This window comes from Urocitellus parryii, chromosome 16 (assembly GCF_045843805.1).
Source record: "Urocitellus parryii isolate mUroPar1 chromosome 16, mUroPar1.hap1, whole genome shotgun sequence".
NCBI lineage: Eukaryota > Metazoa > Chordata > Mammalia > Rodentia > Sciuridae > Urocitellus > Urocitellus parryii.
In genome coordinates this window covers 19130193-19202281 of record NC_135546.1, presented here as the reverse complement: position 1 = coordinate 19202281, position 72089 = coordinate 19130193, and the positions used below count along the sequence as shown (strand labels likewise).

At 39.7% G+C, this 72089-nt stretch overlaps 2 protein-coding genes across 2 annotated transcripts; both read left to right on the top strand.

Moving 5' to 3' along the window:
- Positions 1–14187: 14187 nt before the first annotated feature.
- Positions 14188–17442, top strand: LOC144250561 (uncharacterized). Its single transcript, XM_077793430.1, has 5 exons — positions 14188–14221; positions 14402–14462; positions 15233–15474; positions 15541–15970; positions 16055–17442. Exons 1-5 carry the CDS (start codon positions 14188–14190, stop codon positions 17364–17366), a joined length of 2079 nt encoding a protein of 692 aa, XP_077649556.1. The 3' UTR covers positions 17367–17442.
- Positions 17443–46154: 28712 nt separating this feature from the next.
- LOC144250607 (uncharacterized) lies at positions 46155–66438 on the top strand. Its single transcript, XM_077793511.1, is given in 5 exon segments — positions 46155–46405; positions 49192–49320; positions 61960–62020; positions 63597–63716; positions 64855–66438. Coding segments are annotated over 5 exon segments (2145 nt in total).
- Positions 66439–72089: the final 5651 nt, after the last annotated feature.

Below are 72089 nucleotides of genomic sequence, written 5' to 3'. Positions count from 1 at the left end.
GCTAGGTCCGAGACGGCTCCCCTCTCTGGTTCGCTCCTCTAGCCGCCCAGCAGGGCAGCAAGGATTACTCAGGGCTAGCAGGAGAGAGAGAGCGAGCACGCTGGGGAGTAGCCTTTTATTAGGGAACAAGAGATTCAGGGGAGAATTCCATCCAATGAAGGTTGAGGGGGGGCTGCACTCCAAGGTCAGGGTCAGCGATTGGGTCCCCGGGGTCAGTGGTCAGGCACACCCCCACACGGATGGGCTCTCTCATCAGGAAAGGGCCCGGAAAAACTTCGACTTGTGCCAAAGTGCCTCTGACCCTCAACGGGAGGCACCCGATCACGTGTGAGAATGGCTCCCCACAGGCAATTGTTGGAAAGATTATTAAAATAAATTTTTCCAAGGGTATTTGTATTACTGACAGATATAATTAACTCCTTAAATATGAGAGTGAAGAGAAAAAATGATAAATATCCGGTAGCCTATAAGAATACAACTTATTGCCTCATTAGTTATTGCCAGCTAATATTTCAGAACTATAATATGCTGAAGTTAATATTCAGGCTTTGAAACAGGTGTATGTTTATTAACCAGACCTAGCCAAACTGCTGGTCTCATAATCCCTAAAGTAACTACTTTAAATATTATTCCTTGCTTATTCAATTTCAGCCTTTGTGGCTATGTCTTACAACTTACAATGTATGGATTTTCTTAATGTTTGACTTAAATAGCATCCAACTTCCTTCATGGTCAGTTAAGTGCTAATGGAAGGATGAGAACTAAGTAATGATGTTCTAGAAGACAATGTAATGAATAATGTGAGTGAGCCCTTTGCCCTATGGTTTATGGAGAGGCCTAAATGCCATGGCAATGAAAATGTCTGTTACTATGGCCAAAAACAATGCATCCCAATAAAATTGGGAAAAGATTAAAAATCTTCTGATGAGTGTTTGGCAAGGTAATAATAATAATCCAGATTATTGTGTTGACTGTTATGAAGATAATATGTTTTCTACTAATTCTTTTTGTGTTTCAAAAGCAGATTGTGATGACCTTGGACCATGAGCCAAGTGACTGAAAGAAAATTTCCCTGTTACATTCCTTTTTTTATATTAAGAAAGGGGGAATATGTGGGAGGCCAACCTTATGGGTGACTGAGTTACACTCCTCAGCTGGGTGCTGAGGTGCTCAGTCACAGAAATGGGTGTGTCTTGCTACAGCCCCACCTGCTCATTTGTAATATAACCCCTTGTCCTGTTTAGGATAGAATCTTCCATGGAAGTGCCTTGTGTGTGTCCCCTCCTCTTACTGTGCCATTGGGTGTGGCCTACTCAGGTGTCAGTCAACCTGCTGACAGTGGACATCGTGAAGATAGACTCAGCCCCCTGAAACCTGACCCCTTGCCTCATTTGAATAGCTTCTCCTCAATAAAAGGGGTCAGCGCGTGCTCTCTCTCTCTCTTTCTGCGGACCCTTAAGGTCAGAGGAGCCGTCACAGCAACCCCAAAGAAAAAGGTATTTGTGTTTCTTGTGTGGTTATTTCATGCAGCCCAGTTAGCCCAGTTTAACTAGAGTGACTCCTGAGCCTTTTAGTCACGAGAACAGAAACCCGGCACTCACCCATTGTTGGTGGGACTACAGATTGGTGCAACCACTCTGGAAAGCAGTATGGAGATTCCTTAGAAAACTTGAAATGGAACCACCATTTGACCCAGCTATGCCACTTCTCGATTTATATCCAAAGGACTTAAAGATCAGCACACTACAGTGACTCAGCCACAAAAATGTTTCTAGCAACTCAATTCACAATAGCTCAACTATACAATCAGCCTAGTTGCCCCCCCCCTCACACACACATACACACACACGGAGATTGAGGAGGGAAAAAATAAAAGTCTATTGGATTAGATAAAGGGAAATTATGGGAAGGGAGGGGAGTGGTATAGGAAAGAGAGTAAACTAAATGGGACACATTTTTATGTTCATATGTAAGTACAGACCAGGGTAACTCCACATCATGTACAACTAAAAGACTGGGATCCTAATCAGAATAAGTTACACTCCATGTATGTATAATGTGTCCAAATACACTCTAGTGTCATGGAACACACAGAAATGCAAATACTGAAATTACTCAAATTACCAGGGCAAAAAACAAGAGTGAATTTTGGGGATCTTGAGAGAGGAAAGATGTCTTAGAATCATACTGAAGGTACAATCAGAAACAACTTTTAAAAATTTTTTATTTGATTTCCTTGGTATGGAGGATTGAACCTATGGGCACTTAACCACTGATCCACATGCCCAGCTCTTCTTTATATTTAATTTAGAGACAAGATCTCACTGAGTTGCTTCAGGCCTCACTAATTTGCCAAGGGTGGTTTGAAACTCGCATTCCTCCTGCGCCAGCCTCCTGAGCTGCTGGGATGACAGGCATGAACCACTACACCAGCAAGAACAGAAAATTTGATAAAGAGTACCTCATCAAATTGATAAGAATTTTCTCTTCAAACACCATAAAGAACGTGAAAACAGTCTCTAGACTGAAGCATTCCAAAATCTATGCATACATCCATATAACGTGATTTTACTAATGAATGTTTTCCAAAGGTTATTGATATGCCCTGTGCAAATACCCCCATCTCTGAAATCTGGGGCATCTTAGAGTAGGTCTCCACTTGCTGCTCAGGTGACACAATCTGAGGCTAACAGGGACCCTAAGAACTCTGCAGCCGTGTGTTCCTGCAAGAGCCCGGCAGGGGGCGCCCTTCCCACACACTCCACCCTTCTCCTGCAGGATTTTTTAATTGGAGGAGGAATGATGGGAATATGACTTTTTACACAATAGTCCCCCTTGGCCTTGGGCAATATTGTTAGGTAGAATGAACTTGGGCCAGTGAGCAGGATGTGATAGACTTCACAAAGCTCAACTTAAGAGTAGAGAATAAAGTTGTACTTAATTTCCAAGAGGGGGATAGACATGACAGGCAGTGTTGGCCCCCAGTGGCAATTTTTTATGGTTTATATGCAGGGTTAAGGGACCCAGCTGAGCAGGGTTTTGGTTTCTTTCTGGTTGGAGTATCGGTGGAAACCCAGGATGCTGAGAGTGCTGGGTCAGCTCCTCGGGGTATGTTGCACCCTAGGGCTTGTGGCTTTTCTTGAAAACCTTGTCATGGAAAGAATACAATGGAGGGGGACTTCCTCCTGACAAAGTGAGGTCAGTCTTGCAATAGAGTGACATGCGTCCTGGGGGCAAGTGAGTGTGAGCTCACAGACAAGTTATAAGACCACAGATGCCTGAAGCTTAAATCCTACAGATAATACTAAATCCTAGATACAATTTCCCCTATCCATACATGCCTATGATTACCCATTCTATAAAATCTCAAAGTCCTTGTCAGCATCTGAAGACAGGGTAAGGGCAGGGTTTCCTTGTCTTCCTGGTGGAGCTGCACTGGTCAAAGTTTCTTTCCTGCTTTGCATCATAAGCTTTTCTGTTTGGTTTTGGGTGAACACCTGACCAGACCTGTGGGGTCACCAGAGTCACATCTCTGCAGGAGACTTCCTAACAGTCGAAGTAGAACATCCACACTAAGCACAAAGCACCCATTTTATTTCCACCCCACATTGCTGCCCTAGAGGATCGCCCTCCTTCCTCCCCCACCCTTTCTGCTGGGGAGGGGGCCTTGGGCATCAGAGCCAACCCCAGTTGCTGTCTTTCATAGATCAGGAGCCTCCTCAAAGCAACAGAGGCCAGGAGGTGAGGAGAATTACTAAATAGTTTTCATTTTTAGATATTATATATGGGTCATATATATGATATCCTTAAAAAGTGTTTCAAAAATTTGGAAACCCTGTCTTTCTAAGTCACATGAGATCGCATCAGCTGGGGGAAAAAATATTTTATATATATATATATATATATATATATATATATATGTATAATATATATATAATATATATAAAATATATTATATATATATTATGTATAATATATTATAGATAATATTCTGATTAGATGTACTTGGTGTGAGGAATATATATATTATATATTTTATATATAAATATATATTTTACATATAAAAATATATTTTATATAAATAAAATATATTATGTAAGTATCCATTTTATATATAGAATATATTATATACAATACACTTTTTATATATAAAATATATATTTTATATATATATAGAATATATTATATAAAATACATATTATATATATAAATATATAATATATTATATATATTTTATAAAAATATGATATATATTTTATATATACAAAAAATATCCAAAATATATATTATATATAATATATGATAAAATATCGTTCTTTCTTTTTTAAGGTGCTGGGGAATAAACCCAAAGGGGCTTGACCCCGTCCTCTGAGCTCCATCCCCACCTTTTTATTTTATTTTAAGGGAGGGACTCACTCTTTGCAGATGCAGACCTGACCCTGGGCTCCTCCAGCCTCAGCCTCCTGGAGAAGCTGTGCTTTGCTTTTGTGTTGAGGTTAAACCCAGGGCCTGGCCATGCTCGGAAAGCACTCTATGGCTGAAGCCTAGCTCAGCGCCAGGTGTCCCCTCTGTCCCAGAGGCTAAGCCAAGGCTTCCCACCTGGATTCCTTCCCAGCACAGCCAGGAAGCTCCTCCTGAAAAGGGCTGGGGCCAAGAATCTGTCACTCTACCTAATTTCAGCCATTGATTGGATGATGTGAGCTGTCAGTCACGATTCAGAGGCGGGCCTGGAGGCCATCCATCCTGGTCGCTGGAGGGAACTGTCCAATCGGTGCGCAGAGGCAGGGGAAGGGCGGGCTTCCGCAAGCTCGCGGGCTTTTCTTCCTCACCGACTGGGCTGCTCCTGCTCCAGGCCCCGTGTTCTCTGCTCCAGGGACCCGGGTGACTGTGCTGCCGTGTTCTCGGGGATCTCGGGTGCCCGCAGGTTCCTCCAGAGGACGCCAGGTCACCAGAGAAGCCAACAATGGTGAGTTCGCTGAAGGTAGGCGTTCAGCACCTGCCTTGGGGCCCGGCGGGCGGGCGGGCGAGCTGCTGAGTGGCGCGCGGAGTCGCCGCTGTCGGGCGGCCCTGGGCCCCGTCCCCTGGTTCCCTGGGTTTGGAAGTGAGGCTCAGGTCCCAGGTGTCCCCTTTGCTCCCTACCGGTGGCCCGCACTCACTTTTCCCAACGTGTAGGAAGCAGGACCCTAAGTGCACCTTCCTTCTCCCAGTGGAGCTCCACCCAGTGGACGTCCTCCAAATTGCAGGCGCCTCCTGCCTTCTAAAAGGCCACCTTCCCTCCACCTCCAGCTCAGCCAGACATTCTTCTTCCCACTCATTTCAAATGGACACCGTCTGCTAATTGTCATTATCGCGTAGTGAAATATTGGAAAGAATCAATCAATCTTCCTTCCCCCCTCCCTCCCCCTCCCTTCCCCCTCCCTTCCCCCCTCCCTTCCCCCTCCCTTCCCCCTCCCTTCCCCCCTCCCTTCCCCCCTCCCTTACTCCCTTCCCCTTGTGTTGTAATCTGGGCTGGCCTCCAATTTGTGGTCCTCCTGCTTCAGCCTCCCGCTTAACTGGGGTTACAGGCTTGTGCCAATGTCCCTGGCAAGAACAACACTTTTGAAAGCCTTTGTTTTCTATTTGTGAATATTATCCTTGAGGGGAATTTGTAACTATGACTCTTCCTCTTTGCTTTATTTTTGCATGATTATGAAAAATGTATTTAGCATATCATATTGTTTCTTATGTATACATTTTTAAAACTTCATGGCTTGATAGTTTATTTACTTCTTTATTAGATAAACTTTGTTTTTATGAGCAATTTTAGGCTTACATAGTTTATTAGTGTTCTCTAGAGGAAAAGTATCAAGAGGAAGTGTGATTATCAAAGGGGATTCATTAGATTGGCCTTCTTGACCCGAAGGTGGATGTCCACAGTGGTCATCTGCATGCTGGAGAGCTTGAGAAGTAGTAGCTGCAGAGTCCTAGAGGCTGATTCTCTGAACAAGGGGGATCAATGGTGCTGCCTTAGTCCTGGAAACTCACTAGAGAATCACTGGCAGAGTCCACTTTGGGAGAGTGAAGAATTTTGTTCCACCCAAGACACTGTCGTATTGGATGGTGCTGCCTAGTTTAAGATGGTTCTCCAGTTTGGCTCACTACCCCATATGCCAATCATTTTTAGACACACCCAGAAGCTCATTCATCATTGGCATCCTTTATGCCAATCAAGGTGACAGTTAATCATGCCATTACACATAGTATCAAATTCCCCTTCTCTCCAGCTGATAGTCTCCACTGTTTTCAACATATTGAATTGGTGTAGGGTGTTTGTTAGTTACTAAACCAGTGTTGAACATTTGATAAAGAGAATGGATGAAGCAACATTTAGGATAAGCCAAAGTTCATCCTTTACTTTAGGGTCCCTCTTCCTTGTGATGTGATTGTGTGTGTCACGTCGTATACAAGATAATGTCATACAGAAGAGTTTCACTGGTCTGGGAATCCAATGTTCCACCTGTTCATTACTCCTTCTCATTCCTTCCTCCCTCTCTGCTCCCTAAGTCCCTGGCACCCATCAGTTCTGCTAGTGCATATGATGTTGTCTTTTTCTGAATGTTCTTGACTGGGAATCTTGCTGCACTTGGCCATTTCAAACTGGCTTCTCTCACTTACCAGTCTGCCTTTAAGGGTGCTGTATGTTTCCAGGCTGCAGAGCTCATTCTCTGGGTGATGCTCTTTGGTGTGGTTAAACTGCAGCTTGTCCATTCGGTATTGAAAGGTGCATCTTCCTTGCATCTAGCTTTGGGCAGTTCTGGATATGGCTGCTGTAGTCACTGCAGTGAGGGTTCCTGTGCCCATAATTTTCACATCATTTGCATAGACACCTGGAGTGTGATGACTCAATTGTACAGTTTTTTGCATTTATGATTAAAATTTGCATTTATAATTATGAGCATCATTCATAGTCTTCTTTTTTTTCATACTTTTCTTCATCTATTTAATTTGGATAATATGGTAACTTATGCCTCAGGAAGACTTAGGAGGTGTTAACTGAGCTTTTATGTTCTGGAAAAAAAGTAGAAACCTGGTGGCAGTTCTTATGTGTCTCATGGAAGCCTGTTTGAGATGTCAGAGCCTTGCCTTGCCTTTTTGGGCAGTAATTAGTTATTGAGTCTGTTTTTCTCAGCAGCCATGGGCTCATCTGTTTTGTGTATTTCCCCTTGTGTGTAAGTTGTAGGAGATTGTCTCTCTCAAACAAATGGTCCCGTTTCAGTAAGTTGTCTAATTTGTGTCAAGCACATTCATGATAATCTGAAGTCCCAATGCATTGTTGATGATGACACTTTTAAATGTGTTAGTAGGTTTTCAGTCCTCGTTGTTTTTTTCTTTAATATTATTGTATATTTTACACTTTTAATTTCTTTCTTTTTATGTGGCAGTGTGGATTGAACCCAGTTTCTCCCAAGCACTAGGCAAGCACTCTTCCACTGAGCCACAACCCCAGTCCTTGTCCTCTGTATTCTTAGCCTTTTGTTAGTTAATCAGTGATGCTGATGTTCATGAAGAACTTGATTTTGCAGACTGCGGATTTCCTGATTGTGGTTTCATCAACCCTTTCTCTGTTACCTACTGTTGAGAGCCACAGCCGAAGGGGCCCCAGCAAACTTTCAGACTGCCAGCTGGTGATTGGCTCACGGTGGCCCCAGCAACTTCTAGCTGATTGGCTCCCCTGCGGTGATGCTCATTGGGCTGTTTCCCCGCCCTTTCAGCCTATGGAGCTGCTCATTCAGGGACATTTTTGGCTCCGCCCATGCGACCCAGCCAATCGGCCTCTAGAGCAGGAGGATTGGAGGAGGTGGAGAGGCTGGTTTTGGGGTGAGAGTTTTCTGGGAAGCTGATGGAGGCAGTTGGGCTCTGAGGGTTTTTCCTGAGGAGCTGTTTTGTTTGGCGTGTGTGGTTCTAAAAATAAAGTTTGTTTCTTTTGACAAGTGGCTCCTGAATTGTGCCCAGCCAGACTGCGGCAAACTACCTGTGGTCAATTTAGGTTTACCTTGCTCTTCTTTCTCTGGTTTTCTGAAGCGGCAGTTTCATTGGTTGCTTTTAGCTCTTCTTTTCTGAAATGTGTGTTGGATGACTTAGATACCAATACAGCACCACCTCTGGTGTTCTCTATGAATTTCCTATGATGGACTTTTACATATTTTTCTTTCAATTTTCACCTTTTCTCTTGAGTCACCTCTTTGTCCTGTGTCTGTTCAGAGCCCTGTGTTTCATGTCCCCTTCCCTGGAGGCTTTTTAGCTTCTTCTGATCTGATTTCTGCTTTAGCTCTCATGTTCTTTGAGCATACATGGGATTTCACTGGAGGTGCACTTGTAGGGGTGTGGTTTATGTCCTGTAGAGTGTTGCTGTGACCCTGAGACCTCTGTGTGCTTCCCGTTTGGTTGAAGGTCCATGAAGCCCTCCTGTCTGCATCATTGTCCTGACAGAGTTGGGCTGATGTCTCTGAGGGTGATTGTGGGTTCTTTATTGTTTGGGGTGGTTCTGTATGGTTTCAGTCCTTGAGTATGCTTCTGTGTAAGTGGCAGGGACATTTTCTTTGTCTGTTCCTTCACTGTGCAGACATCATAGCATGCTTCCAGATGTGAATGGTGGCCTCTTTCATATGCAGACTTTGTGGGATAGTTCAGAATTCTGGGCTACAAACTTGTTGCTTTACCACACTCTGGAAGAGCTTCTGCCTTAGGTTTGCTTGCACCACCATTGCTGCAGGCACAATGAATCTCTTTCACAACAGACAATCATTGCAAATGTGGCCCACCCTTGATCAAAATGTCCTTGAGCAGAACATTGGTATGTGTCTCATGACTGTATATTATGGTAGTGGATTGCCTGCTGTTAAGAAGAGTTTGACAATCATTGGATATTCATTGTTGCTGTGAGACTTAGAGAAGTAGTGCCTGCTGTTTATTAAGAAGATTGTTTTGAGAGTTATAAAACTTTGTAAGGCTGTTGTTTGGACAAGGTGACTTTTTTTTTTTTTTTTTTAAAGAGAGAGAGAGAGAATTTTTTTTTAATATTTATTTTTTAGTATTTGGCAGACACAACATCTTTGTTTCTATGTGGTGCTGAGGATCGAACCCGGGCCGCACGCATGCCAGGAGAGCGTGCTACTGCTTGAGCCACATCTCCAGCCCATGGTGACATTTTTAGGTCATTGAGTTCTTTCTTTCTTTCTTTTATTTTTTCTCATTTTTTTTATTGGTTGTTCAAAACATTACAAAGCTCTTGACATATCGTATTCTATACATTAGATTCAAGTGGGTTATGAACTCCCATTTTTATCCCAATTATAGATTGCAGAATCACATTGGTTACGCATCCACATTTTTACATGATGCCATATTAATGACTGGTGTATTCTGCTACCTTTCCTATCCTCTACTATCCCCCCTCCCATCCCCTCCCGTCTTCTCTCTCTACCCCATCTACTACAATTCATTTCTCTCCTTGTTTTTTTTCCATTCCCCTCACAACCTCTTATATGTAATTTTGTATAACAATGAGGGTCTCCTTCCATTTCCATGCAATTTGCCTTTTCTCTCCCTTTCCCTCCCACCTCATGTCTCTGTTTAATGTTAGTCTTTTCCTCTTGCTCTTCCTCCCTGCTCTGTTCTTAGTTGCTCTCTTTATATCTCTTTATAGCAAAGAAGACATTTGGCATTTTTTTTTAGGGATTGGCTAGCTTCACTTAGCATAATCTGCTCTAATGCCATCCGTTTCCCTGCAAATTCCACGATTTTGTCATTTTTTAGTGCTGTGTAATACTCCATTGTGTATAAATGCCACATTTTTTTTAAACCATTCATCTATTGAAGGACATCTGGGTTGGTTCCAAAGTCTAGCTATTGTGAATTGTGCTGCTATGAACATCGATGTGGCAGTATCCCTGTAGTACGCACTTTTAAGGTCTTGAGGGAATAGTCCGAGAAGGGCAATAGCTGGGTCTAATGGTGGTTCCATTCCCAGCTTTCCCAGGAATCTCCATACAGCTTTCCAAATTGGCCGCACCAATTTGCAGTCCCACCAGCAATGTATAAGAGTACCCCCTTTCCCAACATCCTCGCCAGCACTTGTTGTTGTTTGACTTCATAATGGCTGCCAATCTTACTGGAGTGAGATGGTATCTTAGGGTGGTTTTGATTTGCATTTCTCTGACTGCTAGAGATGGTGGGCATTTTTTCATGTACTTGTTGATTGATTGTATGTCCTCCTCTGAGAAGTGTCTGTTCAAGTCTTCGGCCCATTTGTTGATTGGGTTTTTTTTTTTTTAAGATAGAGAGAAAGAGAGAGAGAAGAGTTTTTAGAGAGAGAGAGAGAGAGAATTTTATTTTAATATTTTATTTTTTTTAGTTTTCGGCGGACACAACATCTTTCTTTGTATGTGGTGCTGAGGATCGAACCCGGGCCGCACGCATGCCAGGCGAGTGCGCTACCGCTTGAGCCACATCCCCAGCCCAAGAGAGAAGAGTTTTAATATTTATTTATTTTAGTTCTCGGCGGACACAACATTTTTGTTTTGTATTGGTGCTGAGGATCGAACCCGGACCGCATGCACGCCAGGCGAGCGCGCTACCACTTGAGCCACATCCCCAGCCCTTATTTGTTTTCTTATTGTTAATTTTCTTGAGTTTCCCAGCACCATTTGTTGAAGATGCTATCCTTCCTCCATTGCATGCTTTTAGCCCCTTTATCAAATATAAGATAGTTGTAATTTTGTGGATTGGTCTCTGTGTCCTCTATTGTGTACCATTCGTCCACCCGCCTGTTTTGGTACCAGTACAATGCTGTTTTTGTTACTATTGCTCTGTAGTATAGTTCGAACTCTGGTATTGCTATACCGCCTGACTCACACTTCCTGCTTAGAATTGCTTTTGCTATTCTGGGTCTTTTGTTTTTCTATATGAATTTCATAATTGCTTTATCTATTTCTACAAGAAATGCCCTTGGGATTTTGATTGGCATTGCATTGAACCTATAGAGAACTTTGGATAATATTTCCATTTTGATGATGTTAGTTCTTCATATCCATGAACAGGGTATATTTTTCCATCTTCTAAGGTCTTCTTCTATTTCTCTCTTTAGGGTTCTGTAGTTTTCATTGTATAATCCTTTCACCTCTTTTGTTAGGTTGATTCCCAAGTTTTTTTTTTTTTTTTGAGGATATTGTGAATGGGGTGGTTGTCCTCATTTCCATTTCAGAAGATTTGGCGCTGATATACAGGAATGCCTTTGATTTATGCGTGTTGATTTTATTTTTGCTGAATTCATTTATTAACTCTAGTAGTTTCTTTGTAGACCCTTTTGGGTCTGTTAGATATATTATCATATCATCCACAAATAGTGATAATTTAAGTTCTTCTTTTCCTATTTTTATGGCTTTAATTGCTTTCGTGTAATTGCTCTGGCCAGTGTTTTGAGAACTATATTGAATAGAAGTGGTGATAGGGCTGGGGATGTGGCTCAAGCGGTAGCGCGATCTCCTGGCATGCGTGCGGCCCGGGTTCGATCCTCAGCACCACATACAAACAAAGATGTTGTGTCTGCCGAAATCTAAAATAAATAAATAAATATTAAAAAAAAATAGAAGTGGTGATAGAGGGCAACCCTGTCTTGTTCCAGATTTTAGAGGGAATGCCTTCAGTTTTTCTCCATTCCGAATAATGCTAGCCTGAGGTTTAGCATATATAGCTTTTACGATGTTGAGGTAAGATCCTGTTATCCCTAGTTTTTCTAGTATTTTGAACATAAAGGGATGTTGTACTTTGTCAAATGCTTTTTCTGCATCTATCGAGATGATCATGTGGTTCTTTAAGTGTATTGATGTGGCGAATAACATTTATTGATTTCCGTATATTGACCCAGCCTTGCATCGCAGGGATGAATCCTACTTGATCATGGTGCACAATTTTTTTGATATGCTTTTATATTCGATTCACCAGGATTTTATTGAGGATTTTTGCATCTATGTTCATTAGAGATATTGGTCTGTAGTTTTTTTTCTTTGAAGTCTTTGTCTGGTTTCGGTATCAGGGTGATGTTGGTCTCATACAATGAATTTGGAAGATCTCCTTCTTTTTCTGTTTCTTGAAATAACTTGAAAAGTATTGGTATTAATTCTTCTTTGAAGGTTTTGTAAAACTCCGCTGTATGTCCATCTGTTCCAGGGCTTTTCTTGGTTGGCAGTCTTTTGATGGTTTCTTCTATTTCCTCTTTTGTCATTGGTCTGTTTCAATTGTGTGTATCTTCCTGACTCAATCTGGGCAAGTCATATGACTTAAGAAATTTATCGATATCTTCACTATCTTCTATTTTATTGGAATATAGGGTTTCAAAATAATTTCTAATTATCTTCTGTATTTCTGTAGTATCTGTTGTGATATTGCCTTTTTCATTCCATATGTTGGTAATTTGAGTTCTCTCTCTTCTTCTCTTCGTTAGCATGGCTAAGGGTCTGTTGATCTTATTCATTTTTTCAAAGAACCATCTTTTAGTTTTATCAATTTTTTCAATTTTTTTTTGTTTCAATTTCATTGATTTCCATTCTGATTTTAATTATTTCTTGCCTTCTGCTACATTTGCTGTTGTTTTGCTCTTCCTTTTCTAGCGTTTTGAGATGAAGTGTGAGTTCATTTATTTGTTGGTTTTTTCTTTTTTTGAGGAATGACCTCCAGGCAATGAATTTCCCTCTTAAAACTGCTTTCATTGTGTCACATAGATTCCAATATGTTGTGTCTGTATTTTCATTTGTTTCTAAGAATTTTTTGATTTCCTCCTTTATGTCTTCTGTAACCCATTGATGATTCAGTAACATATTGTTCATTTTCCAGGTGATGCAGGATTTTTCCTTCCTTCTTTTATCATTGATTTCCAGTTTCATTCCATTATGATCAGATAAGGTGCATTATATTATCTCAACCCCTTTATATTTACTAAGAGTTGCCCTATGGCTTAATATATGGTCTATCTTTGAGAAGGATTCCTGTGCTGCTGAGATGAATGTGTATCCACTTGATGATGGTTGATATATTCTATATATTTCGGTTAAGTCTAGGTTATTAATTGTGTTATTGAGTTCTACAGTTTCTTTATTCACCTTTTGTCTGGTGGATCTGTTCAAAGGAGAGAGCGGTGTGTTGGAGTCACTGATAATTATTGTGTTGTGGTCCATTTGACTCTTGAACTTGAGGAGAGTTTGTTTTATGAACGTTGCAGCACCATTGTTTGGTGCATACATATTGATAATTGTTATGTCTTGTTGGTGGATGGTTCCTTTTAACAGTATATAGTGGCCTTCTTTATCCCTTTTGATTAACTTAGGTTTCAAGTTGATTTTATTCAATATGAGTATGGCCACTCCTGCTTGCTTCCGAGGACCATGTGAGTGGTATGATTTTTCCCAGCCTTTCACTTTCAACCTGTGTATGTCTTTTCCTATCATATGAGTCTCCTGAAGGCAGCATATTGTTGGATTTGTTTTTTTAATCCAGGTTACTAGCCTTTGTCTCTTGATTGGTGAATTTAAGCCCTTAACGTTTAAGGTTACTATTGATATATTGTTTGTACTTCCAGACATGCTTATTTATGTATTTATTTTAATATGGCTCGTTTTTCCTTTTTGGTTATATTTTTTGTTCTTCCCTTTACTGGGTTACCTCCCAATGTTAGTTTTGGGAGCTGTTTTTCAATTCCTCTTCTTGTAGTGTTTTGCTCAGAATGCCTTGCAGTGCTGGTTTTCTGGCTGCGAATTCTTTTAACTTTTGTTTATCGTGAAATATTTTAATTTCATTGTCAAATCTGAAGCTTAATTTTGCTGGATACAGTATTCTTGGTTGGAATTGATTATTTTTCAGGGTTTGAAATACGTTGTTCCAGGATCTTCTTGCTTTCAACGTCTGTGATGAAAAATCAGCCGTTAACCTAATTGGTTTACCCCTGAATGTAATCTGCCTTCTTTCTCTCCTAGCTTTTAATATTCTCTCCTTGTTCTGTATGTTGGATATCTTCATAATGATGTGTCTTGGAGTTGTCTATACATTTGTGGGATATTTCAGATCTCAGTGACCTTTGAGGATGTGGCTGTGAACTTCACCAAGGAGGAATGGGCTTTTCTGGATGCTTCCCAGAAGAACCTTTACAGAGATGTGATGCGGGAAGTCCTCAGAAACCTGGCTTCTATAGGTAATAATGATGGTTTTAAGATTAATCAAATCGAGAACTCATGTTTAATTTGGTCATTTATGTAGAAGGTGAAAAGGAAATCAGTTGATGAATTATTGAAGAATAAATGGCACCTACAATTTGGCAAAGCATTTCTAGCTCCTAAATATTCATAAAGATTGTTATGTTGTCTCATTTTAGGAAACAAGTGGGAAGACAAGACCACTGAAGATCAGATTGAAAACTCTGGAAGCAACCTAAGGTAACTCTACTCACAAGAGGAATTCGTGAGGGAATCTGAGAACTGTCATATAATTTTTAAAGCAAACGAACCGAAGAAGTATGCATAATTTGAAATGTATTTATTCTTATAATATTTTTTACCAGAAATATATACTTATCTGTAACAGGTATTCAGTCTTTTCAAAGTATTTGACATGCAAAAAGGACTATGAAATTGCATATGTGAATATGACTATGTGAATAATAGCCATAGAGAAGCTGTGTTGCAAAGGATTGTTTCCTTTCAATCTCTTTATTTTCAGGCAACTTTAACAAGTCAGAAAAATGTAGCCTTTACGTGATGTTGGTAGAAATGTAAAGACCTATAAATAAATAGAAAACCGTGAATGAGTTAGGTATCAATTATGTGCTGGTCACTTCTTCTTCAAAGAAGTCCTATGGTAACCTTCAAACTTTCATCACAGAATAGTGTGGGGAAACCTTCAAATCGATTCCAATTCTTAATCAAACAAAGACAAATTTTAATAGATTAAATCTATGTGACTTCATTATGTGTGCAAAAGATTTCATATGTCCTTCTTTCCTTCATAGGCACATCACATCTCACTCTGGACACAAATACTATAAGCATGAGGAATGTGAAGAGAAGCCATGTGCATTTAAACAATATAGGAAATCTCTGGTTTCTCTCAAAAGTGTTCACACACAAATGTTGTTACAAACTGGAGATAGACCACATGAAAATACAGTATGTGGGAAAGTCATCAGTTGTTCCAATGACATTCAAAGACATGAAGAAACTCATACTGGGGGGCATCCCTATGAATGTCAACAATGTGGTGAAGCCTCTTCTTCTCTCCCAGGTGTTCAAAGACACATGATAACACACAGTGGAGGTAAACCTTTTCAATGTGAGGTATGTGGGAAAGCCTTTCATTTCTCCTCTTTATTTAGAAGACATGAAAGAACTCATTCTGGAGAGAAACTCTATGAATGTAAACAAGATGGTCGAACCTTTATTTCACAGACAAGTCTTCCAAAGCACAGGATCACACACACAGGGAATGCACATTTCAAATGTAAGGTATGTGGGAAAGACTTTGCTTATCCGAGATTACTTAGAATACATCAGAAAACACATGCTGGAGAGAAGCCCTATGAATGCAAACAATGTGGAAAAGCCTTTGCTACATCCTATAAGCTTAAGAGCCATGAAAGAACACACACTGGAGAGAAGCCCTATGAATGTCAACAATGTGGAAAAGCCTTTGCTAGATCTGGTGACCTTCACACACATGGAAGAACTCATACGGGAGAAAAGCCCTATGTATGTAAGCAGTGTGGAAAAGCCTTTCCTACATCCCGTCAGCTTCAAGAACATGGAAGGACACATACTGGAGAGAAGCCTTATGAATGCAAAAAATGTGGAAAAGCCTTTGCTACATCCTCTCAGCTTCGTGCACATGGAAGAACACATACTGGAGAGAAGCCTTATGAATGCAAACAATGTGGAAAAGCCTTTGCTATGTTCCATCAGCTTAGCAGACATGGAAGAACACACACTGGAGAGAAGCCCTATGAATGTAAGCAGTGTGGCAAAGCCTTTGCTAGATCTGGTGACCTTCACATACATGAAAGAACTCATAGTGGAGAGAAGCCCTATGTATGTAAGCTGTGTGGCAAAGCGTTTGCTACATCCCGTCAGCTTCATAAACATGGAGCAACACATACTGGACAGAAGCCTTATGAATGTAAGCAGTGTGGAAAAGCCTTTGCTAGATCTAGTCACCTTCAGATTCATGGAAGAACACACACTGGAGAGAAGCCCTATGAATGTAAGCAGTGTGGAAAAGCCTTTGCTAGTTCTAGTTACCTTCAGATTCATGGAAGAACACACACTGGAGAGAAGCCCTATGAATGTAAGCAGTGTGGAAAAGCCTTTGCTACATCTAGTTACCTTCAGATTCATGGAAGAACACACACTGGAGAGAAGCCCTATGAATGTAAGCAGTGTGGAAAAGCCTTTGCTACATCTAGTTGCCTTCAGATTCATGGAACAACACATACTAGAAAGAAACCCTTTGGATGTCAACAGTGTGGAAAAACATTTGCTTCATCCTTTCATCTTCGCATACATGGAAGAATGCATACCGGAGAAAAGCCCTATGAATGTGACCAATGTGGAAAAGCCTTTCCTGCTGCCTATAACCTTCAGATACATAAACGAACTCATACTGGAGAGAGGCCCTATGAATGTAAGCAGTGTGGGAAAGCCTTCACTCGGTCCTCTCACCTTCACTCACATGAACAAACTCATACTGGAGAGAAGCCCTATGATTGTAAGCAGTGTGGCAAAGCCTTTGCTAGATCCAGTGAACTTCAAATACATGGAAGAGTGCATACTGGAGAGAAGCCCTATGAATGTAAGCAGTGTGGCAAAGCCTTTGCTAGATCCAGTGAACTTCAAATACATGGAAGAGTGCATACTGGAGAGAAGCCCTATGAATGTAAGCAGTGTGGCAAAGCCTTTGCTAGATCCAGTGAACTTCAAATACATGGAAGAGTGCATACTGGAGAGAAGCCCTATGAATGTAAGCAGTGTGGCAACGCCTTTGCTAGATCTGGTGACCTTCACATACATGAAAGAACTCACACTGGAGAGAAGCCCTATGAATGTAAGCAGTGTGGCAAAGCCTTTGCTACATCCCATCAGCTTCATAAACATGGAAGAACACATACTGGAGAGAAGCCCTATGAATGCAAACAATGTGGAAAAGCCTTTGCTACATCCTATAAGCTTAAGATCCATGAAAGAACACACACTGGAGAGAAGCCCTATGAATGTAAGCAGTGTGGTAAAGCCTTCACTCAGTCCTCTTACCTTCACTCACATGAACAAACTCATAATGGAGAGAAGCCCTAAGAATGTAAGCAGTGTGGAAAAGCCTTTGCTAGATCCAGTGACCTTCACAGACACGGAAGAATGTATACTGGAGAAAAGCCCAATGAATATCAACAATGTGGAGAAGCCTTTGCCACATCTTGTCTGCTTCACACATGTGAAAGAACACATACTGCATAGAAATCGTATGCATGAAAACAATTGGTAAACTCTTCTGTTATTACTGTTTCACTCATATACGTGGAGGAAGTTTACTGGAGAAAAATCCTTTGAATGTGAAATATGGTAAATCAGTATTTCATGTCATCCTCAAAGACAAGAGAGGCTCACACAGCTGAAAATGTGTGTGTGTGTGTGTGTGTGTGTGTGTGTGTGTGTGTGTGTGTGTTTGTGTGTGTGTATGTATGTGTGAGATAGAGAGAGATCAATCAATCAAAGATCCACTGACTGGGGATTTAGTCTGGTGGTGCTCTACAACTGAGCTACATTCCAGTTCCTTTTTACATTTTATTTTGAGATGGGGACTTGCTGAGTTTCTTAGGGTCTTTCTAAGGTGCAACATTGATTCTTCAGAATCAGCCTCTCGAGTCTCAGGAATTAAAGGCATACACCACCACATCCAACTGAATAACTCTTTAAATGTGAGAAATATCACAAATCATTCCATTGTCCCTGTTGCCTTCAAAGCCATTTCATTCACATTGAAAAACAAACCCTCTTAATTTGGGGGATTTGCTACATTTTATCAGCTTCATTTCCTTTCTTATATATGAAAACACTCATGCAGAGAAGCCATTTTTTTCTTAAGGACTGGGAATATTGTTTTGGAATAAAAAGAATAAATCCTATGCAAGTAAGAAATGTAAAGGGTTCAGCTGTTCTAGTTTTGTTCAGTTGTATGAAAGGACTCATACTGTAGAAAATGCTGAGGATAAGCCATGTGGGGCAGTATTCAGCTTTGAGAGTTTTCTCCAAAGGCATAAAAGAATTCACATCTGTGAAAATCCTTTTTCTATCTTTAAAAATTGCAGTAACACTTTCAACTTTCCAGGTCCCTTTGAACAGCATTTAAGAAATCACACTGGAGACAAGCCCCGTATGTAGAAATGTGGTGAGAACTTTGCTTATTTCAGATCCATTTGAACTTGTTCAGACTTGAGCAAAATTTTGTTTTATTTCATTTATTTCTTTATTTTGAGATAATCACTGTAGGTGTGTGAAAATGGTGTGTGCCTTCATTTCTTTTCTTTCTTTCTTTCATTTTTTTTAATGTATTCAGAGGTAACAAAACTGCACCCTGGGTTGGAGAGGAGCATTGCGTCAGCATGAATATTTGAAAGCAACATGTTTTTCTGGGTTAAATCTCTCTTATTGTTAGATTCCATTTTCCTGTATTTTAAGTCTTTTGTGTCTAATGTTTCATTACATATTGTGTATGTTAGCTTAGGCCTCTCCACTCCAGCCTTTGGTACAGATTGGTGAAATGGCTCTTCTGAACTTCTTTCCTCTCTTTCTTTGTTCAGATTTCACCCAGGAGTGCTCTAGCACTGAGTTTCTCCACAGTTCTTTTAATTGTTATTTTTTGAGAGGGGATGAGGCTGTCAGCTGGGACCATAGGGATGTGTCTGTGTACCCTGCAGCTTGCCTCTTCCTTTTCCTTGATTGCTTATTGATCTGTTGAGGACTCTGGGACCACCACTCTTGTCACTTGTGCTTGTTCTAAGGTCATGTATTGTGCTGTATGTAGGCACATTAAAGAGAATTATAAAACAATGTCATTTGTGTATATTTAGAGAGGCACTTTCTCAAAGTATATTTTGCCCTATACTTGAGTCGCTTTCTCTTTTCTTTTCCCAGTTCTGGGGACCGAATCCTGCCTTGTGCATGCTAGGCAGGGATTCTAGCACTGAACGCTCCATAGCTCAGGTGGTGAGTTTGCTGCAGCTGTGAGTGTGGACCCCACGGATAACCACATCAGCAGATGTAGCTCTGCAGGTGTTTCCTCTACAATTGCAGCTGATCTCTTCCTTTTTAAAGGTCTTTTATAGCAGTGAATTTTTAAAAAAAAAAAAACTACATCCAATTTACGTTTTCTTCCCATGAATAATACTTAGGTGGAATATGCCAGAAAACCCAGGCTTGATTTCTCTCTGTGTTTTACAGTACCTCAGTAGCCCTGGAAAAAATTGTGTGATGGTTTTCTTAACACACACTACATGACCAAAGGCTTGGTAAGGAGCATCCCAGTCTGATGTCCTAATATAGCGGCTCTCCCTTCTCCACCAAATAATCTTAAATAAGCTTCTCAAGAGACCTTCACCATAATTTTCTTTCAACAGAATGTCAGGAAATGATTTTGCAAAGATCTCAATGTGGGTTATAACACAAACTTCTGCTTTTGTGGCAAAGCTTGGAAGACCTCTGACCAATCTTACAATGGGTACACAAAGCACTTTCGGTGAAGTAATCAAAACAACAACAACAAAACCTTTATGTATACCCCTACAAAAAATATAAACCTCCATCTTTGTCCCACTGGATGTAAATAAAGATCAGTGAAATTCCAAGCAGTGAACCAAAAAATTTTAAGTGATACCCCTCAGAACCTAATCAATGTGCTCCTGGAGCATTCCTTAGGTGTCTAGCCTCATGTGCCCTACATCACTAATAAAGGTACAGCCTCCAATCAGGTGATATTGTGCAGTACTTGCTGTGGAGTGGGCTGTTTCTGCTCAGGCTAAAGGATTCAGTTACTTGTCCTAAGGATTCAAAGTCACCTAAACAAAACCTCACCCACAACCTATTCAGGTGTCATGGATCATGTGTGATCATTGGTAAGAGTTCCTTACATACTTGTGTCCAAATGTTGAAGTTTGCCAACACGCCAAAGATGGGTTGATTGTCACTGCTATCTCTGTTCCAGCCTTTTGCTGTGTCTTAGTGCTCATTTGGAAAGGAAGGCCAAAAGAGTGTGCTGTGGCCCTTCTGTTTTTGATAAATACAGCCTAAGCCATCCTGTAAAACTTCTTCTTTAAAAGATAGTTTTGAACACTTCCCAGGATTTCCAAAAACTTTCTTTGCAGCTAATGCGTCAGTGTGGCAATTTCCTAGTTTTACATTTTTGATTTAGTAGAAATATTGCATAGAGGTGTGTGAGCACTTGACGCAGTCTGCACTTCTTTGTAATAAATCCATTTGCCAAAGGCAGTAGTTGCAGGCTTGTTCCTGGGCAGTGTGAGGGACTGGAGTGAATGCAACAGTCCTGGGGTGTGGGTATTGTTTGTAGGAGTTCAGTCTTGGTGAGTACATCAGTGTAGGAATCAGACTCCTAGGAAGGCTACAGAATTTCCTGACAGGACCTGCCTGTCCCTTTTGAACAGTAGTGTTGTCATGTGAGCTGGCAGGTGGGTGGCTACCTTCTGATGGATTTGGGTATGTAGCTGAGCAAATAGTGAGAATGTACAATGATTAAATGAAAATTAAAATATTCTTTGTCATACCAAAGACATAATTTGGGGGCCAAACATAATAACAAGTAACCTCTTGGAACTTGAACCACATATTTTCCTTCATGTATGCATTTTCTCACAAACTTTTGTAGTGTGATGCTTATGTGGAACAAACTGAGATAAACATGGAGAGGTTTATTTAATGGTACAGTGTACTAGAAGTTTTAAAGACTTGCAGCAGGCTTAGATTCCCCTATTGTTCAAATTTTATGAAAGACTTTGAAATTCTCAAAATTCTTGAGAATCCCCAGGTGCTGTGGCATACACCTGAAATACCAGTGGCTCAAGATTCTGAGGCAGGAGGATTGTGACTTTTTTTCACTTTTTTTTAAAGAGAAAGAATCTTTTAATATTTATTTTTTAGTTTTCAGTGGACACAACATCTTTATTTTATTTTTATGTGGTGCTGAGGATTGAACCCAGCACCCCACGCATGCCAGGTGAGCATCCTTCCATTTGAGCCGCATCCCCAGCCCCTTTTCATTTTTTAAAAAAATTGTATATATATATTAAATATTTTTTTTCCCTAAGAATCAAACCCAGTGCCTCCCACATGCTAGGTGCATTGTCAACCACTGAGCCACAACCTTAGCCCAAGGTTTGTGATTTGAAAGGTGGCCTCCCTGGATAAAAAGGAGTAAAGAACTCAGTGAGACCCTGTCTCTAAGAAGTAACTCAAATAATAAATAAAAAAGAAGACTGGGAAGTGGCTGAGTGGTTGAGTGCCACTGAGTTCAATTCCCAGTATCCCCAAGAAAAATGCATTAGAAACCAAGTTTTAATAAACCGTATGATGGGTGGATGGGCTTGTCCATTATATTGTTTTCTTCTTTGGATTCTCAGGCATGGTTTATTAATTCAGGACCTCTGTAAAATTCACCAATTCAATAAAAATCAAGTGTATGGTTTTAAAAAGGAATGATATACCAAGGTCCATGAGGAGCAGCTTCCTGCTCTGGGAACCCTCTGTAATTGGTAGTCATCACAAGTGGCCATAATGTCCTTATCATAAAGAGTTTGTGAAAGCTTCTATTTTGCAGGAGTCTCTGAAGGTGCTAAACATGCCTGTCTTTTCAGAGCCTTTTGGTGGAGGAATTCCATATGGAGGTCTCTGATTTATAGATGATGTCATTGGGGAGCTCAAATGAAACTGATAAGTGAAGAATACGTTACCACCTGGTCCAGTGCAGCCTAAAAGGTGTCAGATTTTCTTGTCTTCAAGGAGTGTGTCAAGCAACCTTGGAGGAGGATGTCACCAATTTATGATGTGCTCCTGCAAAAAACGTGATGCTGTGAGTCTCTGCTCAGGTCATTTGTGAAAAGCTGATGAGTAGTCTGAAAATTTATTTGTTCCTGGTAGTGATAAGGACAATTTGCATTAGAATGCTATTGAAATAGAGAAAACAGAAAATATTAGCCAATTCTCAGGCCAAAATATATACCAGTTGTTGATCAGATAGGATTAGTAATTTTTATTATATTTGGTATTGGGTATGGATACTTACGGACGGGACCAGATCATCAAAGCAGCATTAATTTACCCAAGGCAAATGCTGAGATAGAGAATATCTGTGTTTCTGTAGTTGGTATTTTATTTTTTCCTCTGTGATTATCACTGACTGTGTTTAAACATTTCAGGATGCCCAGTTAGAACTCAGATTTTTCCATATTTCATGAATTAGAAATATGTTAGACTATTAAATATTCTGAGGAGCACATCAGATTTTATAGGAATTTTTGGTTTTCATATACCTTGTTTTAACATCAAAAACATATGAAGTGATTTAATTAGAGATTGATGGTGTTTATTTATTTTTGCTACTGGGGATTGCTGCGACAAATGTGGCCAAACTAGGAGGTTTTGGCAAGGTTTGATGGGACATTGGAAGAAATAAAGAGTCACACACGCAGAAGATACAACATCTGGGATCAGGTGGATCACTGCTCTATGATGGAGCAGCAGGTCTAAAGAATTATGCCAAGGGGGCTGGAGATGTGGCTCAAGTCTTAGCACGGTCACCTGGCATGCGTGGGGCCCTATGTTTGATCCTCAGCACCACATATAAATAAAATACAAGATGTTGTGTCCACCAAAAACTAAAAATGTAAATGGACAAATGTTAAAAATTATCTCTCTCTCTAAAAAAAAGAAAAAAAAGAATTACACCAGCAATCTTTATTGTATATTTTTCATTGATCATATTAAAGACCATGCAAGCATTATTCTTTGTATTTATGAAAGTTACACAGCAACAGTATGCAGCTATTTCCTCCGTTACATTCTATAGTTGGAATGTGCAGTGTTATAGCACTGTGAAGCTCTAAAGAAAGTCCATCCTTTAAAGTTACTTTAAAGCATCCTTTAAAGCACCGGAACTGGTGAAACATTGTGGTTGACTTAGCAAGGAACTTTGTGCCTGAGAATGAGGTCAAAGCTGAAAAGTCTCCCACAACAGAGTCTCCCCCATGGAGAGCATTGCCATGGCAACCAGGCATCCTATACTTTTGCATAGAAACTTTTCCAGTCACGAAGCATTGTCTCCCAATCACTGTCCTTGTCTCCACAGGGGATTGAACTCAAGGCTGCTTTACCACTGAGCTACACCCTCACCAAGGCTCACCCCCTTTTTCTTTCTTGAGACAGTGGTGGACTCGGTTGCCCAGGCTGACCTCACACGCATCTAAAAATGGAGCAATGTGGTCTCTGAACCGTTACCCCAATGGCAGTCACATTTGCTGGGAACTGGGCCGAAGTGGTTCAATTAAAGTGATGACTTTGGAATTCTATAGGATGTGACTACTGTTTCCAACCCATTCTACCAGGCCTGGTAGAAACTTGCAAGTCAATTTCTATGTCTCCAGATCATAAGAAAAAATATTTTTTTCAAATTTTCACAGATGTACCAATATCTCACAGACCCTAAGTACTTGGTTTTTAGGGCAGGGATTATGGGAAGTTCGTTGGAATTGTGTGGATCCATTCTGCCTTCTGATTTGTCTTCCCTGTTTTCTCTCTCTCTCATTATAGTACAAGGGGTTCTTAACCACTAAGCCACATCCCCAGAATCTCTTTCATCCCCATGACAGTAGAATGCATATATACATATATACACACACTTTGGTATATCATACTTGGATGGGGTATCATTTCTCATATTTCTGAGTGTACATGTTGCAGAATCATATTAGTCATGTAGTGAAATATACACATACAGTAATGATGTCTGTTTCAATCTACTTCTATCTATCCTATTCCCACATCCCTCTTCCCCTCCCTCCCATCACTTCCCTCAACTTAATGTAAGGTAAAGCTATTCTGCCCCAGTGCCCCCTCCCTCCTGAATTAGCATCAGCATAATAGAGAAAACATCTTTGGTTTTGCGAGACTGGCTTATTTCATTTAACATGATATTCTCCAACTCCAACCATGTACTAGAAAATGCCATAATTTTAGCCTACTTTCAAACTGACTAATATTCCATTGATCATATATATCACATTTTCTTTACCATTCATCTTTCGAGAACCACCTAGGTTGGTCCATAGTCTAGCTATTGCAAGTTGAGCTGCTATAAACATTGATGTGGCTGCTGAGGAGGTCATACATGTGAAAATATTTTTTAAAACAAGTTGCTGAGCAGGAGAGAATATTTTACATTACATATTTAATTATTTCATAGTATTCAGACTATAAAAGGAACTCTAGTGACTCCATTATAAAATGATCAACAAATTAAAAAATGAATTCTGAATTGTGAACCCCTCAGATATTTCTGCTACTCTCTTTTTTTTTTTTAAAGAGAGAGTGAGAGGGGAGAGAGAGAGAGAATTTTTAATATTTATTTTTTAGTTCTCGGCGGACACAACATCTTTGTTGGTATGTGGTGCTGAGGATCGAACCCGGGCTGCACGCATGCCAGACGAGCGCGCTACCGCTTGAGCCACATCTCCAGCCCTCTGCTACTCTCTATGGTGTTTTCTGAGAATGATCTTCAAAATGCTAATTGTTACTTTTTGCTCCAAGTCATCTGGGAGTTTCTAGAGAAAGGGCCTCCCTTTCCTGCACTAGGCCTAAGTTTCAGTGGTTTTGCTAACTTCTGTTGCTGGAAGAATTGCTTCTCTCTCAACTCAATTATAGGTATCAAAGGGGAAAATTTAACAAGCTACCGATACACTCAAGAATATTTGAGCACTTTCTGAGCCCTGACCTACCCTTGTTCACCCCAGTAATAATTCCAGGCCTTCCAGTTGTTTTCAGAAGTAGTTTCTCCATGTACTGAGCATCTAAAATTAGTGACTTCTGTTCCAGGGAGTATATCCTAAACATCCAATTTCTATAAGCAACAGAGACTGAGCATGTGCAAATATTCATACATTACAAATAGTTGGATTTGCATTGTTTGTAACTACTTCCAAAAACTAAAATTTGCAGCAGAAGGGTTAAAAATGTGTTAGAAATCACAGATTCCTGTTTCACCACAGAAAATACAGTACACTCTTCTTCTAGCTACTTGACAGCCTGGAATATAACACACTTGCCTCAGAAATTTAATGCATCAGTCAAATGAAAACTTTCCTTCACCCTATGCAGTCTTGTCAGAATGCCTATGATAAAGATCTGAAAGATAGGGGCTGGGGTTCTGGCTCAATTATAGAGTGCTTCCCTAGCACATGGGAGGCACTGTGTTCAAGCATCAGAACCACATAAAAACAAATAAATAAAAGTGATTTGTCTATCTATGACTAGTAAATAAATAAGTAAAATATTTAGAAGTAAAAAATAAAAATCTGAAAGTAGGTACTCCAGAGCATGTGAGCATGGATATAAAGATTCACTTGTAAAAATGCTGGTGAGAATATAAATTGAATAAAGCTATTTTTGAAAATGGTATTAAGGTTCTTCAATAAGTTAAAATAAAAATGTCATATGATTAAGTAGTAGTAATTCTGGGTATGTATCTAAAAAAATTGGAGTCATTAGATCATAGAAAAGACTACATTTATATTTTCATTGTAGTAATTTTCACAGAACCTGGTAAAAGAACTGAAGTACTTTTAAGGTAAATGGTAGGTTGGGCATAGTGCCACATACCTGTATTCCCAGCAGCTTGGGAGGGTGAGACAGGAGAATCATGAATTTAAAGCCAGTCTCAGCAATGTATCAGCCAGGCACTAAGCAAATCAATGAGATCTTGTCTGAAAATAAAATATAAAAAAGGAGCTGGTGATATAGCTCACTGGTCGACTAGCTCTGATTTCAACACACAAAACAATAAATAAATAAATAGGCTCAACACATTGACCCTATGCTTTATCTTCCAAGAAGCAATTTTCTTGCACCCTTTCTGGATTAACTGGACAGGATGTGTTACATTCTTTAACAAACTATTACCTGCAGGAGAAATGCAGTTTCAAAATAATGTTTGTAAGAGGAACGCAAGTTACACTAAAGGAGGGACTTTCATGATCTTGTTAAAGACCAGATTCTGGAACTCAGGGAAATAAAGATAATTCCTATGAACCATAAAATCTGCAAGAGTTTATGATTAAGAATTCAATTATAAATCATGAACATGAGGCTAATTAACCTAAAGTTTTTATGGCACTGGATACTTGAGGGTTTGATATTATCCTGCTGTCAGTCCAAAGTCAAAAAGTGTACCTGGGCAGGATTCTTTATAATCTTTTTTTAGATCTCTAATAAAAATGGAGAGAAAGAGAGCCATGCTCTTCTCTTTACAGAGAGGACACATTCTCTCTCTTTAAAGTGTCACCTTTTTCTTCCTTCACATCACTTCTAATAACCTCATTGTGTCTGCTTTTTTCTCATGTGAAATGCTCACAAAGAGAAAGCAAAATCTATAAACTGTCATCCAGTTCTGGGAGGAAAAATTAGAAATACTGCATCCATTTGAAATATAGCATAAAAATAGTTGATAAGGCAAAGAGAGAATGCTGGCATTAAAATTGTGAACAGAGCTGAGTGCAGTGGTGCACTCCTGTAATCCCAGGGTCCTGGAAGGCTGAAGCAGAAGGATCATGAGTTCCATGCCAGCTTCAGCAAGGGAGAAGTGCTAAGCAAATCAGTGAAACCTCTTTCTTTAAATAAATTACAAAATACTGCTGGGGATTTGGCTCAGGGGTCGAGTGAGCCAATAAGTTCCATATTGACTTGTTATCCAGTGACAATTAATTGACACACCATAGGCTGGAACTCAAGATTCAATCACAAGTTCCACAGAAGTCATATGGAAAATAGCTGGTGTCTTCTGGATAATGTGGTTAAGTTGTTCCTGCACCCTCTGTCTGACAGGGTCACAGCATGGGGGATGCCATGGCAGAGCTACACCCTTTGGAAACTGAAACCATGGGGAAGGTTAAATGTATTGTTTATGATACTCATGATATGGATAATAGAGTATACATCAGTCAATAATAAAATACATGTTGATGGAAATTGCAGGAAAATTCCCAAAATGAGACTAAAGATACACTTAAGACATGCCTGGAAATGTGTTTTCATATCTCTCAGGACACAAACAATAGCGTTATTCCTCAAAAATGTATGAAGAAAATCTTACAAATCTCAAGGTTCTTGAGAAAAACTTAACAATTTGCACTAAGCCCCACATCTAAATCTACAATCTGTGCAACATACATTTCCCCTCACTAACAGGCCCTCCTCTGCCTTACACAGGAATTCATGATAAAAATGGGAAACACATTTTTAATATTAATGGTAAATGGGCTGTGTTGAAGAGCCTGCTCTTTTGTTAAAAATTACAAGAACATAAGAATAGTTGTATTTTGGAAAAGTATCAAAGAAACTCTTAAAGCAGTTAAATAGGTCATATGAAAAAGAAAATTACCCTTGGAATTAAAAATAGAATAGTATAAAATTAATATACATTTTAGAAGCACTTCAGAAAAGTGCTTTTAAGTAATAGGCTTTAACTACTTTAAGTGTTTTATTGGGACTTTAGAAGTAAGAAATCTTACCAATAATCATAGGTATGCTTTAAACTTAAAGGTTAATGATAAAATTATACGTGTGCTTTAAAGTTAAAAGTTAATAATAGGTCAAGATACATGTAGTCGAGTTGTGTAGTCTAGCACTTATTGATTGAGGTGAAAATGTAAAAGCTTTATTGTGAATGGCAAAGGTTACAGGAAAATATTTTAAACCATGCACTTAATATCTTAGGTAATTAATATATTCTGAAAATATTGTAACTCTTAAAATTATGTAAATCAAAGAAATTTTGAGCTTTGAAGCTATCCATTAACTACATGAAAAAACACTTGTAAAAAATGTTTAAAAATAAAGGCCCCTCTAGGGGCAGTGGGTACTTCTGAAGGCTGCTCATAACTTGCAACTATAGTCCTGTCTCCTCCTCTTTCACCTAAGCCACTCATCCTTCAGGATCCCTGGATCTCTGGTAGCTAGGGCTTGACCTAAACAATGGAGATTTAATTTTTTTCTTTTAAATTTAATGTTGAGTTTGTTGATGGGCTGTATTGAAATGTATATAAAATCTGTGATTTCTGCTCATATTCTCATAGTACCCCTCATAATCCTACCACTATGCTCAAGGCAAAATTGCAAATAAGTCTGTTTTTAATTGCTTATATTCCAGTGTCTAGAGATCTGGCACCCTCCATCTCTTTTTCTTTTTCATCGGTAATACTAGAAACTTTAAATTTTATTTGTACTTTTCAAGTACAGCATAAGGTGTGTAGAAATGGTGAGTATATTTTGGACTGGTCTCCTAAAATTGACAAAAGGCAGTTATGCAAGGGAAATGCCATGAATCCTGGAGGATTTGTTAGTAGCATCCTTACTTTCAGGGAAGGTGGCATTCAAAAAGATGTTTGGCGCTTAATTGCTGCCTCAGAATTCTCACATTTTACTGACAAAGCTTTACCAGACTTTGTAGGCAAGAACTGTAACAGGAAGGTTCTTGCTACAGCTTATGGGTCTGTGTTCAATCTCCTTATGTTTTAATTACAGGAAATGTAAAAGTTAAAAGGGAAGATGATAGATATCTTGTAACAGATATTAAATATAATTTAACTAATTGTATCACCAGAAATAATAGAGAAAAAGGAACGATGATGCTCCATCAGCCCTCCTTTGTCTTATTACCAGAAAATATTTCAGCGCCATGGTAGGCTGATGCTGCTTTTCAAGTCTTACAACAAATACACTCCCAGCTAGCGAGACCTAAGTGTGCTCTTGGACTCATAATAGTGAGAGTTGTTCCCTTGGTTTCTTTTATTGCTTCCATGGTGACAGCTTTGGTGGCCATATCTCAAATATTCAACATGCACATTTTCTTAATTATTTGGCTCAGAATACTTCCAAGGCTCTTCACAATCAAATAAATGTTGATGAAAGGAATGAGACCATGCTAAATGCCTTAGAAACTGTTGTCATAAATATAGATAATGAACTTTCCATTTTGAAATTCAAGGAAAGACTTAAATGTCATGCTAGCTATAGGTATGTGTGTGTTACTGCTGCCAAATGCAATGCTTCTTAGTGGTATTGGAAGAAGCTTCAGAACCATTTGTTCGATATTTGGCAGAAGAATGCTTGGATCTTTTGGAGCTGCATCATCAGATTCAAGATACAAAAATGTAAGATTGATTTTTTAGATCCTACTTTTTTTTTAGCTGATCAAATACTTAAAGAATTAAACAGCTTTAACCCTGGAAACATTCTTAAACACTCTGCATGGTATATCCTTGTATTGTTCTCATTGCTACTTATTCTCTCTTGTGTTGTAATTGTAGGATGTTATACCCCTAGAGGAAGAATTCAGGGACTCAAAATAATGACCCATCACCTGCTTTTTCAAAGAAAAAAGAACAGATATGTGGGAAGCTCTTCTGAGTGACCCATGCCTTCCAGTCCTGAAGCAGGAGGCTCTGACGAGTCACTACATTTGTGGTGACTTGGGTGCTGTCCCAGCTTAGATAGAGAGGGGGGGTCTTCAGATGTAGGCATTATTTATGAGGATTGACTTACCCTCATAAATCCTCATAAATAATTGTAACCCTGCTCCTCTGGCCTTTTTTGAATAGAACTTTCTAAGGACAAGATTCTTCCAATGAAAGCTCTCTTCTGAATGTGGTCGCTTTCTCACCAGCCTCTCGGACTTTCTCTTGCCCTCCCTTTTGGGGGCCTGAGGCCAAGATCAGAGAAGAAGTCCTGAAGCTTGTGTAAAGGTAAAGTGTGTCTATGTTTTATTTGGTGTCCCTGGAAATTCACATGAGTGCCCTTAAGTTCAGCTGACTTTGCAGGTCAGGGGTGGCAATGTGTAACTGCGTGGGCAGCAATTTGCCTGACCTGCATGGGCAGCAATTTGTAACTGATATTCAGAGGGATTACACACACACACACACACACACACACACACACACACACACAGTGCTTATATTTTTCAAGAGTAAAAGCTAAAGCAAAAGTGTCCCTGAGATGACTAGATATCCACAAGAAGAAAAAATGTATTTGGATATGTACCTCACATCATGTACAAAAGTAAAATTAAAAAAGGATCAAAGTTCTTTGTGTAATAGCTAGAAGCATAAAAGTCATAAAAACAGTTGAGGAAATTTTCATTACTTTGGATGTGGTTATGGCTATATAATATTTGTATTTATTTTTAATCACGCCACTCAGATAGAATAATCCCAGTTTAAAAGTGGAATGATTTCATGTCAAAATCAACCTTAATGTTATGTGTAACTGAAATTCAAAAATAAAAAATAAAATTTAAAAATGAAGAAAGGCACTGGAGATGTAGCTCAGGGGTAAAGCACCCCAGAGTTCAATTTCCAATACCAAAAAATAATTTATAAAGGAACAAAGACATTTCTCAATGTAATAGGATTAATCTTGACTCTTTTGACACTTCTGTGAGTTCGGTGAAAATGAGAACCATTTTCAAGATAATTCATAATTTGTTAAAAAATATGCCCACAAAATTATAAGAGTTCTCTTTTTGTTGACTCAACAATACATTCATGACTACATGAAGAAGTGCCAAGTATACAGATGTTATTTGGGGTCAGAAGGTAATTAGTTAATATTATTTCTTTTACAGCCCTTCAGCTAATATGATTCCACACAATGCTATGGATCATTTGGCTCTAGAGGAATAATCTTTACTCTTGAGAAATTTCAATTTTATTTAAGTCTATAGATTAAGAAAAATGGATGTCCAGGTTTGACTTCTACAAGGTAAATCTGTTTGGAGTTTTTCAGATAGAAGTCCCCATTGCGAACAGTGAAATTTCAAATAGTATATACGGAAGGCTAGATGAAGTCTATAGTTTAAAAAAACATATTGGCTAAATTATAAATATATTTTTCTTTACCCTTCACAAAATTTATTATGCCACATCATAAACCTCATATCTAAAATCCTGTAGATACTTTCTAAATATGTGGCATTATAAGCAGTATCTTTTGGCACCTGCCTCTAATCCCAGCAGTTTGGGAGGCTGAGGCAGGAGGATCACATGTTCAAAGCCAGACTTAGCAATTGGGCTCTAAGTAAAATTTTTAAAAGGGCTGGGAATGTTGCTCAGTAGTTAAGCTCCCCTGAGTTCAATCTGTAAGGGTCCGGTGAGAGGAAGAGACCACAAGAGACTGTCTTATGCAACAGCAGAAGGGAGGGTTTATTTGGAGACCAGCATGCTGGGGCTCAGAGCTCACTATAGCAAAGAGAGATAGAGCCCTGAGAACAGCTTGAGCAGAGCTTCTATACTTTCCTTGGAGAGGGCAGGGAGAGAAGTTACATTTTGTAGTTTGGCAGTTGGGGACAGCTCATTCTGGGAACAAGATTAACAAACAGTTCACAGTTGGGGACAGCACATTCTGGGAACAAGATTAGCAAACAGTTCTTAAGATTTCAACAATGTTTTGTTAAGCATATAGAAAAACGGAGTGACAAGTACCTATTTTATTAACCTTTCAAATCCCTGGTACCAAAAAGAAACAAAGAAAATTTGTCTTTACTAAGAATCTATTGTTCAATGCAGGATCATGAGATTTTTACATGTTTTCTGCTAAGAATCTTGTAGTTTAAATTGTCATATTTACACTTTTCTTCCATTTAAAATTAATTGTGAAAAGTGTGAAATAGTGTTTGAGATCGTGTTCCAAGTTTTATATGGATAGTTGTTCCAGATGATTTGAAAACATTTTTCGTGTAATGACTTGGCATTCTCCTTGAAAAATTATTGACCATAAATAAAAGGATATATTTCTAAATTCTATTCCATTTACTTCTTTCTTTTTGCAGTAATGAATTTGAATCTAGGAACACTCTACCACTGAGGTATATGCCCAGTTCATTTTTTTTTTTTGGTTTTGAGACAATATCTTTCTATGTTCCCAAGGGTGACCTCAAATTGTCAATTCTCCTTCCTCAGTCCTTTTAGTTGCTGGTACTATAGGCATCCACAACCATGCCTGGCAATATTATTCCATTTCACCATTTTGTAAGTGTGACTCAGTACTGATTACAGTAACATTTTAAAAATAGCTTTGTGAAGATGTACTATATGTACATAATAAAGGGTCTCTGCTTGGTATTTTAACACATACGCCACATCCACTGATGAAATCCCTTTCTCATTTCCCACCTCCACTCTTTAACCTTTAAAAATCACCAACCTAAGTTCAGGTTTAGCCTCCCCCACATGCGGGACAGCATGCAGTGTTTGTATTTCTGTGTCTGGTTTTATTTCATTTTACCACACTGCCCTCCAATTTCACCCAATTGTTGCAGGTGGCAGGATTTGATTTTTATGGATGTATGCGTACATATATGTCATATTTTCTTTATCCATCTGTCCCAGAATTCCTATGCGATTCCATATCATTTCAACTGGGAAATGCCTCAATAAAGATGGGCATCCAGTTATCAGATGAGTGTTTTATTGTTTTCATTACATACCCCCAAGTAGGATACCTGAATCCTAAGGTAATTTTATGTTAGTGTTATTTAGTTGAGATACTGAAGACTTAACCAAAGCCTCATGTGCTTGGCAAACATTTGACCATTAGACTACATCACAGTGCCTTATTTATTATTATTATTATTATTATTAATTTATTTTGAGAGAGCGTTACATTAAGTTTCTTTAACTTCACAGCAGATTCAGGAGTCTGTTTTGATGGTCTCACTTTTATTTTTGGTATTTATTAACTTGAGTACGCTCTCTCTCTCCCTCTCTCTCTTTTCTCGGTTAATTGAACAATCAATTTTGTAAATCTTTTGAACAATCAAGATGTTTTCTTAATTCTTTCTTTTGTATATTTCTTTTATTCTTGCTCTATTCTTTATCAAAATTCATCCCCAGTGCAATTTCATTACAGTTTACATTTCTTTGTCTAGTTACTTCATAGAGTTGGGTTTTGGTTTGGGCGGTTTTTCTTTTATAATGTAGGCTTTTGTGGTTATGAATTTTCTCCTGAGGGCTACTTTAGCTGCACCTCATAAATTCAGGCATGTTTGTTTTCATTTTTATCCACCTAAACTATTTTCTATTTTTTTCTTTCTAAAGAGTACACTGTCTAATTGCTACATGTTTGCAAATTTTTAATTTTTTTTTCTAACTTAATTTCATTGTAGTTACAAAAGATCATTGTCCTGATTTTAGTGCTTTGAAATTTATTGATATTTTTATGGCTTTAAAATGGCAAGTCCTGTACACTGTTTCCTACACAGTGGAGAAAAATATGTAGTCTACTCTTTGGGGCAGAATATTCTGTGTAGTCCTGTAGAGCTAGTGTAGTTATATTGTTGTTCAATCAGTTTGTTTTACATGGATTTTTGCTAGTCATTTCATTCTTTCTTGAAAGTGGGATATGACAAATTATCCACCACATTTTGTAGAATTTTTTCCGTTTAATCCTGGTAGTTTTCACTTCACATATTTTGGAACACTGTTTTTAGACCTGTATACATTTATATCTTAGTTTGTGAGATTGCCCACTTTATTGATATATGTTATATATCTTAATTTTTATCACAAATATGCATATATTTAATATATGATTTAATCTATGTAATTACAAGTATATATCATGTTCTTGCCTCTATCTAACCATTTCTGTTACAGATGATTATGTCTCACATGTGCAGAGACCTTCAGGTGTTTTCTTTTTTGTTTTTATTTGTTTGCTTGTTTTTTTCTTGTACTGGTGGTTTTACCCAGGAGCACTTTACAACTGAGACCTGTCCCCAGCCATTTTTATATTTTGTTTTTAGGTAGGGCCCGACTACGTTGCAGGGAGTCACCCGTGAATTACATGGGGGTCTTCTCTCATTATGGGGCCATGGAGATTTAGGTTTTACCTTGGGAAATATCAGCTGCACCCCCAAGCCCAATAGATTGCCAAGGCACATGGCATCTAAAAGTTACTAGGTGATATTCATTGGGTGTGACCAAGTTTAAAATTAGCCACTGCAGATTTCAGTCCTCTGTTTCAGATTGCCCAGGGAGATCCTTCTGTACTTTCTCATCAACTTATGGCAGAAAAAAGGATTGCCATACCAAAGGTTGAATTTGCCATGGAGACTGCACAGCTTACTAGAATTCATCCACAAGAGCCTGTATATAGACTAACATTTCCCAATGTTCATACTCGTACAGGAGCAAAATTGCAATAATTGGGAATTATTGAGTGGCCTTGCCTACCTCATTCTCCTCAAAAGTCATCAACTCATTTCCATGGCTTTATTACTCAGTTATTAAAGGAATGCCATGAGTTTTGCAGATAGTTGGGTCATAGCCTAATATTATTGTTGTGTCTTTTACTACTCAAGAGCATGATTGGCTTTGGCAGTCTTCTAATAATTGGCAGATAGCTTTTGCTAATTTCCCTGGTCAAATGGAAAGCCATTACCTTCATGATAAAATTATTTAGTTTGCTCTTGTGACTACATTTATTTTCCCCAAAATTGTATGTGCTTAACCAATAGTTGGAGCACTAACAATATTTTCTGCTGGATCAAGTTCAGGAAAAGTAGGTTTCTATAGCCATGGTCATACAGAGATAATACAGACATCTTATACTTCTGCACAATGAGCAGAACTTCAAGCTCTCATTTGTGCTTTAATTCATCTTGCAAATGAGCCAATCAATCAATGTTTATTCAGATATTTTACATGCAGTTCGTGTTACAAAAAATATTGAAACATCAACTACTGGGAACACACCATTGCAAGAGTTATTTAATTTGTTTCAGACTTTACAGAAGACAATTCAAATGTGTCACTATCCATGTTTCATTAGCCATATAAGTAGGGCACATTCTAATCTTCCAAGTCCTTTAGCATCAGGTAATGATAAGATTGATTAGCCTGTTGCTGTTTGTGAATAAATATCTTTATATGATTGTGCACAAGCCTCACATTCTTTACATCATCAGAATGCTTCTTCTTTACATAAACAACTTAATATTCCTGGGGAAAAACTTGTCAAATTGTTCATCAAATCTCACAATGTTTTAAACATATTTTATCTTTACCAACTGGGGTTAATCCCATGGTTTATTACCAAATCAGTTATGGCAAATGAATGTAACTCACATCCCTCAATTTGGCAAACAGTGTTAAGTTCATGTTATTATTGATACTTACTCTAGATTTATGTTTGCCACTGCTGGTGTAAAAGAAAATACTCAGCATGTTATTTCTCACTGTCTAGCTACTTTTATAGCATTAGAATGTCTTTTACAGATTGAAATTGATAATACACTAGCTTATACCAATTTTTCTTTTCATCAGTTTTGCCGTCAATTTTGTATTGATCATAAAACAGATATTCCATAGAAGCATCAAGGTCAAGCCATTGTAGAATGAGTTCATTTATGTATTAAGCTACAATTTTTAAAAAAAAGTGGGGGATAAGCCCGCATAAAATAACTTTAATCATGTTTTGTTTTAATTTCTTTATTGTGACTCTGAAAGTCACACTGCAGTTGAAAAACACATTTTTTCCACTGCATCAGGTCCCTTGGGCCATGTTTGGTGGAAGAATTTACAAACATAACAACAGAAAGGATAAGATTCAGTGATAATGTGGGGTAAAAGTCATGCTTGTGTTTTCCCATAAAGTGCCTCTCATTCTATTGGGGTACCTGAATGTGCTATCAGACATGGAGGACCCAGAACTGAGGTTCAAATGACTGAAGATTGATCCAGACATGTCAGCCCTTGTGGGAGGCCAACCTTACAGGTGACTGAGTTACACTCCCCAGCTGGGTGCTGAGGTGCTCAGTCACAGAAATGGGTGTGTCTTGATACAGTCCCATGGGTGAAGCTATGCTCACCTGTTCCTTTGTAATAGAACCCCTTGCCCTGTTTAGGATAGAATCTTCCATGGAAGTGCCTTGTGTGAGTTCCCTCCTCTTACTGTGCCCTTGGGTGTGGCCTACCCAGGTGTCAGTCAACCTGCTGACAGTGGACATCATGAAGATAGATTCAGCCCCTGAAACCTGACCCCTTGCCTCATTTGAATAGCTTCTCCTCAATAAAAGGGGTCAGCCCGTGCTCTCTCTCTCTCTCTTTCTGCTGACACTTACGGTCAGAGGAGCTGTCACAGCAACCCCAAAGAAAAAGGTATTTGTGTTTCTTGTGTGGTTATTTCATGCAGCCCAGTTAGCCCAGTTTAACTAGAGTGACCCCTGAGCCTTTTAGTCGCGAGAACAGAAATCTGGCAAATGGTGCCCAACGTGGGGCGAAAGGTCTGTGTCTTTAAGCTGCTGGGACAAAAGGGACAAATGCTGGCTCCTAAGGGTACTCCAATTTAAATATTAAAGAAAGTGAAGTTGAAAGTTCTCTCCAGGAGTTAAGCATGCTTAGGATTGCAGAGTTTTGTGGGTAGAATTGTAGAAAATAAGTGAATTAGACAAAAGGAAAATCTGTGACGTTAAAATTTTTAATATTGGGGTATAATTGTAGAGACTCTAAATAAATATAGTTATTAAGATGATTGATGAGCTATGTTGTTGAGTGAGTCCTCTGCCTGGAAAGCGTGCTTTTGTGGATTTTAAAATTTTTTTTAAAATTTTTTTATTGGTTGTTCAAAACATTACAAAACTCTTGACATATTTAAAATTGTTTTTATAAATCTTTATAAAAGATTTTTTGGGGGCTAGGATTGTTGCTCAGCGGTAGAGTGCTTGCCTAGCATGAGCGGAACCTGAGTTCGATCCTCAGCATCACATAAAAAAAAAAAAGCCTAAAAAAAAAAAAAGAGTTTTTTTTTTGGCCTTTATGTTCTAGAAGTTTGCGCTAGAAGAGTGAGAAAAGGGGAGAGAAAATGTGATGTTTACCTGGAGAGAAATAAGTTTCAATTTTCTATTTTTTTTTGTCAATACTCAGAAAGTATGTATGGACCTTTTTACTACTTGATTGTCCTATGAATCAGAATGGCTGTAACTCAGCCGCTGGGGATAAGAGACTTTTGCTGCTGCTGCTCCCTGCTCGCTATGGGGTCCTAGCCCCTGCAGCCAGCAGTGCTTTTAACCCTTGAAATACTTGACCTAAATGCCAAACACAGACTAACTTAAGATCTGATGGTAATGCTAGCATAAAAAACCTTTGGAGCACCCACATGCCACAGAAAAAAGTGCAGGATGTACAGGAGCTGCAACCGCAGGTGGCAGAGACAGAAAAAGCTGCTTCTGCAGTAAGATCTTGGCCAGGTGGAGGAAAATGCAGACAAATTCAAACAAAATACAATCGGCTAGGAAAACTTGGGGAACTTTTGCTTGGACAATGGGCAGCGGACTCCATGTTGTTTGCATGACCATGGTAACTAGGGGGTGCCTGGCGGGAAGAGTGGGCTTCCTGGTCCCACCTCGCATACTTCTGCGGGCTTCCGATTGGTACTTCCACAGTCACTCAGACAGGACTTCTAGTCGCACTTCCAACCACTAACCTGTATTACTGTGTTTCAGATTTCTACCAAGCTGTTCAGAGTCTATTTTTAAGAATGCCTACCTGTAAATGCTAACGAAAGATATCTTTTTCAGACAAAATTTAATTCCACAGGTTTCTATGTTGCAGCCCTAAATTTAAGTTAGTTCTGAGTTAAATAACCTGACTTTTCTCCATAGTTGTGTTACTAAATAATGTTCTATTGATGAGAGATATCAAACATGCTTCTTTATATTTTACTTTTAATTTTGGAGGTTATGAGGATGCATTTGCTCGAAACAGGAACAAAGCCAGCAACATTCCTGTGATGACCAAAAAATCCTTATTCTCATTCCTAACTATAAAAATAAATATGTATACTCAAGTATTTATTTCAGTTACATCAAGTGACGTCACATAGAAGAGTGCACTCCTAGTTAAAAATAAATTAAAATGGATCCAAATATTTTAAGACCACGTGGTTACATAAAGTTAATATAAGTTATGTTCTTATTCTTAATATATATTTTTAGATATTTAGATAACCTATATTTGTTAATCTATAAAATAATTATCACATGGCTAACTGATCAGTTAATATAAATTTCCTAATTGTTTTTCTTCAACAGAAAACCCATAATTTATGCTTTATATTTACATTTATCAAATACTCTGCCTTTTCAGTTACAGATATTTGACATAAATGTGTTTACTATAAATTTGCTTTTAAGTGAAAATACAATCTTCAAGTCGTTTCTAATTCTCAAAGTTACTGTTCAAACACATAAGATGATAAATAATTATAATTATGTCTACAAAATATCTAAGGATTTTAACTATATGTTCATTGATATTTCTTATCAAAGTATAATAGTTTGTTTATAGAGTCTAAGGTTTTCAGACATTGTTCCAAAGTATAACCAAAAACAGAATTCTAAAAGAAAAAGATGCTTCAACAAAGAAAAAGCACACATGGATCCTAAAAAGAAGAAAGAAATCATCTTTGGGTAAAACAAGGTCTTTATATTCATTTTCCTAAGTAAAAAAGATTTTTATATTGTTATCTAAACAGATGATGTAAAAAGTTAGAACAATGATGGGGCTGGGGATGTGGCTCAAGCGGTAGCGTGCTCGCCTGGCATGCATGCGGCCCGGGTTCGATCCTCCAGCACCACATACCAACAAAGATGTTGTGTCCGCCAATAACTAAAAAATAAATAAATATTTTTAAAAAAAGTTAGAACAATGAAAAAAGAGATCTATATATACTAAACCGACTATAATTAATTTAAGGGTATTTCAGGTTATTTTCCTAATTTAACTATACGAATATGAGCTAAGATTTTGTCCATATTTTGACATGATAAACAACCTATTAAAATGTAAGTTTATTTCTTTAAAGTAAGATCCTTATTGCCTAATAATTCTTACTGTTTAAGACAAAGATTAGTTTTGGTAAATAAATTCACATTGTTGATTAAACATTAAGTATATTGAACTACTAACTTAAATCCCGATTTTAACAATTGTCCTTAGAGACTAAAATTGATTGATTCTAAGACACTGAGATACTAATTTTTACATATTTTGTTTGTTAGATGATTATAAAATTAAAAAAAATTATTAAGACTAATGTTCTCCAAATTAAAGTTATATATTAATTTTAAACAATAAAGGTTACAAACTTAAAAAATTCATTGATATTATATAAGTTCTCTAACTAGATCTTTTGTCCATAAAAAAATACAGTAAGATTTATATACTGCTCCCTACACAGAAAATAACCTTCATCCTATTTTTTAAAGGCAATTAAGAGATACCTATTTAAAGGATAATATTCTAAAACATAGAGATTTTGAAACCTTCTCTCAAAAAGATTGAGGATTCTTTCTAAATTGTCAGGATGGATCGACTAGTCTATATTAAAAAATTTAATAATCAATAAAAGGTAAATCTATTCTTAGTCATTTAAATACTTGTACTAATAATACTATGACTTATGCCAAGCCTTTACTCGATTTTATTAAATAAGGAAAAGGGGAATACAGGATCCCAGAGAGACACTAGATTTTACAAAATACTTTAAAAGTTTTTTTCTTAAATTGTAATATTGAGAGTCTTAGTGTTACTGAACACGATTCAGTAAATTTAATCAGATATCAAAGGAGAGTTTAAACCAGTCATCATGATAATGAGTGAGAAACCTGGCCTAGGAAGGTCAATTTCCAGCTACAGAGTTTATAGCCATGCAGCTTCACGAGCTTGTCAGGTAAATAAAAATTATGAAAAGACTTGTATGGACCCATTTTCCAGGTCCACCTTTAATGTGTCTTGCAGTGTGGACTGGAAAGTCCACCCATGAAACTAAATTAATTGTCCTGACTGTAATGGTCAGTTATACCTGTATATTGATTCTATGGTAAACAGACTGTCTGGAAGTATCTTTTGAGAAAAAGAGAGTGTTGAAATAACGGATTGTTCTGCATCCTTATGGATAACAGCTGTGGACCAGATGTGAGTGACACCAGGTATGGGCCAGTTCTGTGTGAGGGATCTCCTCTTCATCTGTCTCTCTCAGCTTTGTCACTATATTACTGTTTGACTTTCTATGGCCTGTCTCCTTCCTTCCTGAACGCATCCCCACCAGCCCGGTGCTGTGAGCTGGGCCCTCCATGGAGAAGAAACCTGAGTTTGCTGATCCTAGGGTAAATGCTGGCGTGGAGGCCACGGGGGCATTATCTATCAAGGAGACAGAGAGCCCCCTTGGGGATGATGCCATGCACACTCTACATCACCCTATTTGGCCCCAGAGAATGGCTGGTTAGCCAGTGACGGGTAAGATTCCTCAAGGGAGGGACAACCTAAGACAGGCACAGTTGCAGAGGGGCCATCAGGAGAAAATTTGGGGGCCAACAGAGGTGAGGCAAAGAAGCTCACCCCCCCACTGGTGCAAAGGCCTAATTCTTCTCCCCTTCTGAGAGAGGTCTCCTGCCCCATGGTTGCTTTGCTCCCTACATCCAGCTCAGATCAGAACCCTAGTGACAGAGACCTAGTCAACAGTGACTGCCTGCTCACCACAGCAGGAGACAAATGCAGCTACAGTAATGGGCCATGTCTGGATGCTTTTCTCTTTCTTGGTACTCATTTTTTTCTATGCCTTTCCTTTTCCTTTCTTTTCTCATCAGGGTTCTCCTTTGACAATAAATTTAATAGAAGAGGAGAAAATGTTAGAGTAGCCTTCAGTTGCAACTAAAGCTACCAGCATATAGAGTTTCCTCACAGTATGGTTACACTAGGCAGAAGATGATTGGCTTATGGATATTATCTTGCTTTTGTAGATTGACAGGCACGCCCCACTCAAACCCTATAATAGTTGTGTACATTCCAAAAAGAAACTGAGCTACTGGACATTGACTTGAGGTTTGTCACCAGCCAGTTATCACCATCTCTCGGGAATGAGGTAGCCAAATAGCAGAGCAACAAATTGACCACACCAGTGACAGAAACTTATGCTAGACAGCAAATAAAAAACTCAAGCCAGCCAATTTTGCTGGACTTTAGTGACCAAGACTACATTTACCTTTATGGGCAATTCTACCACGCGGCCTGCGCAGTGGTTTCATTAATGAGGTTCTAGGCATAAAGTTAGTTAGACGAGATCGAAATAAAAACACAAGACTCAATTACCTTAATTCTATTGCTAGGTCCGAGACGGCTCCCCTCTCTGGTTCGCTCCTCTAGCCGCCCAGCAGGGCAGCAAGGATTACTCAGGGCTAGCAGGAGAGAGAGAGCGAGCACACCGGGGAGTAGCCTTTTATTAGGGAACAAGAGATTCAGGGGAGAATTCCATCCAATGAAGGTTGAGGGGGGGCTGCACTCCAAGGTCAGGGTCAGCGATTGGGTCCCCGGGGTCAGTGGTCAGGCACACCCCCACACGGATGGGCTCTCTCATCAGGAAAGGGCCCGGAAAAACTTCGACTTGTGCCAAAGTGCCTCTGACCCTCAACGGGAGGCACCCGATCACGTGTGAGAATGGCTCCCCACAGGCAATTGTTGGAAAGATTATTAAAATAAATTTTTCCAAGGGTATTTGTATTACTGACAGATATAATTAACTCCTTAAATATGAGAGTGAAGAGAAAAAATGATAAATATCCTGTAGCCTATAAGAATACAACTTATTGCCTCATTAGTTATTGCCAGCTAATATTTCAGAACTATAATATGCTGAAGTTAATATTCAGGCTTTGAAACAGGTGTATGTTTATTAACCAGACCTAGCCAAACTGCTGGTCTCATAATCCCTAAAGTAACTACTTTAAATATTATTCCTTGCTTATTCAATTTCAGCCTTTGTGGCTATGTCTTACAACTTACAATGTATGGATTTTCTTAATGTTTGACTTAAATAGCATCCAACTTCCTTCATGGTCAGTTAAGTGCTAATGGAAGGATGAGAACTAAGTAATGATGTTCTAGAAGACAATGTAATGAATAATGTGAGTGAGCCCTTTGCCCTATGGTTTATGGAGAGGCCTAAATGCCATGGCAATGAAAATGTCTGTTACTATGGCCAAAAACAATGCATCCCAATAAAATTGGGAAAAGATTAAAAATCTTCTGATGAGTGTTTGGCAAGGTAATAATAATAATCCAGATTATTGTGTTGACTGTTATGAAGATAATATGTTTTCTACTAATTCTTTTTGTGTTTCAAAAGCAGATTGTGATGACCTTGGACCATGAGCCAAGTGACTGAAAGAAAATTTCCCTGTTACATTCCTTTTTTTATATTAAGAAAGGGGGAATATGTGGGAGGCCAACCTTATGGGTGACTGAGTTACACTCCTCAGCTGGGTGCTGAGGTGCTCAGTCACAGAAATGGGTGTGTCTTGCTACAGCCCCACCTGTTCATTTGTAATATAACCCCTTGTCCTGTTTAGGATAGAATCTTCCATGGAAGTGCCTTGTGTGTGTCCCCTCCTCTTACTGTGCCATTGGGTGTGGCCTACTCAGGTGTCAGTCAACCTGCTGACAGTGGACATCATGAAGATAGACTCAGCCCCCTGAAACCTGACCCCTTGCCTCATTTGAATAGCTTCTCCTCAATAAAAGGGGTCAGTGCGTGCTCTCTCTCTCTCTCTCTTTCTGCGGACCCTTAAGGTCAGAGGAGCTGTCACAGCAACCCCAAAGAAAAAGGTATTTGTGTTTCTTGTGTGGTTATTTCATGCAGCCCAGTTAGCCCAGTTTAACTAGAGTGACTCCTGAGCCTTTTAGTCACGAGAACAGAAACCCGGCACTCACCCATTGTTGGTGGGACTACAGATTGGTGCAACCACTCTGGAAAGCAGTATGGAGATTCCTTAGAAAACTTGAAATGGAACCACCATTTGACCCAGCTATGCCACTTCTCGATTTATATCCAAAGGACTTAAAGATCAGCATACTACAGTGACTCAGCCACAAAAATGTTTCTAGCAACTCAATTCACAATAGCTCAACTATACAATCAGCCTAGTTGCCCCCCCCCTCACACACACATACACACACACGGAGATTGAGGAGGGAAAAAATAAAAGTCTATTGGATTAGATAAAGGGAAATTATGGGAAGGGAGGGGAGTGGTATAGGAAAGAGAGTAAACTAAATGGGACACATTTTTATGTTCATATGTAAGTACAGACCAGGGTAACTCCACATCATGTACAACTAAAAGACTGGGATCCTAATCAGAATAAGTTACACTCCATGTATGTATAATGTGTCCAAATACACTCTAGTGTCATGGAACACACAGAAATGCAAATACTGAAATTACTCAAATTACCAGGGCAAAAAACAAGAGTGAATTTTGGGGATCTTGAGAGAGGAAAGATGTCTTAGAATCATACTGAAGGTACAATCAGAAACAACTTTTAAAAATTTTTTATTTGATTTCCTTGGTATGGAGGATTGAACCTATGGGCACTTAACCACTGATCCACATGCCCAGCTCTTCTTTATATTTAATTTAGAGACAAGATCTCACTGAGTTGCTTCAGGCCTCACTAATTTGCCAAGGGTGGTTTGAAACTCGCATTCCTCCTGCGCCAGCCTCCTGAGCTGCTGGGATGACAGGCATGAACCACTACACCAGCAAGAACAGAAAATTTGATAAAGAGTACCTCATCAAATTGATAAGAATTTTCTCTTCAAACACCATAAAGAACGTGAAAACAGTCTCTAGACTGAAGCATTCCAAAATCTATGCATACATCCATATAACGTGATTTTACTAATGAATGTTTTCCAAAGGTTATTGATATGCCCTGTGCAAATACCCCCATCTCTGAAATCTGGGGCATCTTAGAGTAGGTCTCCACTTGCTGCTCAGGTGACACAATCTGAGGCTAACAGGGACCCTAAGAACTCTGCAGCCGTGTGTTCCTGCAAGAGCCCGGCAGGGGGCGCCCTTCCCACACACTCCCCCCTTCTCCTGCAGGATTTTTTAATTGGAGGAGGAATGATGGGAATATGACTTTTTACACAACAGCCCCCCTTGGCCTTGGGCAATATTGTTAGGTAGAATGAACTTGCGCCAGTGAGCAGGATGTGAAAGACTTCACAAAGCCCAACTTAAGAGTAGAGAAAAAAATTGTACTTAATTTCCAAGAGGGGGATAGACATGACAGGCAGTGTTGGCCCCCAGTGGCAATGTTTTATGGTTTATATGCAGAGTTAATGGGCCCAGCTGAGCAGGGTTTTGGTTTCTTTCTGGTTGGACTATCAGTTCAAACCCAGGATGCTGAGAGTGCTGGGTCAGCTACTGGGGGTATGTTGCTTCCTAGGGCTTGTGGCTTTTTTGGGAAAACCTTGACATGGAAAGAATACACTGGAGGGGGACTTCGTCCTGACAAAGTGAGGTCAGTCTTTGCAATAGAGCGACATGCGTCCAGGGGGCAAGTGAGTGTGAGCTCAAAGACAAGTTATAAGACCACAGATGCCTGAAGCTTAAATCCTATAGATAATACTAAATCCTAGACACAATTTCCCCTACCCATACATGCCTATGATTACCCATTCTACAAATTCTCAAAGTCCTTGTCAGCATCTGAAGACAGGGTAAGGACAGGGTTTCCTTGTCTTCCTGGTGGAGCTGCACTGGTCAAAGTTTCTTTCCTGCTTTGCATCATAGGCTTTTCTGTTTGGTTTTGGGTGAACACCTGAACAGACCTATGGGGTCACCAGAGTCACATCTCTGCAGGAGACTTCCTAACAGTGGAAGTAGAACATCCACACTAAGCACAAAGCACCCATTTTATTTCCACCGCACATTGCTGCCCTAGAGGATCGCCTTCCTTCCTCCCCCACCCTTTCTGCTGGGGAGGGAGCCTTGGGCATCAGAGCCAACCCCAGCTGCTTCCTTCCATAGATCAGGAGCCTCCTCAAAGCAACAGAGGCCAGGAGGTGAGGAGAGTTACTAAATAGCTTTCAAATTGTTTCCATTTTTAGATATTATATATGGGTCATATATATGATATCGTTAAAAAGTGTTTCAAAAATTTGGAAACCGTGTCTTTCTAACATGAGATCGCATCAGCTGGGGGAAAAATATTTTATATATATATATATATATATTATATATATTATATATAATATATGATAGATAATATTCTGATTAGATGTACTTGGTGTGAGAAATATATATATATATTATATATTTTATATATAAATATATATTTTACATATAAAAATATATTTTATATAAATAAAATATATTATATAAGTATCCATTTTATATATAGAATATATTATATAAAATACACATTTTATATATAAAATATATATTTTATATATATAGAACATATTATATAAAATACGTATTATATATAAATATATAATATATTATATATATTTTATAAAAATATGATATATATTTTATATATACAAAAAATATACAAAATATATATTATATATAATATATAATAAAATATCGTTCTTTGTTTTTTAAGGTACTGGGGAATAAACCCAAAGGGGCTTGACCCCGACCTCTGAGCTCCATCCCCACCTTTTCATTTTATTTTAAGGCAGGGACTCACTGTTTGCAGATGCAGACCTGACCTTGGGCTCCTCCAGCCTCAGCCTCCTGGAGAAGCTGTGCTTTGTTTTTGTGTTGAGGTTAAACCCAGGGCCTCGCCATGCTCGGAAAGCACTCTATGGCTGAAGCCTAGCTCAGTGCCAGGTGTCCCCTCTGTCCCAGAGGCTAAGCCAAGGCTTCCCACGTGGATTCCTTCCCAGCACAGCCAGGAAGCTCCTCCTGAAAAGGGCTGGGGCCATGAATCTGTCACTCTACCTAATTTCAGTCAATGATTGGATGATGTTAGCTGTCAGTCACGATCCAGAGGCGGGCCTGGAGGCCATCCATCCTGGTCTATGGGAGGAACTGTCCAATCGGTGCGCAGAGGGAGGGGAAGGGCGGGCTTCCGCAAGCTCGCGGGCTTTTCTTCCTCACCGACTGGGCTGCTCCTGCTCCAGGGACCCGGGTGACTGCGCTGCCGTGTTCTCGGGGATCTCGGGTGCCCGCAGGTTCCTCCAGAGGACGCCAGGTCACAAGAGAAGCCAAAAATGGTGAGTTCGCTGAAGGTAGGCATTCAGCACCTGCCTTGGGGCCCGGCGGGCGGGCGGGCGAGCTGCTGAGTGGCGCGGAGTCGCCGCTGTCGGGTGGCCCTGGGCCCTGTCCCCTGGTTCCCTGGGTTTGGAAGGGAGGCTCAGGTCCCAGGTGTCCCCTTTGCTCCCTACCAGTGGCCCGCACTCACTTTTCCCAACGTGTGGGAAGCAGGGCCCTAAGTGCACCTTCCTTCTCCCAGTGGAGCTCCACCCAGTGGAGGGCCTCCAAATTGCAGGCGCCTCCTGCCCTCTAAAAGGCCACCTTCCCCCCACCTCCAGCTCAGCCAGACATTCTTCTTCCCACTCGTTTCAAATGGACACCGCCTGCTAATTGTCATTATCGCTTAGTGAAGTATTGGAAAGAATCAATCAATCTTCCCTTCCCCCCTCCCTCCCCCTTCCCTTCCCCTTCCCTTTCCCCCTCCCTTCCCCCCTCCCTTCCTCCCTTCCCCTTGTGTTGGAATCTGGGCTGGCCTCCAATTTGTGATCCTCCTGCTTCAGCCTCCCGCTTAACTGGGGTTACAGGCCTGTGCCAAATGTCCCTGGCAAGAAGAACAGTTTTGAAAGCATTTGCTTTCTATTTGTGAATATTATCCTTGAGGGGAAAGAATGATCACTTCACACTTTCTTGTGTTTGGTCAGAATAACTGCTTTAAAGGGAATAAGGTGGTTGTTTGTAGATCCCAGGGGTATGGAATTCTGGGCTACATCAATAGAGTATAAGTGCTCCTTTTTCTGAGAGTCCATAATGTAGAGTCACACCCGTCCTGTAGTTAGGTAAGCACACGGGGTGATAATGATGTAGGGACAAAGGAGGCAAGGCACTGAAGAGAGCTGGAAACAGTTCTATGTGGCTGCAGCCAGTCTCAGAGGGCAATGCTTTGCTGTATTCAATCCATCCATCTCCTGAACCCCGAGTTCAGGTGGTTTCAGAATTTTATACCCAGCATGTAAGGGGAGGGGCTCAGAAGTTCACATTGTAATACCGGGACCCCCAAATAACTCTCGGACCACACAGTCTCATTCCAGTTAAGCCTTTGTTGCTGGCCAGTGGCAGACACTGTGCTCTGGAAAGAATGAGATGGTCAGAGTGGTGCCCCTGCCTTCAGTTGGCTCCATATTTAAGCACAAAAACCACAAAAGGGAAGTTTGGGGGTTCAGGCAACGTAAGCAAGCCTGAAAGTTGTGGTCAGTTAGTCTCCAGTTGGCCCCATAGATCATTGTGTGTTCTTGGGGGAATTTTCATGAACAAAAGAATCCAAACGGCCCCAGTCATGAGCTTTTTCAGTGTCATGGCTGAGTTCACAAAGTGGAGTCACCATAGTCAAGTTGTCACATCACACACATAAATGCAGGTTTTTCTTTCTCTGTTCTGGCCAAGTTAACCCTTCAAGGACAGCACCTGAGGAGGGGAGAGCTTCTTCTCCCCTTTTTTTCCTCCCCCACCAGCTGTTACCATGGAGCCCAGTTGGTGACTTGTCTGTGAAGCCCAGCTCAAAGCCAGAGGCCTTGTTTGCACATTTCTACAAACTACTATACTGGATACACGTGTGTAAAAAACTAGTAAGGGGGAGTCCAGCACCTGGAGTGCTGATTTCTTCCAGACTAGCAGCCCAGTAAAATAGGGGAACACAAAAATAGGAAGTTTATCCACACTGAACTTTTTTGTGGACACTCTTTTGTTGACAGTCCTAAAATTAGCCATGGTGCAGATTTCTGGAGAAACCCAGTTAGAATTTTCTGTGAAAAAAGGGGATGCCACTATACTAATGTCTGATTCCTTTACTGTCCTTCATCCCCAGCTCTTTTCAGTATGATTTTCAGAAAGGATCTGGCTGTGGTGCCCAGCCTGGCCTGAAAGCTGTGATCCTCCTGCCTCAGCTTCCCAATCTGTTGGGATTAAAGGCATGGACAACCCCAGCTACAGAAAATAGTTCATTTTAACCCAAATATTAGTTATCATACTAAGGAACATGGATTCATGTTACCATGAATGATGTGTGTGACCCTCCCTGGAAGAGATTACATCACTTCTTTCTTTCTTTCTTTCTTTCTTTCTTTCTTTCTTTCTTTCTTTCTTTCTTCTTTATTTTCTTTCTTTCTTTAATTTTTTTTCTTTTTTTTTTCCCTTTATAATATACCAGGGATTGAACCAAGGGGCACTTAAACACTGAGCCACTTTCCAAGCCCTTATTATATTGTATTTTCAGACATGCTCTCACTAAGTTCCTGATGGTCTCACTAAGTTGCCGAGTCTGGCTTTGAATTTAGCAATCCTCCTATCTTAGCCTCTCAAGCTGCTGGGATTACAGTTGTGTGCCACTGTGCCTGGCCTCCATGAACTTTTATAAAAGAAACTGTGTATCAGTGCATTAACCAATTGCATTGGTAGGAACATCAGACTGGTGGGGTCCAGAAAAAAAGTAAAGAAAATTTCTTCTGTATGTCTGTTATTGCATTCTGAGCTTTGATAGATTTTGGAGACGTCTGGTCAGGTTAGTGATATATTCTGAGAAGTTTTGAGATTGTGGTCTGATACAGAAATTAAGATGATTGGCTATTAAAGGGCTTAAGGTAGCCCGAGATAATGTTTGCTCTCCATACAGAACCCTGCCTTTCCACCCTCATGGTGGTCTAGTTAGCCAAAGTCAAGTACTCTGAAGGTTCTTTGATGTAGATGCAACTGTATAGAGAACTTGAGTTCACAGGTGTAAAAATCTTGTGGCTTTTTCTTTTATCTTCCTTAGGTGTAGGCACCATGTCCGATTTCTTGGGCAGAGGTTCCCTTTGGACACATCACAGAGTCCCATGTCCTCAGCCACTGTCCTCTCCTGGAGCTGCCACAGAGTGCCCATAGCTGCCGTGTGCCTTGCAGGGTGAACAGAATTTCAGGCCCTGGGTCAGCTGCTCCCAGAGGACAGCCTGAGGTGTGGGGTGCAGGCTCTCAGGGAAGCTGCTGGGGGCCCTGGGCTTTGGAATCTCCTGGAAAAGGCCTCATCTAAACAGCTACTTCCTTGGGACCTTGTTTTCCCCAAGCTCTGTTCCCATTCCTTGGAGCCAGGTGGACAGTCAGCCTGTGGATGCTGGTGCTGAGGGGCCAGGTCAGCAGTGACTCCTGCCCTTGAGGTCTCTCATGGTGTGAAGGAGCAAAACCTCTCCCAGAGCATAAGGACCACCCACCCCAGTGCAGAGCTGTGCAGACCTGAAAAGCCTCATAGACTGGAGTCATGGTCCAGGTGCCTGGGAGGGTGATCCTGGATGCTTTCCATGAGCCAGACCAGGAGGAAGCATGTCCCAGCTGTCAGGGACCTTCCCTGCCCCTTGAGCCTGACACATGTGTGCTCCCTCAGCACCAAAGATTTCTGTGTATCACTTTGAAATGATGTGCTCACTTATCTGAGGCCCAGGTTTATTTATTCAGAGCCAAATGGGATGGACTATTATTAAAGAGGCAAGAGAGAGGTGGATTAAAATCCACCTTTTTTGTTGTTGTTAAAAATCCCAGCTTACAGCCAGATACAGTGGTGCACACCTGTGATCCTTCCTGCTCCAGAGGCTGAGACAGGTGTGTTGCAAATTTGAGGACAGCCTTAGCAACTTAGCTGGGCTATGCAACCTGGTGAGACTGCGTCTCAAAATAAAATATAAAAATGACTGGGGATGTGGCTCAGTAGTAATATCTCTGGGTTTAATCTCGGGGGCTTCAAACAAAAAAGAAAAAAAAAAGAAAAAGAAAACACCTAATTGCCTAATTTACCTTTTGCTACCCCTGAGTATGTGTAGAAAGTTTGTAAGATTCAGATTTGTCTTTTCAGTGGTTTCAAATTGAAATCCAATCCTCGCTTCCAAAATACCACGTAAGATACAGAGAAACTCTGTCTTGCATTAGTGCTGCAGAATTTGAGTCCAATTCTACAAAAATAGTGGTGGATTAATTTATGAATGTGATTTCATTTTTTTTTTAAATATTTATTTATTTTTAGTTCTTGGCGGACACAACATCTTTGTTTGTATGTGGTGCTGAGAATCGAACCCGGGCCGCACGCATGCCAGGCGAGCGCGCTACCGCTCGAGCCACATCCCCAGCCCGAATGTGATTTCATGAAAACTAGTATCTGTCCTTCACAAGGTGATGAATTTGACAAAGGACGACAGTTTTTCACCGTTGTTGTCTGAACTTGGCAGGTTCATGCTAACTATGTGGTTTTTTGTTATCAGGAATGAAACCTAGAGGTGCTTAACCACCAGCCCCTTTTAGATCCTTTGTTTTGAGACAGAGTCTTGCTACATCATCTAGGGCCTCAGAGTCCTGAACCATTGGGGTTACAGGTATGCACCATCACAACCGTCTCATTGTAAATTTTAAGGACAATTTTGGCAGTACCTTGAATACCCAACTGTAATCATTCAATCACTGAATATCAGTGAAAGAGTAAATGACACCTGTTTTCTGCAAAAGAGAGATCCATGTGTCTAAATAACGGTGCTGATCCCCTCACCATCTCACCTAATTCCTGTTCCCTCCCAACTGCCTCCTCGTAGGGCCACCCCTTTGGGAGCTAGCCTTTTAGCTTATGAAATTTGGGAGTAACATAAATGCTCTCTCTATTCTCTCTGTCTTGTACAACATTTTGCCTGGTCTTAGATACATTTTACTATTTCCAATTTTTTGAAGAGTATTTTTTGTTGTGGCTGTAGTTGGACACAATACCTATTTATTTATTTTTATGTGGTGCTGAGGATCAAACCTAGGGCCTCTCATGTGCTAGGCAAGCAGTCTACTGCTGAGCCAGAATCCCAACCCTACTATTTCCATTTTTAGATGTAGTTTTTCTTAAATTTACCTCCACAATACAGTAAACCATGCCCTAAATTTCACAGAATTTACTGAAACACTCAGTGTTTTTTCCGAGAGTTTAGATCATGGGAACATTCAGTCTTCTTTGTGCGAAAGTGTGGTGTCTTTCCACTGATTTTGTTGTGTTGTTATGCCTCTAATTGTGTACCTTTTGTATTATAATCATTTTTATCTCTCACTACATGTAGCTTACCAAGCTACTCTCCAGCCCAAGAGAATTCGTATTGTAGACTGTTGTTTATTTATTTGCTTCCTCATTGAGTGCTGGGAATTGATGCCATGGACTTGCTCATGCTTAGTTATCTCCCAGAAATGAATTTCAATTTCTGAGCAACGTTCTGGAGGTGGGCAGGTGTTTTGCTGGGGAAAAAACCTACAGGCACTCGACCCCTGAGCACATCCTCAGCCCTTCTTATTTATGTGTGTTTTCTTTTTCTTTTTCAAAAAATATTTTGTATAGTTGTAGATGGACAGACTACCTTTATTTTATTTATTTTTCTGTGGTGATTAGGATCATACCCAGTGCCTCATAAATGTTAGCAAGTGGTCTGCCACTCAGCTACAGTCCCAGACCCCCTTTTTATTTTTGATGAAGACCAGTCTCACTAAATTTCTGAGTGTCTTGCTATGTTGCTGAGAGAGGCCTCAAACTTTTGCCATTTCCCTGCCTTGACCTCCCTAGTGGCTGATATTACAGGTGCACACCACTACACCAGTAGTTGGAATGAGTTTTGAAGACTTATCATCCAATTTCTGTCCAGATGCAAATAGTATTGAAAATCAGTTTTCTTGCTTTTGTTCATACTTTTGAAATTTGTAACTATGACTCTTCCTCTTTGCTTTATTTTTGCATTATTATGAAAAATGTATTTAGCATATAATATCGTTTCTTATGTATACATTTTTAAAACTTCATGGCTTTATAGTTTATTTACTTCTTTATTAGATATACTTTGTTTTCATGAGCAATTTTAGGCTTACATTGTTTTAGTCAGTGTTCTCTAGAGGAAAAATATCAAGAGGAAGTGTAATTATCAAAGGGGAGTCATTAGATTGGTCCACTTGACCCGAAGGTGGATGTCCACAGTGGCCATCTGCAGGCTGGAGAAGTACTAGCTGCAGAGTCCCAGAGGCCGAAGCCTCAGAACAAGGGGGATCAATGGTGCTGCCCTAGTCCAGACCAAAGATTCTGGAAACTCACTGGCAGTGTCCACTTTGGGAGAGTGAAGAATTTTGTTCCACCCAAGACACCGTCCTATTGGATGGTGCTGCCTAGCTTAAGGAGGTTCTCCAGTTTGGCTCACTATCCCATATGCGCATCCTTTGTAGACACACCCTCATGGACACACCCAGAAACTCATTAATCATTGGCATCCTTTAACCCAATCAAGGTGACAATTAAATGTGCCATTACACATAGTATCAAATACCCCTTCTCTCCAGCTGATAGTCTCCACTGTTTTCAACATATTGCATTGGTGTAGGGTGTTTGTTAGTTACTAAACCAGTGTTGAACATTGGATAAAGAGAATGGATGAAGCAACATCTTATGATAAGCCAAAGTTCACCCTTTACCTTAGGGTTTCTTGTCTGTGTGATGTGATTGTGTGTGTCACGTCGTATACAAGATAATGTCATACAGAAGAGTTTCACTGCTCTGGGAATCCAATGTTCCACCTGTTCATCACTCCTCCTCATTCCTTCCTCCCTCTCTGCCCCCTAAGTCCCTGGCACCCATCAGTTCTGCTAGTGCATCTATAATGTTGTCTTTTTCAGAATTTTCATGACTTGGGATCTTACAGCACTTGGTCATTTCAAACTGGCTTCTCTCACTTACCATTCTGCCTTTAAGGGTGCTGTATCTTTCCAGGCTGCAGGGCTCATTTTCTGGGTGATGCTCTTCAGCTTGTCCATTCAGTATTGAAAGGTGCATCTTCCTTGCATCTAGCTTGGGCAGTTCTGGATATGGCTGCTGTAGTCACTGCAGTGAGGGTTCCTGTGCCCATAATTTTCACATCATTTGCATAGACACCTGGAGTGTGATGACTTAATTGTACCTTTTTTTGCATTTATGATTAAATTTTGCATTTATGATTATGAGCATCATTCATAGTCTTCTTTTCTATTCAATACTTTTCTTCATCTGTTTAATTTGGGTAATATGGTAACTTATGCCTCAGGAAGACTTAGGAGGTGTTAACTCAGCTTTTATGTTCTGGAAAAAAAGTAGAAAACTGGTGGCAGTTCTTATGTGTCTCATGGAAGCCTGTTTGAGATGTCAGAGCCTTGCTTTGCATTTTTGGGAAGTAATTAGTTATTGAGTCTGTTTTTCTCAGCAGCCATGGGCTCATCTGTTTTGTGTATTTCCCCTTATGTGTAAGTTGTAGGAGATTGTCTCTCTCAAAGAAATGGTCCCGTTTCAGTAAGTTGTCTAATTTGTGTCAAGCACATTTGTGATAATCTGAAGTCCCAATGCATTGTTGACGATGACACTTTTAAATCTGTTAGTAGGTTTTCAGTCCTTGTTGTTTTTTTCTTTAATATTATTGTATATTTTACACTTTTTCTTTCTTTCTATTTATGTGGCAGTGAGGATGGAACCCAGTTTCTCCCAAGCACTAGGCAAGCACTCTTCCACTGAGCCACAACCCCAGTCTCTGTCCTCTGTATTCTTAGCCTTTTGTTAGTTAATCAGTGATGCTGATGTTCATGAAGAACTTGATTTTGCAGACTGCGGATTTCCTGATTGTGGTTTCATCAACCCTTTCTCTGTTACCTACTGTTGAGAGCCACAGCCGAAGGGGCCCCAGCAAACTTTCAGACTGCCAGCTGGTGATTGGCTCACGACGGCCCAAGCAACTTCTAGCTGATTGGCTCCTCTGCGGTGATGCTCATTGGGCTGTTTCCCCGTGCTTTCAGACTACAGAGCTGGTCATTGCGGGACTTTTTGGCTCCTCCCACGTGACCCAGCCAATTTCCCTAAGAGCAGGAGGAGTGAGGGAGGTTGAGAGGCTTGTGGGAAGCCGGTGGTGGCAGTTGGGCTCTGAAGGTTTTTCCTGACGAGCTTTTTTGTTTGGCATGTGTGGTTCTAAAAATAAAGTTTGTTTCTTTTGACAAGTGGCTCCTGAATTGTGCCCAGCCAGACTGCGGCATTTGGTGGGCCGCATGGGGAATGACTGAGGGTAAGTGATAAGGTAAACTGCTTGCCCCTGAGGGCAGGGTGAGAGGATGGGTAGCCATTTTAAGATTCTTCTTTTGTTTTGCTTCACTTTTGTTTGAAGTTGCCTGTCCTTGGAGATGAGTGAGACAGAAGAAAAACCGCTCACATCTAAGGAAAAACTATTTACATCTGAGGAACAGATAGGGAGAAAGGATGGATGCACATTTCAGGAGGATAGAAAGGCTATAATGATTTTTTGTTGTTCCATTTTTATTTCATTCTATCTCGGTTTTGTTTGGCGTTATCATGTTGGGTTGTAGTATAGTAGAAATATGGGATCAGAAACTAGTAAAAAACAAACCGAAAGAGTGTTAAGTAAATTGTTAGAGGAAGGAGGCATCCCAGTAAAATCAAGAGCAGTCAGGTCATACGTTGATACAATACAAAAATGTAGCCCATGGCTTTTTAAGGAGGAGTTGTTGAATATATCACAATGGAACCATCATGGTGAAGATTTAAAAAGAATAGAAAAGAAAAGCCCAGGGACTCTGCCAGTTGGCACATTGCCATTGTGGATGTTCGTATGTTGTTTGCTTAGTCCAAAGGCCTCTTAAGCTAGTCAGAGAAAGAAAGTGTCAAGCAGAAAAAGCCGTCTGGGGGAAAGTTACATCAGGAGACTGCTACTAACACTTTTCTATCACCAGAGGGTGTAAGTGTCCAACCAACAACACCACCTCTACAAGAGACTGCTACTAACACCTTTCTATCACCAGAGGACGTAAGTGACCAACCAACAAGGCCACCTCCATATGCTGGGAGGCCCCCAACCCCCGCAGCAGATAGTTGGGATCCTGAGACAGGATCTCAAATATGCTCTGTATTTGAGGCAGGAGGGCAGCGAATTCACCATGCTTTAAATTTCAAAAAAGTGAAGCAGCTAAAAGAGGCTGTAACAACCTATAGTCCTCAAGCACCCTTCACTGTAAGCATGGTCGAATCCATTACCAACTTGAACATGACGCCAGCAGATTGGGCTAATATGTGTAAAGCTGTGCTAAATGGAGGACAATACCTGTTATGGAAGGTTGCCAATGAGGAATTTTGCAAGGAGACGGCTAGGCAAAATGCAGCAGCTGGTTATCCTCAGAGAAATCTAGATATGTTGTTAGGAAAGGGACCTTCTGAGGATCAGCAGCAACAAATTGCATATGATCCTGGTGTATACGCACAAATTGTTGCAGATGCGGTTAGGGCATGGAAGACATTACAAGGGCATGGAGGTTTACAAGGTCAATTATCTAAGGTAATACAAGTGCTAATGAATCTTATGCTGAATTTGTAGATAGGCTTATTCAAACAGCTACTAGAGTTTTTGGGAATACAGAACAAGCAATGCCATTAATAATACAACTGGCTTATGAGCAAGCGAATCATTGGTGCAGAGAAGTCATTAGACCATGGAAACATGAAGATTTAAACACATATATTAAATTATGTAGAGACATTAATGAACAAGGGCAAGTCGTGGCAGCTGCAGTAAAACAGGCTTTAGATGCCAGAGACATTAATGAACAAGGGCAAGTCGTGGCAGCTGCAGTGAAACAGGCTTTAGATGCCAGAGACATTAATGAACAAGGGCAAATCATGGCAGCTGCAGTAAAACAGGCTTTAGATGCCAGGCCAAGAACATGCTACGATTGTGAAGAAACAGGACATTTTAAAAGGAATTGCCCCAAAGGAGGAGGGTTTAACAAAACTAGGTATCAAAGGAGTAGAATACTGGGTATTTGCCCAGGATGCCGTAGAGGGAAACATTGGGCTAATGAATGCCATTCTCAAACCACCATAGAGGGTACTCCATTATCAAAAAATGAACAAGGACCAGGTGTTTATCCACGATATCATGGAGAAAGACATCGGGCTCCATTGCCAAAAAATGGACAGGGGGGCCCAATGCTCCGGGGCCCCAAATCACAAATATACGGAGCACTGGAGGAACCCAGCAACCCCATCAGGGTAGTGCCCAGGACACATTGTCCATCAGATCCCTCATCAGACAAACCAGAGGGAGCGCAGTGTTGGACATCTGCGCCTCCGCCAGATAAGTACTAACTCCAGAGATGGGAGTTCAAATCATTCCCACAGGGGTGAAAGGATCTCTTCCCAAAGGAACGGTAGGCTTATTATTGGGACGCAGCTCTTCTACTCTAAAAAGACTTATGATAAGTCCTGGGGTAATTGATCCTGATTATGAAGGTGAAATAAAAATTATAGCCAGTTCTCCAAAGGGTATATCAGTAATTTCACCTGGAGATAGAAGAGCACAGTTACTACTAATACCCAGCCTACATGATAAATTTTCCAGTCATACTGTAGAAAGAGGTTCCAAGGGATTAGGCTCCACAATTGTAGATTGGGCTATGCTTTCTTTGAATTTAGATTCTCGCCCCATGCTAAAACTAAATATCCAAGGACATGAATTTAATGGGCTACTGGATACAGGTGCAGACCTTAGCATCATCTCTCATCAAGAATGGCCAAAACATTGGCCATTACAACAGGCCACTCAAACGCTTCTAGGCCTAGGAGTGGTGACTAATCCCCATAGAAGTGCAATGGTATTAGATTGGAAGGATCCTGAAGGATGTGAAGGAACTATACAGCCATATGTATTGGATCATATTCCCGTAAATTTATGGGGACGAGATGTCCTAGATCAATTAGGATTGACATTAACAAATAACATCAACCAAAATGCACCCACTATTATGACTAGACAAGGTTTTAGGAAAGAATAAAGATTAGAAAAACAAGAACAAGGTATAGCAGCACCAATACAAATAGATCAAGGAATGGACACACATGGGTTGGATTTTCAGAAAGGGCCACTGAGACAATAAAAATTACTTGGAAATCAGAAAGACCAGTATGGGTTCCTCAGTGGCCCCTGAGTAAAGAAAAGATACAAGCAGCCCATGACCTGGTCAAACAACATTTAGCAGAAGGACATATACAACCTTCTGTATCTCCCCATAATACTCCAATTTTTGTCATCAGAAAGAAATCTGGTAAATGGAGATTATTGCAAGATTTAAGAGCCATTAATAATGAGATGGTTATTATGGAACCTGCTCAATCGGGGATTCCTCAATTGTCTGCTTTGCCAAAAACTTGGTGTGTTTTAGTCATAGATATTAAAGATTTTTTTTTCAATTCCAATTCATCCTGAGGATAATCCACGTTTTGCATTTACTATCCCTGCACTGAATCATGAAGGTCCTGATCAGAGATATGAATGGAAAGTACTCCCTCAAGGGATGGCTAACAGCCCAATTATGTGTCAAATTTATGTTAACAAAGTAATCCAGCCACTTAGAAATCAAAATCCTGAACTACAAATATTTCACTATATGGATGATGTATTATTAGCACACAAAGATAAAAACACATTGCTAGAATGTTATGCCACACTCACAAACTTATTAAAAAATTATAATCTAGAGATAGCAATAGATAAAGTACAATTAAATTTTCCAATTAATTATTTAGGAGTTCTATTATCCTCAACCATGGTCCGTCCACCAAAAATTCAAATACGAGTAGATCAACTCAAATCACTTAACGACTTTCAAAAGTTATTAGGAGACATAAATTGGATAAGGCCTTATCTAAGTATACCAACAGGAGTGTTGGGACCTTTATTTGATATCCTAAAAGGTTTATCAGATCCAAATTCACCCCGAATGTTAACGCCTGAAGCAAGAAAGGCATTAAAAATCATGGAAACATATATGGAAAATATGCATTTGGATAGAATTGATATAAGTTTGCCTTTTTTATGTATTGTACTACCAACAAAAAATATTCCTACAGGAGTATTTTGGCAAGAAGGTCCATTATTATGGATACATTTATCTTATTCTCCTAACACTATTCTTACTAGTTATCCTGAGGCTGTAGGACAATTAATACTCAAAGGAATAAAAGCAGCAAAGGGAGTGTTTGGAATTTCTCCCAATAAAATGATTACTCCATATACTATGAATCAAATTGATGAGTGAGCTAATGAGTTAAATAGTTGGGCAATAATTGTGTGTTAATCTAATGTTTCATTTGATAACCACTTATCATCTAATCCTTTATTGTCTTTTTGGTCATTGCATCCTGTAATTTTTCCAAAAATGACAAGGAAAAACACCTATCATGAATGCTCCAAATATATTCAGTGATGGGTCAAATAATGGTACAGCAGCAATAGTTATACCTGATCAAACTTTTACATTTTTAGTACCCAAACAATCGTCTCAAAAGGTAGAGCTTAATGCAGTATTACAAGCTTTTGTGATGTTTAAAGATTCTGTATTTAATTTATTATCTGATAGGCAGTATGTAGTTAATGCTATAGTATCCCTTGAAGATGCTGGTAGGATTTCCCCTTCTTCTACTGTTTTCTCTTTGTTTTCCACTATACAAAGTCTAATCTGGGACAGAAAAGATCCATTCTTTATAGGACATATCAGGGCACATACAGGATTGCCTGGAGCCCTTAGTTTGGGCAATGATTTAGCAGATAAACTACACATGACATACATATTTTCTCTACACTAGAAGAAGCTATAAATTTTCATAAAAAGTTCCATGTCCGTGCTAATACTTTACAAAAGCGTCTTAAAATAACTAAGGAACAAGCTAGACAAATAATAAAACAATGTCAAAATTGTGTGACCTTTTTACCACAAGTTAATCTTGGAGTCAATCCTAGAGGACTGATGCCTAACCATATTTGGCAGATGGACGTCACACACTTGCCAGAATTTGAAAAATTAAAATATTTGCATGTTACAGTTGATACTTCTTCTGGATTTTTGATGGGCTCCCTTCATGCCGGAGAAAAAACTAAAGATGTTATAGCTCATTGCTTACAAAATTTTGCCACTGTGGGCGTTCCAAAACAGTTAAAACCAATAATGCCCCTGGTTATACTTCTACCTCTTTTAAACAATTTTGCTCAACATTTGGCATTACTCATATAACAGGAATCCCATACAATCCACAGGGACAAGGCATAGTTGAAAGAGGTCATTAAACTATTAAAATGTACTTATTAAAGCAAAAAGAAGGAATTGGGAAGGGGTATATATTCCCCAAAGTTAAACTTAAAATAACCCTTTTTACTCTAAACTTTTAAAATTTGGATTCATCAGGGCTTAGTGCTGCAGAAAGGCATATATGTCCAAAAAATGTACATAAGCCCAAGGTACGTTGGAAGGATATTCTAACAGGACAATGGAAAGGTCCTGACCCAGTAATTGTCTGGAGTCAGGGGGTCTGTTTATGTGTTTCCACAGGGAGAACAGCAGCTGATTTGGATTCCAGAGAGATTAACTAAAGTGATTTCTTTCTTTTTTTTTTTTTTTGGGTTAGAGACAGAATTTTTTAATATTTATTTTTCAGTTCTCGGTGGACATAACATCTTTTGTTTTTGTGTATGGTGCTGAGGATCGAACCCGGGCTGTACGCATGCCAGGCGAGCGCACTACTGCTTGAGCCCTAACTAAAGGTATTTCTACAGACCAAAAAGAAGATGATTTGGCTCAAATCCATAACAGTTGATATCCAGAACTCCAGTTTGGCTACTCTTACATCTGTGACAGAACCAGGATGCTCTTTTCAATATCTATTTTATTATTGCCCTTTTCCACATCATGAAGTTCTATTTTGTGTTTTGAGCTCATACAGACCTAGGTTAATGTTTTGCTGATCAGTTCTATTTTTTGACTATAGAGTTTTTAAACATTGCAATGGAGATTTCACCTGTAAAAATTTATAAGGCCTTTACTATTATGTGTTGTGTGCACACTTGTGTTTTATGTTGTATGTTTGTATGTACGTTTGTCCATATATCATATATGATGAGGGCTCATGAAAAAATGGATCCAAATATTTTTTTTTTTCACGTGATTTATATGGTTTATTTTAAATTGGGTAAACAACTGTTGAGGATTGTTTTAATATGTGAACAAAAAAGCAGGTTAACAGATCTGTTTGTTTACTTTCACCTTTCCTTTTCATTATATTTAATAATTCTCTTCAAGATAATGTAAATTGTTAAGAAAATTGTTTTCTTTTAGTGCCTTCTGGAATGTTACATAATTTTTTCTTTAGCCATTATTGCCAGAATTCCTATTTTCATCCCTGTGCCGGTGAAGACAAAGATAAAACCAATCTACAGCTTCTGCAATAGCCATCACTGAACTGCTTGCAGAACTTGCCTGGACTATGTATCACTTGTATGCATTGTGAACTCACCTGTATGCATTGTGAACTATCTGTTGGTGCAGTGACTTGTGGTAGCGTTGGGGTATTTTTGCTGATGATGTCATTGGTGGTACAATTTTTCCAAAAGGAGCCGTCAATTGTCTTGGTGTATCTTCCTCACTTCTGCTTGTCATGATCGTTCATCAAAAATTTGGGGGCCAACAGACGTGAGGCAAAGAACCTCACCCCCCCCCCCCGCTGGTACAAAGACCTATCCACAGGTGTGACTGTATACTGGATCGGTAGTCAGTGATGGGTAAGATCCAATTGCCATGGTACCAACCTAAGATAATGGGTAAGGACCATATGTACTATTGGACAACCCAAGGCAGGCATGGTCCCTAAGCCACATGCTTTTTGTTTAAACAGAGAGGGGGAGATGTTGAGAGCCAAGCTGAAGGGGCCCCAGCAAACTATCAGACTGCCAGCTGATGATTGGCTCACAGCGGCCCCAGCAACTTCTAGCTGATTGGCTCCTCTGCAGTGATGCTCATTGGGCTGTTTCCCCGCCCTTTCAGCCTATGGACCTGCTCATTGGGGGACTTTTCTGGCTCCACCCACGCAACCCAGCCAATCGGCCTCAAGAGCAGGAGGAGTGGGGGAGGTTGAGAGGCTTGTGGGAAGCCGGTGGTGGCAGTAGGGCTCTGAAGGTTTTCCTTAGGAGCTTTTTTGTTTGGCGTGTGTGGTTCTAAAAATGAAGTTCGTTTCTTTTGACACGTGGCTCCTGAGTTGTGCCCAGCCAGACTGCGGCAACCTACCTGTGGTCAATTTAGGTTTACCTTGCTCTTCTTTCTCTGGTTTTCTGAAGCGGCAGTTTCATTGGTTGCTTTTAGCTGTTCTTTTCTGAAATGTGTGTTGGATGACTTAGATACCAATACAGCGCCACCTCTGGTGTTCTCTATGAATTTCCTATGATGGACTTTTACATTTTTTTCTTTCAAAATGGTCACCTTTTCTCTTGAGTCACCTCTTTGTCCTGTGTCTGTTCAGAGCCCTGTGTTTCATGTCCCCTTCCCTGGAGGCCTTTCATCTTCTTCTGATCTGATTTCTGCTTTGGCTCTCATGTTCTTTGAGCATACATGGGATTTCACTGGTGGTGCACTTGTAGGGGTGTGGTTTATGTCCTGTAGTATGTTTCTGTGACCCTGAGACCTCAGTGTGCTTCCCGTTTGGTTGAAGGTCCATGAAGCCCTCCTGTCTGCATCATTGTCCTGACAGATTTGGGCTGATGTCTCTGAGGGTAATTGTGGGTTCTTCATTGTTTGGGGTGGTTCTGTATGGTTTCAGTCCTTGAGTATGCTTCTGTGTAAGTGGCAGGGACATTTTCTTTTTGTCTGTTCCATCACTGTGCAGACATCATAGCATGCTTACAGATGTGAATGGTGGCCTCTTTCACATGCAGACTGTGTGGGATAGTTCAGAATTCTGGGCTACAAACTTGTTGCTTTACCACACTCTGGAAGAGCTTCTGCCTTAGGTTTGTTTGCACCACCATTGCTACAGGCACGATGAATCTCTTTCACCACAGACAACCATTGCATATGTGGCCCAATCTTGTTCAAAATGTTCTTGAGCACAACATTGGTATGTGTCTCATGACTGTACATTATGGTAGTGAACCAGCTCCTGTTAAGAAGAGTTTGACAATCATTGGACATTCATTGTTGCTGTGAGACTTAGAAAAATAGTGCCTGCTGTTTATTAAGAAGATTGTTTTCAGAGTTATAAAACTTTGTATGGCTGTTTTTTGGACAAGGTGACATTTTTGTGTTTTTTTTTAGAGAGAAGAGAATCTTTTACATATTTATTTTTTAGTATTCGGCGGACACAACATCTTTGTTTGTATGTGGTACTGAGGACTGAACCTGGGCCGCACGCATGCCAGGCAAGCGCACTACTGCTTGAGCTACATCTCCATCCCATGGTGACATTTTTGGGTCATAGAGTTATTTCTAAGACACGTGCCATCTTTCCACTTACCCCATTCTGCTTTGACAGTAACCACAAGAAATTATCAAATTGTTGTGTTTATTAATAAATACATTAAATTAATCAAATAGAGAACTCATGTTTATTTTGGTCATATAATAGTAAGCTAGTTCACTAAATTTGTTCTGGAGTAAAGCACCTGCAAACTTCTAGTTGTTATTAGTGTAATCACACAGAATGAGCTCAATCTCCAGTTAACACATTGTGACCACCTGTGTGAAATGTTGTCTAAATGTTGTCTATGAAGGAATCTCCTTAGTGACCCCATGCCCAGAGGGTGGGAGTGGGGGCTGGTTCTAGGCATTTCTTTAAGTATGGAACAATAGACTTTCAGAGGAAACAAGACATCAGTAAATACCATGTTGCCTACATTAACCTTGTAGGTACAGGGAGCCACTGTAGTTGACAGAATCTCTCTCAAATGCTTAGTTTTATGATTCCTGCATTTTTCTACTCATCAGCTTTCTTTTCTAAAGATACGTACTATCAGAAGTGCTTATATTAGTTCTGTCCCACACAGGACATTTGTAGGACATGTAATAGAGGTGCAACCATTAAAGAAGTTAGGAGTGATCTGGGAGCCTGTCTTACTTCCTGTGAACTCCCCAAAGGAAGGGTATAAATCACTATGATGTTTGCCTTCTGAGTAGCCAATTTCTAGTGTTGGAATGGGTGTAAGAAATTGAGTGTAGTAAAGATTTGATGGACCAAATCATGGAATTAATCAGGAGGCCAGGGAATCATGTGAACATCATGAATGTTGAGTGCAGATTTCTCATGCTGTCATTCTCTCCTGGCCTCCACTATACATTTGTGGGATATTTTAGATCTCAGTGACCTTTGAGGATGTGGCTGTGATCTTCACCAAGGAGGAGTGGGCTTTTCTGGATGCCCCCCAGAAGAACCTTTACAGAGATGTGATGCGGGAAGTCCTCAGAAACCTGGCTTCTATAGGTAATAATGTTGGTTTTAAAATTAATCAAATCGAGAACTCATGTTTATTTTGGTCATTTATGTAGAAGGTGAAAAGGAAATCAGTTGGTGAATTATTGAAGTATAAATGGCACCTAAAATTTGGCAAAGCATTTCTAGGTCCTAAATATTCATAAAGATTGTTATGTTGTCTCATTTTAGGAAACAAGTGGGAAGACAAGACCACTGAAGATCAGATTGAAAACTGTGGAAGCAACCTAAGGTAACTGTACCCACAAGAGGAATTCGTGAGGGAATCTGAGAACTGTCATATAATTTTTAAAGCAAACCAACCGAAGAAGTATGCATAATTTGAAAATGTATTTATTCTTATAATATTTTTTTACCAGAAATATATACTTATCTGTGACAGGTATTCAGTCTTTTCAAAGTATTTGACATGCAAAAAGGACTATGAAATTGCATATGTGAATATGACTATGTGAATAATAGCCATAGAGAAGCTGTGTTGCAAAGGATTGTTTCCTTTTAATCTCTTTATTTTCAGGCAACTTTAACAAGTCAGAAAATCTAGCCTTTACCTGATGTTGGTAGAAATGTAAAGACCTATAAATAAATAGAAAACTGAATTAGTTAGGTATCAATTATGTGCTGGTCACTTCTTCTTCAAAGAAGTCCTATGGTAAACTTCAAACTTTCCCCACAGAATAGTGTGGGGAAACCTTCAAATCGATTCCAATTCTTAATCAAACAAAGACAAATTTTAATAGATTAAATCCATGTGACTTCATTATGTGTGCAAAAGATTTCATATGTCCTTCATTCCTTCATAGGCACATCACATCTCACTCTGGACACAAATACTATAAGCATGAGGAATGTGAAGAGAAGCCATGTGAATTTAAACAATATAGGAAATCTCTGGTTTCTCTCAAAAGTGTTCACACACAAATGTTGTTACAAACTGGAGATAGACCACATGAAAGTACAGTATGTGGGAAAGTCATCAGTTGTTCCAATGACATTCAAAGACATGAAGAAACTCATACTGGGGGGCAACCCTGTGAATGTCAACAATGTGGTGAAGCCTCTTCTTCTCTCCCAGGTGTTCAAAGACACATGATAACACACAGTGGAGATAAACCTTTTCAGTGTGAGGTGCGTGGGAAAGCCTTTCATTTCTCCTCTTTATTTAGAAGACATGAAAGAACTCACTCTGGAGAGAAACTCTATGAATGTAAACAAGATGGTCGAACCTTTAGTTCACAGACAAGTCTTCAAAAGCACAGGATCGCACACACAGGGAATGCACATTTCAAATGTAAGGTATGTGGGAAAGACTTTGCTTATCCCAGATTACTTAGAATACATCAGAAAACACATACTGGAGAGAAGCCCTACGAATGTAAGCAGTGTGGCAAAGCCTTTGCTAGATCTCGTTACCTTCACATACATGAAAGAACTCATACTGGAGAGAAGCCCTATGTATGTAAGCAGTGTGGCAAAGCGTTTGCTACATCCAGTGAACTTCAAATACATGGAAGAGTGCATACTGGAGAGAAGCCCTATGAATGTAAGCGGTGTGGGAAAGCCTTCACTCAGTCCTCTCACCTTCACTCACATGAACAAACTCATACTGGAGAGAAGCCCTATGAATGTAAGCAGTGTGGCAAAGCCTTTGCTAGATCCAGTGAACTTCAAATACATGGAAGAGTGCATACTGGAGAGAAGCCCTATGAATGTAAGCAGTGTGGCAAAGCCTTTGCTAGATCTGGTGACCTTCACATACATGAAAGAACTCATAGTGGAGAGAAGCCCTATGTATGTAAGCAGTGTGGCAAAACCTTTGCTACATCCCGTCAGCTTCTTGAACATGGAGGAACACATACTGGACAGAAGCCTTATGAATGTAAGCAGTGTGGAAAAGCCTTTGCTAGATCTAGTCACCTTCAGATTCATGGAAGAACACACACTGGAGAGAAGCCCTATGAATGTAAGCAGTGTGGAAAAGCCTTTGCTAGATCTAGTCACCTTCAGATTCATGGAAGAACACACACTGGAGAGAAGCCCTATGAATGTAAGCAGTGTGGAAAAGCCTTTGCTACATCTAGTTGCCTTCAGATTCATGGAAGAACACATACTAGAAAGAAACCCTTTGGATGTCAACAATGTGGAAAAACATTTGCTTCATCTTGTCATCTTCGCATACATGGAAGAATGCATACCGGAGAAAAGCCCTATGAATGTGTACAATGTGGAAAAGCCTTTACTGCTGCCTCTTACCTTCAGATACATAAACGAACTCATACTGGAGAGAAGCCCTATGAATGTAAGCAGTGTGGCAAAGCCTTTGCTAGATCTTCTGCCCTTCGCAGACATGAAAGAACTCATACTAGAGAGTAGTCCTATGTATGCAAACAATGTGGCAAAGCCTTCACTCAGTCCTCTTACCTTCACTCACATGAACAAACTCATACTCGAGAGAAGCCTTATGAATGTCAACAATGTGGAAAAGCCTACACTACTGCCTTTTACTTTCGGATGCATAAACACACTCATACTGGAGAGAAGCCCTAAGAATGTAGGCAGTGTGGCAAAGCCTTTGCTAGATCCAGTGACCTTCACAGACATGGAAGAATGTATACTGGAGAGGTGCCCAATGAATGTCAACAACGTGGAGAAGCCTTTGCCACATCTTGTCTGCTTCACACATGTGAAAGAACACATACTACATAGAAGTTGTATGCATGAAAACAATTGGTAAACTCTTCTGTTATTACTGTTTCACTCATATACATGTAGGAAGTTTACTGGAGAAAAATCCTTTGAATGTGAAATATGGTAAATCACATTTCATATCATCCTCAAAGACAAGAGAGGCTCACACAGCTGTAAATTTGTGTGTGTGTGTGTGTGTGTGTGTGTGTGTTTGTGTGGGTGTATGAATGTATGTGTGTGTGTGTGAGAGAGAGAGAGATCGATCAATCAATCGATCCACTGGGGATTTAGTCTGGTGGTGATCTACCACTGAGCTACATTCCAGTTCCTTTTTACTTTTTATTTTGAGACGGGGACTTGCTGAGTTTCTTAGGGTCTTCCTAAGGTGCTGACGCTAGCCTCCAACATTGATTCTTCAGAATCAGCCTCTCGAGTCTCAGGAATTAAAGGCATACACCACCACATCCAACTGAATAACTCTTTAAATGTGAAAAATATCACAAATCATTCCATTTTCCCTGTTGCCTTCAAAGCCATTTCACTCACATTGAAAAACAAACCGTCTGAATTTGGGGGATTTGCTACATTCTGTCAGCTCTATTTCCTTTATTATATATGAAAACACTCATGCAGAGAAGCCCTGTGAATGTGAGAAATGTGGGAAATCTTCTAGTTTTCTCATTTTTTTTCCTAAGGACTGGGAATATTGTTTTGGAATAAAAAGAATAAATCCTATGCAAGTAAGAAATATAAAGGGTTCAGCTGTTCTAGTTTTGTTCAGTTGTATGAAAGGACTCATACTGTAGAAAATGCTGAGGATAAGCCATGTGGGGCAGTATTCAGTTTTGAGAGTTTTCTCCAAAGGCATAAAAGAATTAACATCTGTGAAAATCCTTTTTCTATTTTTAAAAATTGTAGTAACACTTTCAACTTTCCAGGTCCCTTTGAACAGCATTTAAGAAATCACACTGGAGAAAAGCCCTGTATGTAGAAATGTGGTGAGAACTTTGCTTGTTTCAGAACCATTTGAATTTGTTCAGACTTGAGGAAAATTTTATTTTATTTCATTTTATTTATTTATGTTGAGATAACCACTGTAGCTGTGTGAAAATGGTGTGTGCCTTCATTTCTTTCTTTCTTTTTTTTTAATGTATTCAGAGGTAACAAAACTGCACCCTGGGTTGGAGGGGAGCATTGCATCAGCATGAAGGTTTGAAAGCAACATGTTTCTCTGGGTTAAATCTCTCTTATTGTTAGATTCCATTTTCCCGTATTTTAAGTCTTTTGTGTCTAACGTTTCATTACATATTGTGTATGTTAGTTTAGGCCTCTCCACTCCAGCCTTTGGTACAGATTGGTGAAATGGCTCTTCTGAACTTCTTTCCTCTCTTTCTTTGTTCAGATTTCACCCAGGAGTGCTCTAGCACTGAGTTTCTCCACAGTCCTTTTAATTGTTATTTTTTGAGAGGGGATGAGGCTGTCAGCTGGGACCATAGGGATGTGTCTATGTACCCTGCAGCTGGCCTCTTCCTTTTCCTTGATTGCTTATTGATCTGTTGTTGGCTCTGGGACCACCACTCTTGTCACTTGTGCTTGTTCTAAGGCTCATGTATTGTGCTGTAGGTAGGCACATTAAAGAGAATTATAAAACAATGTCATTTGTGTATATTGTTTAGAGAGGCACTTTTTCAAAATATATTTTGCCCTATACTTGAGTTGCTTACTCTTTTCTTTTCCCAGTTCTGGGGACTGAATCCTGCCTTGTGCATGCTAGGCAGGGATTCTAGCACTGAACGCTCCGTAGCTCAGGTGGTGAGTTTGCTGCAGCTGTGAGTGTGGACCCCACGGATAACCACATCAGCCGATGTAGCTCTGCAGGTGTTTCCTCTACAATTGCAGCTGATCTCTTCCTTTTTAAAGGTCTTTTATACCAGTGAATTTGTTTTAAAAAAAAACTACATCCAATTTACGTTTTCTTCCCATGAATAATACTTAGGTGGAATATGCCAGAAAACCCAGGCTTGATTTCTCTCTGTGTTTTACAGTACCTCAGTAGCCCTGGAAAAAATTGTGTGATGGTTTTCTTAACACACACTACATGACCAAAGGCTTGGTAAGGAGCATCCAAGTCTGATGTCCTAATATAGCGGCTCTCCCTTCTCCACCAAATAATCTTAAATAAGCTTCTCAAGAGACCTTCACCATAATTTTCTTTCAACAGAATGTCAGGAAATGATTTTGCAAAGATCTCAATGTGGGTTATAACACAAACTTCTGCTTTTGTGGCAAAGCTTGGAAGACCTCTGACCAATCTTACAATGGGTACACAAAGCACTTTCGGTGAAGTAATCAAAACAACAACAACAACAAAATCTTTATGTATACCCCTACAAAAAATATAAACCTCCATCTTTGTCCCACTGGATGTAAATAAAGATCAGTGAAATTCCAAGCAGTGAACCAAAAAATTTTAAGTGATACCCCTCAGAACCTAATCAATGTGCTCCTGGAGCATTCCTTAGGTGTCTAGCCTCATGTGCCCTACATCACTAATAAAGGTACAGCCTCCAATCAGGTGATATTGTGCAGTACTTGCTGTGGAGTGGGCTGTTTCTGCTCAGGCTAAAGGATTCAGTTACTTGTCCTAAGGATTCAAAGCCACCTCAACAAAACCTCACCCACAACCTATTCAGGTGTCATGGATCATGTGTGATCATTGGTAAGAGTTCCTTACATACTTGTGTCCAAATGTTGAAGTTTGCCAACACGCCAAAGATGGGTTGATTGTCACTGCTATCTCTGTTCCAGCCTTTTGCTGTGTCTTAGTGCTCATTTGGAAAGGAAGGCCAAAAGAGTGTGCTGTGGCCCTTCTGTTTTTGATAAATACAGCATAAGCCATCCAGTAAAACTTCAACTTTAAAAGATAGTTTTGAACGCTTCCCAGGATTTCCAAAAACTTTCTTTGCAGCCAATGAGCCAGTGTGGCAATTTCCTAGTTTTACAACTTTGATTTAGAAGAAATATTGCATAGAGGTGTGTGAGCACTTGTCGCAGTCTGGACTTCTTTGTAATACATCCATTTGCCAAAGGCAGTAGTTGCAGGCTTGCTCCTGGGCAGTGTGAGGGACTGGAGTGAATGCAGCTGTATGGGGTGTAGGCATTGTTTGTACGAGTTCAGTCTTGGTGAGTACATCAGTGTAGGAATCAGACTCTATCTCAGCATTTACCCAAGGCAAATGCTGAGATAGAGAATATCTGTGTTTCTGTAGTTGGTATTTTATTTTTTCCTCTGTGATTATCAGTGACTCTGTTTAAACATTTCAGGATGCCCAGTTAGAACTCAGATTTTTCCATATTTCATGAATTAAAAAATGTTAGACTATTAAATATTCCTAGGAGGGCTACAGAATCTCCTGACAGGACCTGCCTGTCCCTTTTGGACAGTAGTGTTGTCATGTGAGCTGGCAGGTGGGTGGCTACCTTCTGATGGATTTGGGTTTGTAGCTGAGCAAATAGTGAGAATGTACAATGATTAAATGAGAATTAAAATATTCTTTGTCATACCAAAGACATAATTTGGGGGCCAAACATAATAACAAGTAATCTCTTGGACCTTGAACCACATATTTTCCTTCATATATGCATTTTCTTTCAAACTTTTGTAGTGTGATGCTTATGTGGAACAAACTGAGATAAACATGGAGAGGTTTATTTAATGGTACAGTGTACTAGAAGTTTTAAAGGCTCGCAGCAGGCTTAGATTCCACTATTGTTAAAATTTTATGAAAGACTCTGAAATTCTCAAAATTCTTGAGAATCCCCAGGTGCTGTGGCATACACCTGAAATACCAGTGGCTCAAGATTCTGAGGCAGGAGGATTGTGACTTTTTTTAAAGAGAAAGAATTTTTTAATATTTATTTTTTGGTTTTCAGTGGACACACCATCTTTATTTTATTTTTATGTGGTGCTGAGGATTGAACCCAGCACCCCACGCATGCCAGGTGAGCACGCTACCATTTGAGCCACATACCCAGACCATCTTTTCATTTTTTAAAAAATTATATATATATTAAATTTTTTTTTCCTAAGAATCAAAGTCAGTGCCTCCCACATGGTAGACACATTGTCAACCACTGAGCCACAACCTTATCCCCAGGGTTGTAATTTGAAAGGTGGCCTCCCTTGATAAAAAGGAGTAAAGAACTCAGTGAGACCCTGTCTCTAAGAAGTAACTCAAATAATAAATAAAAAAGAAGGCTGGGAGGTGGCTGAGTGGTTGAGTGCCACTGAATTCAATTCCCAGTATCCCCAAGAAAAATGCATTAGGAACCAAGTTTTAATAAACCGTATGATGGGTGGATGGGCTTGTCCATTATATATTGTTTTCTTCTTTGGATTCTCAGGCATGGTTTATTAATTCAGGAACTCTTTAAAATTCACCAATTCAATAAAAATCAAGTGTATGGTTTTAAAAAGTAATAATATAGCAAGGTCCACGAGGGGCAGCTTCTTGCTCTAGGATCCCTCTGTAATTGGTAGTCATCACAAGTGGCCATAATGTCCTTATCATAAAGAGTTTGTGAAAGCTTTTGTTGTGCAGGAGTCTCTGAAGGTGCTAAACGTGCCTGTCTTTTCAGAGCCTTTTGGTGGAGGAATTCCATATGGAGGTCTCTGATTTATAGATGATGTCATTGGGGAGCTCAAGTGAAACTGATAAGTGAAGAACACATTGCCACCTGGTCCAGGGCAGCCTAAAAGGTGTCAGATTTTCTTGTCTTCACGGAGTGTGTCAAGGAACCTTGGAGGAGGATGTCAGCAATTTATGATGTGCTCCTGCACAAACCTGATGCTGTGATTCTCTGCTCAGGTGATTTGTGAAAAGCTGTTGAGTAGTCTGAAAATTTATTTGTTCCTGGTAGTGATAAGGACAATGTGCATTAGAATGCTATTGAAATAGAGAAAACAGAAAATATTAGCCAATTCTGAGGCCAAAATATATACCAGTTGTTGATCAGATAGGATTAGTAATTTTTATTATATTTGGTATTGGGTATGGATACTTACGGACGGGACCAGATCATCAAAGCAGTATTAATTTACCCAAGGCAAATGCTGAGATAGAGAATATCTGTGTTTCTGTAGTTGGTATTTTATTTTTCCTCTGTGATTATCACTGACTGTGTTTAAACATTTCAGGATGCCCAGTTAGAACTCAGATTTTTCCATATTTCATGAATTAGAAATATGTTAGACTATTAAATATTCTGAGGAGCACATCAGATTTTATAAGAATTTTTGGTTTTCATATACCTTGTTTTAACATATCAAAAACATATGAAGTGATTTAATTAGAGATTGATGGTGTTTATTTATTTATTTATTTTTGCTACTGGGGATTGCTGTGACAAGTGTGGGGACAGTGAAATTTCAAATAGTGTATACGGAAGCCTAGATGAAGTCTATCGTTTTAAAAAACATATTGTCTAAATTATAAATATATTTTTCTTTACCCTTCACAAAATTTATTATGCCACATCATAAACCTCATATCCAAAATCCTGTAGATACTTTCTAAATATGTGGCATTATAAGCAGTATCTTTTGGCACCTGCCTCTTATCCCATCAGTTTGGGAGGCTGAGGCAGGAGGATCACATGTTCAAAGCCAG

Coding starts and splice junctions, on each gene's coding strand:
- LOC144250561 (XM_077793430.1), top strand. CDS start 14,188: ATGCGGGAAGTCCTCAGAAACCTGGCTTCTATAG. Junction 14,463..15,232: donor AACTCTGGAAGCAACCTAAG/GTAACTCTACTC, acceptor TGACATTCAAAG/ACATGAAGAAACTCATACTG. Junction 15,971..16,054: donor TGTGGAAAAGCCTTTGCTAT/GTTCCATCAGCT, acceptor AGCCTTTGCTAG/ATCTGGTGACCTTCACATAC.